Source organism: Oreochromis aureus, linkage group 22 (assembly GCF_013358895.1).
Source record: "Oreochromis aureus strain Israel breed Guangdong linkage group 22, ZZ_aureus, whole genome shotgun sequence".
Taxonomy (NCBI): domain Eukaryota; kingdom Metazoa; phylum Chordata; class Actinopteri; order Cichliformes; family Cichlidae; genus Oreochromis; species Oreochromis aureus.
The window spans coordinates 35,149,448-35,221,536 of NC_052962.1; the positions used below are offsets into that span (position 1 = coordinate 35,149,448).

The 72,089-nt window shown below is 41.3% G+C and overlaps 1 protein-coding gene and 2 gene segments (V, D, J or C); 2 read left to right on the forward strand and 1 right to left on the reverse strand.

The window, feature by feature from the left end:
* Positions 1-20,550: 20,550 nt before the first annotated feature.
* Positions 20,551-26,322, forward strand: LOC120435555 (immunoglobulin kappa light chain-like). The gene is made up of 3 exons (XM_039605339.1): positions 20,551-20,647; positions 24,422-24,610; positions 26,024-26,322. Exons 1-3 carry the CDS (start codon positions 20,551-20,553, stop codon positions 26,320-26,322), a joined length of 585 nt encoding a protein of 194 aa, XP_039461273.1.
* Positions 26,323-38,310: 11,988 nt separating this feature from the next.
* LOC120435842 overlaps positions 38,311-72,089 on the forward strand; it is a 114,194-nt gene continuing 80,415 nt past the window's right edge. Inside the window, 2 exon segments of the C gene segment in view lie at positions 38,311-38,488; positions 40,150-40,257. Coding sequence covers positions 38,449-38,488; positions 40,150-40,257 — 148 coding nt within the window.
* Positions 50,145-50,917, reverse strand: LOC116329957. The segment is given in 2 exon segments: positions 50,145-50,531; positions 50,723-50,917. Coding segments are annotated over 2 exon segments (360 nt in total).

A 72,089-nucleotide genomic window follows, 5' to 3' on the forward strand; every position in this document is an offset into this window, starting at 1 on the left:
GTGCTTTTAATTCAAGAAATGCATGAGTGATGGTATGAGAGGTTGAGTTTTTTTTCTCTCAGTTCAAAAACACATAAGTATATACACTTGGTACACCCACTCAAGAAATTATTGTGTGACTGATGCTACAAAACTGACCTAAGGAATGGTGATGTGTGTGAAGAAGTGTTAATTGTCCTGATGTTTGAAAGAGCTCTATTTAAATGTGTGTGAGTGAAATGAAGGTGTATTGTTTTTAGATCAAGATTTAGTAGAATTACTGATTGTTTGTAGACTCTGAAATTCAAAGAGAGACAGAGTCTGCAGAAACAGGAAATGTGTGCCTGTGGTGTGTCGGTGACAGGAAATAGTGAACAGGAAATGTATGCCCATAAAAGGTAACTGAGTGTGTAGAGAAAGAACACAGAGAGACAGACGAGTTAAACTCGAGGGAGATGAAGCAAATGGAGGTTTTAAGAAAAAGAAATGGAAAGGATATTAATTCTATGCTTTAGTGTGCCAATACAGGTGGACTTCTCTCAACATGGGACTTTGAGTAACCGGCAAAAAAGGATAGATTAACATTGGGAAAATAAGCCAATCTTTGGCTGAAATTTTACAGCTTCACCTGTCATTTTGTCCCGAAACTGAGAAGAAGTTCAAAGGACAGTCAATCTCCTGATGAAGACCGACAGAACATCGTGGACTCGAATACAGCAGGCAAACGACAGTGCCCCTGATCCATTAACACTGATGACGACTGACGACCAGCAGAAGCACGTAAGAAAAGCAAAGCTGTAACATGTGCTGTGAATCATAGGCTGGGCAGTTGAACAGTGGGATAAAGAACTGTGGAAGAGCACTGGACATTGAGTGTCATATTTGCCATGCTTGGAGTAATCTTGGAAGAGAAGACTGAAGAGAAGAATGGAGAAGAAAAAGAGAAGGAACAAACTGTGTTTGCTGGAGCTTTGAAGCCCGAACAGGACACTGTGAATGAAAAAGGACCAGGGAGAGGTGAACCTGCACGAGTCTGACTGAGAGAATATAGGGTAGGATTGGATTGAAAATTGAAGCCGGAACTCATGATTGTTTAGTGATGTCCACCATATCACGTTTAAAAGAGGTAAACATGAATAGAAAACACACATACACAAATTGTTACATGTGAAATTATTTTTGAAATGAATCAGAAGTGAGATAGTTTGAATCTAAAGCTCAGTGAAAAGATGCATAAATTAAATATGAATACATAAAAATGCAATGAAGAGCACAATATAGGATGCAATGAAGATGCAGCTTACACTTAATTAAGATGATCACATGGCAGAGGTGGGACCAAGTCATTGTTTTGCAAGTCTCAAGTAAGTCCCAAGTCTTTATCCTCAAGTCACAAGTCAAGTCTCAAGTAAAGTCAAGCAAGTCAGAGTCAAGTCGCAAGTCAAGACAGACAACTTTCAAGTCAAGTCCCAAGTCCGAAACTTTGAATTTCAAGTCCTTTCAAGTCTTTTTTTTTAACCCTCTGGGGTCCCGGTATAATTGGCCGTTCTTGACTACTTTTGATTTTACTTCTATATTTCACTTTTAAAATATGTTTTTCTTGCCTTGTTTGGTATCATTATTTACAGCACAACCTCAAATATCTGAAATTTGAGTTATTTTTTCATTTTGGTATACTATATTAGCACAGTTGATCTAAATTCAGACAAAAATTCAGAATCCGAGTAGAAAAAGTTATATTTTTTACATGTTTAACGAATCATTTTCATAACTTGAAATGCAAATAGAAATTGTACATTTCTAAAAATTATGCACAAGTTTTGCAAACAACAAAGTTATATGGTACTATTTACTAAAAATGCAGCCAAGGCCTCAGGCGTTTTTTTATATAACCATTTAAATCTATTTACAGAACAATCAGGTGTGCTGCATCAAATAAGAAGGCACACAAATTATTTGTGCCAGTCCAAAAATGTAGTTTGTGTTCAGTATAAGACAGAGGAGAACACCACAGGCCTAAACCCTGCAGGTCTGACAACTGGAGGTGCAACAGTCCAGTTTTCTATGTGGAGACAGCGTTTACACTGGAATCTGCCTTTGACAGCTTTTTTAGATCAAATATGAAATTCAGCAGTCTAACTGACACACAATACAAAACAATAACTACACAACAAACTAACTATAGCCTCCAAACACGCTAAACGTCACTAATGTCTCACATATGAAACTCTCTCTCTCTCTTTCTTTCGCTCGCCCGCTTTCCGTCATGGTGTCACTCCTAAAACTTCCCTTCTCCTAAACAACCAAATGTCACATGTTGCCTTATCATTTTTTTGATTGGCTGACATGGTAAACTCTAACACCAATAGGGAAGGGGTGTTTTTCTTTTTTTTTTTCACTCGCAAGTGGAGAGCGTATGCTAGGCTGTCTGTAGAAAGCGCCGTTTTTGTCTAGCATCCCTGTTGAGAATAACCTTTGCAAATAAACAACAGCTAATAATATAAGATCAAAGTATTTTATTTGATGTATTGACATAAATGACAGAAGAAAAACGCCATGTATAGCAGGACTACTCAATTACACACTAAGGTGGGCCACATTTTCTTTTTTTTTTTTTTTTTTTTTTTTTTTTTTTTTTTTTAAAAAAAGAAGGAAATTACTCCTCTGCATTTAACCCATTCACCCAGTGAAGCAGTGGGCAGCCACCAGTGCAGCGCCGGGGAGCAGTGTGTGGGGACGGTACCTTGCTCAGGGGTACCTCAGGGTAGCCGTTCAGTGGGGTCGAACCCCCGACCTTCCGATCATGGGGCAGACACTCTACCTACTGAGCTATCCCTGCCTGTGGGTGGGCCACATTTTCTAACCAAAAAAATATTTTTTCCCTGGCTCAGACATGCAAAAGTTAAACACGACCATACACTAATTGCAAATTAAACACAGTGATTTTGAATTGTGATGTGATGGTAAAATAAATATTTGTCAGTCTAAACTGGGTTAAATCTACGGGGTTAATGATGGGGAGGAGACGGAGAGAGACTGAGTACAGCTACAGAACCCACTTTCTGAAACGGACCCTGCTCACCATTCACCGACAATTCTGAGCTAACAAGTTGCATGTTATTCTTGGATGCGCTTGCAGGACCGGATTTAAAATAGCATGACAAACATATCATACCTCTTAAAGCCAAACAGTATCATCAACGTAGTTCGAAGAACATTTGCTAATAAGATGAAGTTAGCTAAGTCAGCTGTCTCATCGTAGCAAAAAAAAAAAAAAAAAAAAAGCACCACCTACCGTTCTTTATGCAACTTCAAATGTCGGACAAAGTTGGAAGTTGTTCCATCTCCGTCTGTGATTCTCTTCTTGCATGTTTTGCATATTGCATTTCGTTTTTTGTTGACTACTTGTAGTTTATGTACCGAAAGAAATTACTCTTGGAAGCATTTTTGGCTCGGCGTTTTTGTTCTTGTTTTTTCAAATCTGGTTAATTTGATTGGCTGTGCTACAGCCCACGCTCACATACATACGGAGTGTGGTAAGAATGAATGAATGAATAAAGTGAATTAATGGTCCGCACTTTTTATATAATATGTATGTTAAATTTTAGATTTGGGTAAAATATCAAGTCTTTTCAAGTAAACAGGTTCAAGTCCAATTCAAGTCCCAAGTCACTGGTGTAAAAGTCCAAGTCAAGTCACAAGTCTTACAACCTTTTTTCAAGTCAAGTCTAAAGTCATAAAATTAATGACTCGAGTCCGACTCGAGTCCAAGTCATGTGACTCGAGTCCACACCTCTGTCACATGGCATGCAACGAAGAAAGCAGCTTACACTCAAGTAACATGAAATGCAATGAGGAACACGCTTACATTCATATTCATGACATAAACATCACATAACTGGCATTTGTGACAGGAAAGAGAGAGAAGTGGGTCGTTTAAGCACTCGTGATAATAATGAAAATGTCTTAGTTTGTTATTTTCAGGAGCAAAGCAGACCTGGACCAATTCTCCAGATGCAGCAGTCGGAAGGAAATTATAGGTTAACATCAATGGATAAGTTAAGGCAAGTTTCTGGTTGAATTGTTCACAGCATGATGTGTCCATGAACCTGAAAAGCAAGCCCTAACACCTGGGTGAAGACCAGGAGGGTTGTCATTTAAAGGGGGAAATCAAAGTTTGGGTTAGTAATTCGGGGAAGGAGAAAACTGACTGCTTAATTGGAGAATTGGGAAGGAGTCTGAAAGACTGCGAAGCCATAGATGCAAAAATAACACACACAAACAGAGAATGCACTAACCTTACAAAGACAAGCTCATGAAGATTAATGCATAGACATTGATTAAACCCGGCTAAGAACACAAGCATACGCAATGAAGATCAGCTTGCTACTTGTATGAGTGAGAGAATGGTGTGAATGTTTAATAAAATAGACTTAAAGCTTGAGGTTGAAGTTGACTCAAAGGGGTTATATGACAAGGGAGTGAGCTATGGGAAAAAACAAAAGAAAAGTGATTAAAGTAGTTTTTATAAGAGGGACTTAGGAGTGCTCTTGCACTGAGTGATCAAAGTGATCAAAGTAAGCGATTAGTATAGAAAGAAAATGAAAATAATTAAATAATGTGTTAAGGTTTAAACATGTATTTCTCTTGTCAAGTTGGCTTGTTGAGCTATGACTCAGTATGCAAATTAGCTGGAGTGAGTGGTGACGAAGACACTTCCTGTGTGTCTGTGTGTCGGAGGCTTTCAGTTCAGGAAACAGAGCGGTGACTGGGGAGGATCATTTGGCAAAATATAATGGTAAAGTAACAGGATAATTGATTACGGTGGTCAGGTCTGTTCAGAGGTGCAGATTTGGACAGGAAATTTATAATTTAGTGATGGTACGTGGTTGTAATGGGTTTACATCTTATGCTGAATGAAAGCATGGCAAAGTGAGGAAGGGAGACATTGTTCAAACAGTCTTTGATCTTTTGATGAGGTCCATGTTGCAGTGAACGGGTGAACTTTGAGATCGTTTCAGATTTTTGAGGCTGTTGTTTCTATTTCGAGAGGGGGAGTTTGATTAAACATGGATATGTCTGAGAGGGGCCCAAAATTTTGTAGTAGTGCACTCAGAAAAAAAAACCTGTCAGGTGATTTTGTTTGGTACTTTGATGAGCTAATAATCAGCTCCCTTTTTTCTCATTTTTGTTCTAAGCAGGCCTGGAAGAGAGTGAACTGACGGCGCTGACAAAATTCAATCCAGTCAAAAGTATAGAGAACTATTTTCCTAAAAAGGAAAACGAAATAAAACAAATGATTGAGCTCATTTTGCTGATGTGGAGCATCTGATGACGTGCGCAGAAGGCTGCAGTATCAGCAAAAATATCATGTGTGAATGCATGTGAGTGAATGCGAGTGATTGGACCAAGGGGGGAAATAAATAAAAGGTTGACAAACAGGAGGAGTGGAAGACTTATATCTGGGGATGTTGATGTTTTTACTGATTTGGGTTAGACCATGTTATTACATTATAAAATGCTAAATGCTAAAAGGGAAACATTGTTTGATGTAACTCAAGTTACCATTAACTGAGGTAACACATGATTAATAACTGTTCTGTTTAAGCTTATTTTTGTCATGACACAGATTGGATCATAAAGGGGGAGTTGAGTATGTAATGTAAAGTACAGGTTTTTTCCAGGAAATTCCAAGGATCCAGACTTTGAAGGGAGCAGGAGTTTGAGAAGATTTGATGTGATGATTAAATTGATTTTATTCCTTAAACACAGGTTTTCAGGGCCGGAGCAAAATACCAGAGAGGAGGATGGCTGAAGTGTTTGGGGAAATGATATGACTAACCTTTTTTCCCTTTTAATTTCCTAAGCTCGGGTGAAGCATTTTGAGTTTTTGCCACATGAGATGTGTCAAAAAGAGAGGGATTTAAGGTTTAATTTGTTTAATTTGAAATGGGTTTTAGTATGATTTTATAACGATTGGGGTTGTTTGATAATTTAGATATGGTAAAACTGGGGCAGAGATTGTTAATTCTAAAGAAAGGATTAAAATGAACTGAATTTGGTTTAGAAGATAAAATGCTGTGTTAATAAGAAGTTGTACACCAAACTTAGAGGGAAACTGTGGGAATAATAATAATGGGGAAGATTAGTGAAGATTTTAGGAGTAGAAAATGTTTGGTTTCTTTTTGATTTTTAGGATAAGTTGTTATAATGTAGGCTTTAGAAACAGATAGTAAATAGATTTATTTCTGGAGTAGATGAGAGAGCTTCTTAAGAGAGTGTTAAAAGTGTCGCTGACTCAAATGAATAATATTGGAGATTATATACGTAGAAATGATTTTTTCTTACACATTGCGATTGTGCTCATTAACAGAGTTGATGTTCGGTCCATTTAAGGTCATAAGCTTCGATGAGCGCAATGTCTCAGTCGATATATTGTGGGGGACTTGGAGCAATAGAAGGATAAACAGCATTCACGCTTACAAACACACATGATTTAAACATAGGCGAGGCCAAAGGCCTGAAATCCATTTAGCATTTAACTGAATAGGAGTTTCGCTTGTAACTAAATTGGGTGACATGTAAAAGATTGAGATAACACATGCAGCTCCACATGAGTCTTATTATATAAAATGCAGTTACAGAATAACAAATGCTTGTTGAAGGGACCAAGTTTTTTGTTTAAAACAGAAGCAAAGGGAGAAAGCTTATATATTTTGGTTAAGTCTGATAAAGTATAAATTAGAGTGAATCATTACATTAAGAGCAGCAAAATGAAATAAAATGTTATACCAAGAATCGAAATAACACAGGAAAGGTGAGTTCTAAAATACAGTTAGAGTTCAGCTCTTAGCTATGATGAAATTTATTTAGGAGCTATTGATTATATGTTTACACTCAGTTGATTAAAGTGGTTGTTTTTTCTTTGATCCTTTAGTAGAATAAGCAGTTATAGTGATTTTCTTGATACATTTTCTTGTGATAGGTGACTTTAGATGAGAGTTAAGGCACTTGCAGCAGCGACAGTTTTGTGCACAGGATGTTGATGATCAGATAAGGAAGCAACAGGAAGCACATGCAGAGACGTGCAAGCAGCGCTTTAAGAGTTTTACAAATGCTGAGTAATGTTGAATAATATATAGAAATAAAAGTCAAAAACCGAATACGAAATTAGGTTCATGTTTTGAGTAATATTAGGTTGAATCAAGTTTGAATAAAGAGAACAATTGAGGAACAGAGTAAGTTAGCAAGCCGTAGGAGGAAAAGGTGTTTTGTTTCCTTTGCAGGGCACCTGATGGACCACGAGAGAGGGACCGAGGAAGAACCTAACTTTACCCATGGAGTGTTCTTGGGGGGAGCTGGCATTTCTAGAGAGGGTCAGAGCAATGATATAAGTGGTGTGGTGACCCTCTTTGAGGGCCACCACAAGAGAGGGAATTGTCAAGAGGAGAAATATTTTACTGCTATTATTTGCTGCTATTTTTACAATCATCATTACCATTTCATTTTTAATAGTGATGTTGCATGCAGATGCATTCAGATGTTCAAATATATTGGTATTATATTAGTCTTTATTACAGGTCCAAGAAGAACCACTTTAAACTGTTGAGTTGAATCTATAATTTTAAAAGCTTTTGAATGTTTTTATATTCTTACACTGGAGTCTTCAGTGGGGGAGAAACTGAGTTGCAGGCTGACAGGAAACGGCATGCTTTGCAAAAGTGCAACTGAAAGCAGAGTCTGAGTGCAAGTTAAGAGCAGGTTATTTAGTAGAGGCTCTTGATTAAAACATTTACTCAACATATTACATATATAGTTCAAGGATGAGCCTCTGTTCGGGTGAAAGGTTATGAAGTGAAGGGTGAAACAAAGGGCAGCAGAAGCTGACACATACACACACATATTAGATAGACTCATTTATATAGGTAAGAGTTTAATCATGTTTTGCTATAACTGCAAAGTTGGGGTGCGTACGTGTTGGACTGTTCCAGGAAGTACACCAGATGTCCCAGAGATAAGCGACAGCGAAGACGAGCTGAGGGGAAGCACCTGGGTTTGAGCCGAAGACGATGTTCTCTGGACTGTGTCAAGGGTTGACAGAACATTTGTGGTTTTGGATTGACGTATGCTGTATTGTGTCTGAGAGGGGGGGGGGAGCAGTATCACCCCCAACCCTATAAAGCCTTTGTTCTGACTATTGTAAGACAGTTCAAACCCTGAATCTGCAAAGTGTTTGGACTCCACATGTGTATCCATTAAAATGTCGTCTAATTGCACCAGGCCGGGTCAGTGGTTATTTTGGATTCCTCCTCAATATTTGAACCTTAACAATAACCAAGTGTTTTCACTTATCTGTGACAAACTGAACTAAAACCAAGCTCGCTGAACCAGTTTGTACTGACCCTCGGCTGTTCCCAAAGAATATCATGACCTGCAAGAGGCATTTAGTAAGCATAATGTCATGGCTGGTGAAGCAAAAACACAGAGTGGACCAAAAGGCAGATTCAAACAAGGGCGTAGAGTGACGTTAACAAGTAAACATAAAAAGGCAAACTAGTGAACATGGACTGGGAACTATATGCAAAGGCGTGAGCTAAATATTAGACCTATGAGCTATATACATGTGCATGAGTTAATACTGTAACTGTGAACATGGCCAACAGGCTATATACAACGATGAGAGGAAAACACTATAACTACCAACTTGGGCTACTCAGGGTAATAGGCACATGACGTAACAAGATTCCCGAGCTAGAGCATGAATTATCAGTTATTATAAGTTGATGAGGACACAGGGGTGCTAGAGCCGGTAGTCTGAGACACTGCAACAAAAGGAGAGAAGGGTCAGTGTTGCACCAGGGCAAGGAAAACTGAGGGCATGGAAATTCAGGCAACTGATCTAGAGGTAATGTTACAGCTTATTTGGTTGCAGGTGAAGGGACGTGAGAGGGCGAGGCGAGGTTGCGGAGGTCCAGGTGAGTGTTGGTATGAATTGATCCAAGATCACAGGTAGTGAAGCGGGGGTGGGCAGGCGAGAAACAGAATGGAGTCTGCAACGTAGCTGTGGCTGAGCTGTATGCAGGTAAGTCCAGCGAGCAGGTGCATGAGATAATTGTAATGGCAGATGTTTCCATGGGTAATCTGCAGACACAGGAGAACAACATAAGTAACAAGCATATAATCAGCAATCGAAATGAGTTGGCCTAGAACTAATGCTGGTTAGCAGACAATCTGGCAAAGACTAGTTGTGTGTGCTGGTCTTAAATACAGCCAAGACGATTAGCTCCAGATGCGGCTCCAGAGGGAAAAGTAAGGCGGCTCTGCCCAGACAATAAAACATGAATCTCAGCAGAAAAACAGCCAGTCACTCAGACCATGACACATAAAGCACTATGACTTCCACCCCATAGGTCGTATGTCTGTGCTATTGATCTCCTCCTTGGTGCCCCTTTGCCCTCTAGTCGGCTGCTCAACATTTCAAAGCCTGAAAGAGAGGCTAAATAAAAATATATCACCGAGAGTCACTGGCCACTAGAATCGTATGGCCGTCCTCCTCCCTTGTGGGTGCTGGATTCTTTTTTTCTTTTTTCTTTAATGGCACCACGGTCTTCACGAAGCTCAACAGAGCAGTCCGTTTATGCCTCATGGAGAACTGGCTTTATGTAAATGCCAAAAAATGTGAGTTCCACTCTGCTTCTGTAACTTTTCTGGGATATGTATTTGAAGGATGGCAGGTGAAGACTGAACCAGCTAAGGTTCTAGCCATCAAGGAATGGCCAACCCCCTCGTCGTACAAACAGGTCCAATGCTTCCTCGGCTTCGCCAGTTTTTATCGCTGTACTATATAAAACTACAGCCAGGTAGCTGCTTCACTCACCACACTCACCTCCACCAAGAGACATGTTCACTGGACAACTGAAGCTTTCAATATGCTCAAGCACCTGTTCACCTCAGCCCCCATTGTCGGAATTAATAATTTAAGATTGTCATTTATGCTTAGAAATATATAATCTTTTGTATGCTGATAAAATATCTTATCCTTATTTGGTCTGATAAGATTCTATGTGCACTTGTCTACCATAAGATGAGAGGAAGCAGTCTCGACGTTATAATTTCCATTATAGCTTTAGAAACCAGACTGTTCTGTTCTATTAAAGTGCAAGAATTCACACCTTTAAATGTTCATTTGAGACATGACCTATTGCAAGAGATTATATCTGCTCTTACTGATATATGGTATAGCAAACACACGTATATCTGTTTTAGTCTAAGTGCCTTTTGTTTAGCTGGACCGCTAGAACTCCTGGCACCAGCTTTGGGGAGTCTTTATGGGGTCACACTCTGACCCCCCCCCCACACACACACACACACTTACACAACGCACAGGCAAGGTACTCTTTGTGTGTATGTATACGTCATATGTTAATGAACCTATGCATATTCATGTAACCTCACTAAAAGAGCAGTGTTACGGGGGAGCGGATGAGAGCGACTGGGGTCAAGCGAAGGAACGGCGTTTGTCCAGTTCTCTCCCGTGCACAAGAAACATAAAGAACTTTGCCTACTCGTGTCTTGCTTTGCTGTGTAATTACATTGTCTTCAACGTTCCAGCGAATAGGGTTAAGCTACAAACCTATCATTAATTGGTCCTTCGACGCCGGATCCCTGGAGTCGACATTCACCGAGGGGAGAAGAGACATGCTGAAAGACTGATGTCAGCCAGGAAGTTCCTGTGGATTAGCTGTCTGTCTTTTCTCCTCGCTGAATGACGATCGGCGGGATTCGAGGCTATACTACACGCTAAGCAACACCGAGTAAGTTTAGAGTCCAACTCTATAACTGTACATCTTCGGCGCTCAGTGGGGCGTTGTCCATGGCCACTTAGTGGGGCTAAAATTCGCCGTCTTAGTGGGCTCAGTGGGTTTTTTTGTACAGAAGCATTAAGTCGCAGAGTTGCGCAGCCTTGAAGAGTGTGTGGAGAAGACCAGCCCACATCAGCAGCAGTTAAGATATGCTCTGGTGAATGGCTTCCCCCCACCCCGTGCTGACACAAAATGTTTAGATGATTCTTTAGATTGCCCTGATCAACAACAGCCTATGCTCCAGACCATTAATTTAACCAGTTGTTAACAGTAATCTGCATTAAGCTTAGGGTTGCTCAAATTCAGTACGATCACATATGAGATTAAGTAAAATAGGCAAATATTTGAACTAATGACGTGCATAGAGGCACTTGACCTGTTTGAAAGACTGTCATCCTAATATGAGCCATTGTTGAGATATAGAGCACACCTATGAAAACAACTAATATGCTTAACCCTATATGAAATAGCTGAAAACTACTTGACGAAGAAGCTGAATTGAATATGAAAATGCAAGTCTTTGCCACTGTGGGGCAAAGCACGCAACCACTGTGTGAGGTTGCGTTGCTGTCTCTTCTGAGCTGATGAGCAAGCTACACATTGTCAGATCGGGAGCTGGCTGAGAACTCATCAAAGAAAGGGGAAGAGAACTATGATAACTATGATAACTGGAGTGTGCAGCGTTTCTGTGAGCAGTTTTCCTGCATCTTGACTTATGTGTGTAGAGTGTTCATAGCATCAGCATCATGTTTTTGTTTATTTCTTTTGTTGGGTTGAAATAACTAAATAAACTTGTGATCATACTTATGGATCACCATGGCACATATCATCAGCCATATGATTTATTTATGCAGATGAAAAAAGTGAGTGTGAATGTGTCTGACGTCGCAGTGTGTGTGTGCGCGCTGTGTAAAAGTAATTGCCTCCAATTGTGAGAGCGGTGATTCTGCAGGTCACCAGCTATTGTAAAGGAAAAAACAAAAAACAAAAAAAGAGACAAAATTTACATTCTAGATGAAAAATAATCATAGGAAAAAGGTTTTGTGTTTATCAGCCAAGAACAACTACAATCCCATTTTCTGCTTTTAAGAAAGGAGAGTTCAAAAAACAGAGAGTTCTGTGTGTTGGTTAAGCAGTGATGATAATAATGAAAAGTCTTAGTTTTGTCACTTTCAGATGAAAAGCAGACCTGAATCAATTTTCCACATGCAGCGGTCGGAAGAAAGTTGTAGTTTAACATTATTGGAAACGTTCAGGCCAAGTTTTGGCTAACTTATTTACAGCACCATGTGTTCTTCATCCTCACAAGCGAGCTCTCACTTCTCCCTGAAGACAAGGAATGCAGTTCCAAAGAGCAATAACATGGCAGATAAAGAGACAGCAGCAAAGTCCTGAGCAAAGAGACCCAGCAAGCAGCAGCAGTGTGGACAAACAGCATCGGAGAAGAAAAACAAACCCATCATCCTGACTGATTGGATGAATGGCACTGTGTTTCCAACAAGCTGCAACTTCACGGTACCTGTGAAAAGAACGTTTGAGGAGAACTGAGGAGACTGTTGGAGGTTGACATTTGCCACTTTTGGAGTAAAATGGCAAGAAGAGACAGTGGAACACAGGACAAAGCTGAAAGAGAACTGCCGGCTATTGGACTGTTGAAGTGGGAGAGGACAAAAGAGTGAGTAGGTGAGAACACAGAGGAATGCTGTTGTTTAATGTGGGAAATCAAAATTTGGGTTAGCAAACCTGGGAAAAAGTAGACTGACTGCTTGGGTGGGAGGATTGTGAAGGAGTCTGAAACACTGAAGGAGGAAGCATATACAAAATCACACACACAAACAAAACATGCATTAACCTTACTAACACAAACACAAGAGAGCTCATGAAGATTAGACAACATCTTGAGCATGTGAGTCTGTTTATGAGCTTGTCCCAGTCACTTCGTGTGATGAAAAGTGATGCAAAGACCAGTGGACTCATAGCACAATAGTTACAAAATGATCAAATAATAGCAGAGAAGTGTGTAGGAAAGGCAGCTTTAAGAACATGCCCTGCTGGAGATGCAGCTCCAGACACATTGATTAAACCTGCCTAATAACAAACACACATGCAATGAAAATCAGCTTGTTATCTCTCATCAGTGTTAAAATAGTGTCAATTTAACAGACACTTGTTATCAAATGCTGAATTTATCCAATGCTGACAATTAACTCTCTAGGCTGTAGGACAACAGTTTAACTTTTGTGGGAAAAAAGATTCTGGTTTGACCAACCAGTGATCAGACAATAAATTTAGTTGTTAATATAGTAAATTGGGAGATGCTTTCTGCCTGATTGATGCAGAACAAGTAATTTACTGTATGAGGGAAATTCTATTTTTGTGATAATATTTTGAACATGCATTTCTGTTGTCCTGTCAACTTGGTGGGTTAATAGCTGATATGCAAATTAGTTGATCGTTCTTAGATTAATGAAAGGTGACTGAATTCTAACACAAGTGAGTGTTGGAGTTTGTTAGAGTGGAGACTCTAAAACACTGAGTTTCCTGTTTTGATGTGCAAGTGAATCCTGCACCCAGATACACAACTCTGAATACATAAGAACAAACGTCTTTTGTGAAGTACATGATAACATGTCACATGTTTTGTGATGAAGGGGAAAAAGGAAAACTGAATAAAATGGGTCTGTGGCCTAAATGAGTGAAAAGCACAAACATGGGGTTTAAACTCATATCTAATAAGACATTAGGGTTATGTTGTGTGTTGTGTGGCTGATGGATGGTTTGGAGTTTATCTAGCTGATGATTTTTCTTTTGTTGCGAAGTATGATTTACCCTCCTGAGATGAGGAGCATGTGTCATGACTTAACGAGGCCTTTTTATTTTGATACTTTCACAGTGCACTGAAAGTTTTGTTTGATGATCTCTGTTTGAAGCAGATCTGCATGATTAGAACAGAAGCGCTATACGACACGTCATCGAGAAAATTGTTACAAGTGAGTTTCTCCACATTAAAATGGGCTCAGGAGAAAGTCACTTATCTGGGACAATTAGAAAGTAAGTTCCTGTCCAAAAGGATTCAGTGAGGTAATCCAATCTAAAGTTCTTCTTTTTCTTTTTGAATGACGTCATTTTGCTGAGGGTGGAAACTAAATGCTACGATAGTTTCCACTATCAGCAAAGAATGAATGAATACATGAATGAATGCGTGAAAGAGAAAAAAAACTGACCGACTGGTAAAAGCTGACAAAAGCTGACAAGACTTGACCACTCCTCCACCTAGACAGGACAAAAGGGTGGATGAATTTATATGTGTTTCTTTTTACAGGAGCAGAAAGATGACAGCAACATCCTAGGTTGCGTGATAATTTAACCTTTTAAATGCCACTTTCTGTGTTTGTGAATCTACTAGGGGTGTGTTATTCATGGGCTTGTGTTGCTCACAGAAGTTACTGTGACAAAGTGTGTATACACCTGCGCAGCGCTAACATTTGCATTTTCTTTTCTACAGCATTACAGTTCTTCATGTGATTTGATCATGTGATTTATACCAGGATAGCAGGTTGATGTTTTTCTACGACAGGATTTCTGGGTTTATGTGTGAAGAAAACTGTGTTTACAGGTTATGAGTGGTGATGCTGTTACACCGTGTTTTTGGGAAAATGTGAAGGTTATTTTGACAATGTGAATAACGTGAGAAATTTCCTGTGTTGAAACTAGTGTCATTTCTTTTCACAGCTATGGATGGTTAACTTTATGGTCTTTTTACAGCACCTCTGGAACCTGTCAACTTGTGTCTGACCACCAGGATTGTCCATGTGTGTTGCTAATGTTGGTTTTTTAAGAGTGCATGTAGAGGATTCAGCAGAGGCAGACACAAGTGACATAAGAAAACAAATGAGAGATACCGTGTTTATGGAATAGTTTAATATGGGGCTCATTAGCTGGCCACTATTGAGCTCCTAGTGTTAAGTGAGTGGAGTGACTTTGCTTAAGGGAAGTCACCGATTACATTAATGTTGACTGAGTACATTGGATGATCCATGTCTGAGGCAAATTATGGCAATAATTGTAGTTTACTGATTTGAGAAAACCTGCCCAGGACACTTGTCTTGCTGATGCTGAATGCTTTATTACTCTTATGATACAATTGTTTACAAGTGTGAAGTTTGATTTCACTTCCAGATCTCGTTTTCCAGGCCATGATGGTGTGTATGCAGGCTCCAGGCAGAGCCAGGTTTTAAACAAACTTAATATGCAAAGCACACTGACATCTTTTATTGCAGGGTTATAGGTCCGGGGTGGTGCTGCTCCGGAGGAGGAGACGCCCTGATGTTGCCTGGGACGTGATCTAGCTAACCTTTTTCTTTATGACAGGAATCTGGTTTTGATGAGTTGACTCATGGGACTGTCCATGCGTCAAGAGGAGGGGTCCAGAATTACATGAATTACATGAAATTATGTTTTCTATGTTTTCTAAACTATGTTTTTATGATTGCTGCAGTGATTTGTGTGATTAACAGTTCATTAACGGGTATTAAACCTATACAAGTGGTGCATCCATGTTTAGATGAGGCTTTGATGGCCTATAAGTGAAGTTCACCGAACTAATGAATGTAGGTTGATGATGATTGACATGCTTTCCAGATATAAGTTTTTCCTCCTAGCAAGGAAATACAGGTGCAGCAGTCAGAGTATTGCTGAAAGGAATCTCCTGAGAAATCTTCAGAGGCCCAGTGAGAAGCGAGAACCATTCCAGGCATAGCTGACAGCCCAGGCAGTGGTTGAGGTCAGAGGTCGAGCTGTTTGGGGCCCACCATGAGATTAGATTCCGGAGCCACAGTAAGGACCATGAAGCTGCGTTGGAATGAGAGCTGTGCCAAGGGGGCTTTCCAGAGGCCAACAGAGGAGATTGTGGACAACAGACGGGCACCTGAAGGATGAGGGGAGCATGCCAAGCTCCATCGACAGCGCAGGGGGAATTTGAGGATGACATCATGATTCTGTGAAAAGCACAGGAACCAGAAGCTGTGGTGGTGATGACAGCAGTTTCCTATGAACATCACCTAATGATGTCACCTAATGATGTCAGCCCACACAAATATATCAACAGCATATATCAACAGCAGTGATCACAAAACGGTGTATAACTGAACACAGTAGTGAGATCTTTAACCAGGTCTTCCCATTAACACCTGACCTGTCCAGAGGTTCAGTCAATGAGCTCGTCAATAGCTTCAATGCTAAAATGTTAAATGTAATGGACACTATTGCTCCCATTAAGGTGAAGGTTATCTCTGGAAGGAAAAAGTCTCCATGGAGAAACTCCACACTGGTGAAAAATGAAAAAAGAGAGTGTAGGAAAGCTGAGCGCAGATGGAGAAAAACAAACCTCCAGGTTCATTATGACATCTATAAAGAGAAACTTCACAATTATAACTTACAACTGAGGAGTGCAAGGAAGTCCTACTTCTCTGACATCATCACCAAAAACAGTCATAACGCTCGGGTCTTATTTTCTACAGTTGACAGGCTAACAAACCCTCCTGTGTCAGTGGCAGCTGAACTTCATTCGACCATAGCCTGCAATGACTTTGCCAAATTCTTCACAGAAAAAATCCAAAAGATTAGACAAGCAATTAATACATCAACATCTGATCCAGGAAATGTACTGTGTCCACCGAAAAACCGTTTAAACACCATCAAACAGTTTCACCCTATTAACAGCAAAGACCTGGAGGACATCTTAGGTCAACTGAACTCCTCCTCTTGCTGTTTAGATGTCCTGCCAAGAAGTTTTTTCAAAAAAGGTCTCAAAGACTTTGGAGTCAGACCTGTTACAGATCGTCAACTTTTCTTTAATATCAGGTGTGTTTCCAGAATCACTAAAAACTGCTGTAATTAAACCTATACTAAAAAAGGACAATCTTGACAAGACACAAATGAATAACTACAGGCCGATCTCAAATCTCCCATTTTTAAGTAAGATTATTGAAAAAGCAGTTTCTCAACAGCTCAATTACTTCCTAAAACAGAATAACTGCTATGATGCCTTCCAGTCAGGTTTTAGACAGAACCACAGCACTGAAACCGCTCTGACCAAAGTGTTTAATGACATATGTCTGAACACAGACAGTGGAAGAATGTCAGTCTTAGTTTTACTGGATCTCAGTGCAGCATTTGATACAGTTGACCACAACATATTACTCAAACGACTGGAGAACTGGGCAGGTCTTTCAGGAACTGTACTAAACTGGTTCAAAACATACTTAGAAAACAGGAAATACTTTGTATCAATAGGTAACTTCACATCTGAGCAGACAAGTATCACATGTGGAGTTCCCCAAGGTTCCATCTTGGGACCCCTTCTGTTTAACATTTACATGCTCCCACTGGCACAGATTATAAAGAACAACAAAATAAACTATCATAGCTACGCAGATGACACACAAATATATATCACAATGTCACCAGGAGACCGAGGCCCTGTACAGGCTCTTGGTAAATGCATTGAGGAAATTAATGACTGGTTGTGCCACAATTTTCTCCAGCTAAACAAAAATAAAACTGAGGTAATGGTCTTTGGTGCAAAAGAAAAATGATTACAGGTCACCAGAGAACTTCAATCTATACACCTAAAAACCACAAACCAGGCGAGAAATTTGGGTGTAGTGATGGATGCAGACCTAAACTTAGAAAAACACATTAAGACAATAACAAAATCAGCTTACTATCACCTCAAGAATATATCAAGGATAAAAGATCTGATGTCTCAACAGGACCTGGAAAAACTAGTCCATGCATTCATCTTTAGTAGGCTTGATTACTGTAACAGCATCTTTACAGGTCTACCTAAAAATCAGTCAGACAACTACAGCTCATTCAGAACTCTGCTGCTCGAGTCCTCACTAAGACCAAAAAAGTGGACCACATCAGTCCAGCTCTGAGGTCTTTACACTGGCTGCCTGTCCGTCAGAGGATAGACTTTAAAGTTCTGATGCTGGTCTATAAAGCTCTAAATGGTTTAGGACCGAAATACATCAGTGACCTCCTGACCCAGTATGAACCTTCCAGATCCCTCAGGTCATCTGGATCCGGTCTGTTATCAGTCCTCAGAGTCAGAACCAGACACGGAGAAGCTGCATTCAGCTTTTATGCTCCTTATATCTGGAACAAACTCCCAGAAAGCCTCAGATCAGCTGAAACACTCAGTTTATTTAAATCCAGGTTGAAGACTCACCTATTCTCAGCTGCATTTGAATAAAGCACCAAATCCACACTTAAGTTTAAATTTCAAAACCTACTTTTTAACTACTGATTTTATCTACTGTTCTGATTTTATCTACTGTTTTGATATTTGATTTTATATACCGTTTTGTTTGTTTGTTTGTTTGTTTGCTTGTCTTAATCAAATTTAAATCATGCTTTTTATTTGTTTTTGTTTTTAATGTCTCTGTAAAGCACTTTGAATCACCTTGTTGTTGAATTGTGCTATATAAATAAACTTGCCTTGCCTTGCCTTGCCTTGCCTTGCCTAATGCTGTGTCACTGTACTGTGTATACGATGACACACTGAAGACTGCTGGGATCATAACAGCAGTAAGATAACTGGATCCATCACCCTTTCCAAAGAGGGTTTTCCTGCAGAGGATGGACAATGGAGGAGTCATAAATATCCCCCACAGGACGGAGGCCTGAAGTGAGGTGATGGGGGTTGGTAGAGGCCATAAAACTAGAGTGCTGACGAGGCCTGCAGCTTTCACAATAGCTGGGACCCATGTTGACAAACAACAAACTCAACTGGTATGTTTGAATGTCTATTCTACATACATTTGGACTCTGGTCCTATGGACAGTGATGTGAACACCTGGAAGAGACATCTATGATGCCCTGCAGAACTTAAACCACTCTGCAGAGAGACATGTGATTTACATGTCTAGAGGAGGAGCACCACCAAGCTGGGATGTTTTTGAAAATGTTAATTTCTCTTTTGACTATTAACAATTCATTTGTTTGCTTGTAGGATGCAGTTTGCCATTGAATGAGATCAATGAGAAATAGGATAACTGCTAATACATTTGTCAAACTGTGTACGTTTACAGTAATTTAGGGTGATTTGACAGATGCTGAGTATGAAAATGTTTGCATTGACACTGTCAGACATGAGGTGATCATAACTGGGGACTTTTCTAGCATAACTATCAAAAGGGGGGAAATGTTAGATTTGTATTGTTGATTGTCATTTATGCTTAGAAATATCTACTCATATTGTCATGATCCTGAGTCCATGACTCAGCGGTTTTGGGTTTGGTGTATTTATTGTTATTATTTGTGGGCTGTTTGGGATGGTTTGTGTTTTGGGATTTTGATACTGGGTTTCTGGGGTTGTGCTCCCTCTGTTGGTCCCTGGTGTGAGTGTTTCCCCTGTCTCGTCAGGTTAACCAGGTCCAGCTGTGTCTCCCACCTGTGTGTGATTTCCCAGTGTCCCTCTGTGTATTTATTGTGTGTGTTTGCCTTTGTTCCTCGTTGCGTCGTCTGTGTTCATCACTCAGTGTCACCCTGCCTACTCTGCATTGCTCTGTGTTCCTCCTCTGTGTCACCCTGCGTGCTCTCCCTGCTGTCCTCCCTCCATGCTCAGGTTTGCCGCTCTTTGGTTTAGATTCTCCCAGTTTAGTTCATCTTTAGTTCTGTTTTACCATCTTCACTTTATGTTTGGTATTCATAATAAATCTCCCTCACATCTGAATAAGTACTGCATTTGAGTCCTCCCTTCCACACCTCACACGGCCGCTGCCCCGAGCCGTGACACATATATGCTTAGAGTTTTATAATCAATGTCATGTTGGTAGAGGTTTGATCCTTAATAGTCTGCAAAGGCATTGTGTGCATTCCAGAGTGTTCTGGCATTCACACCCACATCCTGGGAGCATTGGAGAGATTATATCTGCTCTTACTGATATATAGTATAGCAAACACACGTATATCTGTTTTAGTCTAAGTGCCTTTTGTTTAGATGGACCGCTAGAACTCCTGGCACCAGCTTTGGGGAGTCTTTATGGGGTCACACTCTGACCCCCCCCCACACACACACACAACGCACAGGAAAGGTACTCTTTATGTGTATGTATACGTCATATGTTAATGAACCTATGCATATTCATGTAACCTCACTAAAAGAGCAGTGTTACGGGGGAGCGGATGAGAGCGACTGGGGTCAAGCGAAGGAACGGCGTTTGTCCAGTTCTCTCCCGTGCACAAGAAACATAAAGAACTTTGCCTACTCGTGTCTTGCTTTGCTGTGTAATTACATTGTCTTCAATGTTCCAGCGAATAGGGTTAAGCTACAAACCTATCAAATACAGACACTGATGCTGCTCACACACATGTCTGCTTAAGACTGTCACATGTATTGGTAATTGCATATTCATGTATGACTGCTTGTTGAGAATAAAAATGGCAGTAACGAGGGAGCCCGTCGGAATTGGCTAAGGACAGGTGAAGGGAGCATTACTTGGCCTTGACTGACTTCCCTCGCAAGCCCACAACACAGAGAGCGCCTTCTTGTCTTGTTTTGTCGTGCAGTTGATTGTCTTGTGTTCCAGCGGGTTTATGCCTAGATAAACCCGCCTAGATAAACCGTTTAGTGGTGTCATCCTGACACCACTAAACGGTTTGTTGTCACTGAACATCCAGTACCATCTCTGGCGCTGTCACAATGGTTAGACCAGGACTCGGGAAGCCTTGCAGAAGGCTGCCAACCGCCAGCATCACTACATGGACCGGCTTCAAAGACCAGAATCCCTGGGCAGGAGGTATGGCTATCCGCTAAAGACATTCCTCTCAAAGTAACTTCCATAAACTGGCAGCCTGGTTCATTGGGCCCTATGAGGTTGACACTGTCATCTAATCCTCTGCTGTCAAACTCAAACTCCCAGCATCTCTAAGGATCCATACGTCTTCCACGTATCCCAGATCAGACCAGTCCCCAGATCAGACCAGTACTCTCCAGTCCTAGATTTCTAGATGGTACAAAGTTAGTATGGATGTAGAATTCAGTGAATGGATCTCAGCGTCACCATCTAAAATTTATATAAATCTCTGGTACACTTACAGGGAGTGCAGAATTATTAGGCAAGTTGTATTTTTGAGGAATAATTTTATTATTGAACAACAACCATGTTCTCAATGAACCCAAAAAACTCATTAATATCAAAGCTGAATGTTTTTGGAAGTAGTTTGTTGTTTGTTTTCAGTTTTAGCTATTTTAGGGGGATATCTGTGTGTGCAGGTGACTATTACTGTGCATAATTATTAGGCAACTTAACAAAAAACAAATATATACCCATTTCAATTATTTATTTTTACCAGTGAAACCAATATAACATCTCCACATTCACAAATATACATTTCTGACATTCAAAAACAAAACAAAAACAAATCAGCGACCAATATAGCCACCTTTCTTTGCAAGGACACTCAAAAGCCTGCCATCCATGGATTCTGTCAGTGTTTTGATCTGTTCACCATCAACATTGCGTGCAGCAGCAACCACAGCCTCCCAGACACTGTTCAGAGAGGTGTACTGTTTTCCCTCCTTGTAAATCTCACATTTGATGATGGACCACAGGTTCTCAATGGGGTTCAGATCAGGTGAACAAGGAGGCCATGTCATTAGTTTTTCTTCTTTTATACCCTTTCTTGCCAGCCACGCTGTGGAGTACTTGGACACATGTGATGGAGCATTGTCCTGCATGAAAATCATGTTTTTCTTGAAGGATGCAGACTTCTTCCTGTACCACTGCTTGGAAGGTGTCTTCCAGAAACTGGCAGTAGGACTGGGAGTTGAGCTTGACTCCATCCTCAACCCGAAAAGGCCCCACAAGCTCATCTTTGATGATACAGCCCAAACCAGTACTCCACCTCCACCTTGCTGGCGTCTGAGTGGGACTGGAGCTCTCTGCCCTTTACCAATCCAGCCACGGGCCCATCCATCTGGCCCATCAAGACTCACTCTCATTTCATCAGTCCATAAAACCTTAGAAAAATCAGTCTTGAGATATTTCTTGGCCCAGTCTTGACGTTTCAGCTTGTGTGTTTTGTTCAGTGGTGGTCGTCTTTCAGCCTTTCTTACCTTGGCCATGTCTCTGAGTATTGCACACCTTGTGCTTTTGGGCACTCCAGTGATGTTGCAGCTCTTGAATGAAACGCTTGATTGTTCGATGATCACGCTTCAGAAGCTTTGCAATTTTAAGACTGCTGCATCTAGTGATGTGACGTTCTGTATCGAGGCTTCGAAGCTTGTGTCGAGTAATGGAGGGGGCGTTTCCGCGAAGCGCGTATCGAGGCTTGCTTCATTTATGGGAGGAGCTGAAAATGATGACGTCCGAAGCCTCGCTGCCCGGCTAAACCACGTGACTGGTTCATGAAGCGGTTCGAACTTTGCCGCGAGCTATGACAGCAATATAAACCCCTCAGACTTCATTCAAAATGTGGGTGTTTGATGGAGAGTTGCGGTTAGTGAGAGTTTGGAGAAAGTTTGGAGAGAGTTTGGAGGTTTAGGAGAGTGAGGAGAGAAAGTCAGGAGAGAATGGAGCCAGCTAAGAAGAGGAGGATGTCCTCCCCTGTGTGGGAACATTTTGATTTTATTCCTCCCAACAAGGTATATAAATTTCTACAGAAGATGTATTTTCATAATACTGGTGGTGCAATACAATTTATGTTAAGCTGTCTTTACTTTTGTACAAGGTGAAGTGTTTGCTATGTGCCAGGGAGCTGGGATATAACAACAACACCTCATCCATGCTCAGGCACTACAGAGCTTTGCATGAGAATAAGGGGAACACCGATTGTGGAGCAAGACCAGGTGAGCCATCAAATGCCATGATAATATAGCATGCCGTAATGTTACTAAATGATAGAGCAATATTATACAACTGTAATAAGTTACGTGTGTGATATTTATATTTGTGCTTTGTTTTTATTGTCTTTCCTCAGGAGAACAATCTCAAATAGATGGAGACCTGGTTAGCATGGTGATTGAGGACTCCCAGCCATTTAGCATTGTGGAGGACAAAGGATTTAAAAGATTTGTTAAATCATTAAATCCTAGCTATGTTCTCCCCACTAAAAAGGTTATAAAAACAGTGACAATGTAGTTTTTACAGAATAAAATGTGAAGAGGCAGGACTGAGGCGCAAAGCCTCAGTGTGTAGCTGTCCATACCTCAACGTTACAAAAGCACAACCACTGTCCATACTCCAACCACACCTCACCTCACAGTAAATGATCATTTCCATTTTAAGCATTTCCAAATGATCATTTTCCATACTGCCAGCATAAATATACACAGTATACTGCCATCCTTTTGTTGTTGACATTTACAGGCTGTGTGCAAAATGCCACACGCTTCAAATTCATGCCAACTAATATGTTCACGTCCACTAGATGTCCTACTAGAGCAAATGAAGCTTCACGAAGCTTTGCGCTGGGGTGAACCAATTGGATGAAAGGCTTCAGTGCTTCATGAAGCTTCATCTGCCCATCACTAGCTGCATCCCTCTGCAAGATATCTCACTATTTTTGACTTTTCTGAGCCTGTCAAGTCCTTCTTTTGACCCATTTTGCCAAAGGAAAGGAAGTTGCCTAATAATTATGCACACCTGATATAGGGTGTTGATGTCATTAGACCACACCCCTTCTCATTACAGAGATGCACATCACCTAATATGCTTAATTGGTAGTAGGCTTTCGAGTCTATATAGCTTGGAGTAAGACAACATGCATGAAGAGGATGATGTGGACAAAATACTCATTTGCCTAATAATTCTGCACTCCCTATAATGTAACCTAACTCTGACCATGAAACCACAGCCAAGGTGCACCAGTCACACACTGTTCTTTAATTTAAATCACATCACATCACATCTACCTCAGTTTGTTTTGCAGCATGTGAAACAAGCATGAAGAACAAAATGTGCATGTGAAACATCCTGCATGCACACCTGTTCCTAGCAGGTGCAGGATTTTGGAGTGATATTTGCACTGGTGAACACTGGAAAACTCATGTATATTAGATCTTTTAACATCAAAATATAGATTGATATTTGATTATTTTTGCTTATATAAGTTCTTCTGTCCTGGAGTTTTGGCACTGCACAGTCTGACCTTTCTTTCAGAACGTTTCTGGGAGGTCTGCTCCTGAAAAGTCTTGAATGTTTTCTACTCAGAAACACAATTTTTTGATATTTTCCTTGTTAGATTATGTGAACACACACCTCATTGCTTCAGATCATCAGACAAACTTCTGTGTTTATTGTGGAGCTCACACTTGCTGGTGATCAGTTCATCAAATGCATTTGAATAAAAGCACCTGACAGCTACTTACTTTCTCAATTCCTTTAGAAGCAGTAATTGTGTACATAGTGTTTAACAAATGGCTGTGTTTTGCTTTAATATGTGTTAAGAAATAAGGACAAAATGTCATTGTTTAATTTAATGACTGGTGGAGGAGAAAAAACACCTGACAGAAACTTCTTAAAGGAGACAAACAACTTGTGGTTCTTATCCTCTAATCTGGTGTTTCCTAGGCGATACTCGCCCCACCCTGACAGTCCTGTCCCCCTCCGTTAAGGAACTGGAGCAGGGAAAGGCCACATTAACATGTCTGGCCAACAAGGGATTCCCCTCAGACTGGAGTCTGTCCTGGAAGGTGGATGGAAGAAGCAGCAGTGACGGGGGGAGAGCAGGAGTCCTGGTGTGCTGCAGAATGACGGCCTGTATAGTTGGAGAGAGGTGAAACGTCTTCGAGCAACTTTAGACTTAGACTACGGTGACCTGGATGACTGAGAACCTTCACAGACAGTAGAAAAGGTTGTATTTTCTACTGTAGGTTATATTTTTTATTGTAACAACCACAAACATGTTTATTGAATCATATTTCATAACTTTCATAACTTTGAATGCAAATATAAATTGTCAATTTTAAAATCATATGCACAAGTTTTGCAAACAACGAAGTTATTTGCAGCCATTTACCTTTTACCCTTTAAAAAAAAACATTTAAAACTATTTATATAATAATCAGCTGTTCTGCATTTAATAAGATGGCACACAAATTATTTGTGCCACTCCAAAAAAAATAATTTCTGTCCACTATAAAGGAGAACATCACAGCCTGATACCTGCAGGTCTGACAGCAGCAGGTGGATCACTCCTGTTCTCTAACTGGAGACAGCAGTCACCTCATTATTCTGACACACAACACAAAACTATCCACAACACTACACAAGACAACACATTAACTACACACTCCAAACACGCTAAACGTCACAAATCTCTCACATCTCAAAACTCGCTCTCTCTCTTTTTCTGCTGTCTTTCTCTCTCTCTCTCTCTCTCTCCGTCACTTCTAAAACTTCCCCCTCTTCCTAAACAACCAAATGTCATGTTGCCATATAATTTTTTGATTGGTCGACATGGTGCATTTTTCCACCAACACGAAAGGGGTGATTTTTGTTTTGTTTTGTTTTTTTTGGTCATAAGCAGAGAGTGCTTGCTCGCGCTGTCCTTAGACAGTAAACGTGATGAAACTATTGAGGAAAAAACACGCGTACATATTGTTTATCATGACTCTGGTTTTACGTGGCCTATCAACACAATTTTAAAACTGGTATATATCACCTTGTTGCTTTGTCTTTCAGTGGTCATGTGACTGGCATATCACAACTACTTTATTCTTCCTCAGTCAAACAGCAGCACTCATGCGATGTTGTTTGGCCCCCTTAGCTCCAGGTGTTGTGCCAAAAAGTGATCGTCTGCCAGACAGTGAATGCTATCCGCCGGACCTCGCGCAGCTGCTTAAAGATGTAGCACCGAGATTACTTACATAGACAGCTACTTCTGTGCAACTGATATAAGATGCAGTAAGCTGAACACAGCTTCAACCATCTGTTTGTTGAAACATAGTAACGCAACCGCATTTTCTTGTTAGTAACGGTAATGGTGTTGCAACGATAGAAATAGCAACTAGTTAGTCGTTACTGAAAAAAGTAACGCCGTTACTTATAACCGTTATTCCCATCAGTGGAGGCCACCCAGGGCTCCGAGACTCTGGTCTCAAAGATACTGAGCAGAGATCAGAGACAAACAACTTGTGGTTCCTGTCCTGTAATCTGATTGGTGTTTCCTAGATGACACCCGCCCCACCCTGACAGTGCTGCCCACCTCCATTAAGGAGCTGGAGCAGGGGAGGGCCACGCTCACATGTCTGGCCAACAAGGGCTTCCCCGCCGACTGGAGTCTGTCCTGGAAGGTGGATGTAAGAAGCAGCAGTGACGGGGAGGAGAGCAGGAGCCCTGATATGCTGCAGAGTGACGGCCTGTATAGTTGGAGCAGCACCCTGAAGCTCTCTACATACCAGTGGATGAAGATGGGCTCTGTAACCTGTGAGGCCACCCGGGCTCCCAGACTCTGGTCTCAAAGATACTGAACAGAGATCAGTGTTCACATTTGTGACCTGACTCACTGAGACTCCGCTGCTGCCCTCAGTCTGTTCTCTCTCTGTCTCTGTTTCACTCTGATTTCAAATGTTATGTTTTACTGCTTGTAGTATTGCTAATGATTGCTAAGCCAGACTTTAGAAAAGATGAAACTAAACAGGAGATATAAACAGTGTGCAGTCCCTCATGAGGTGTGACACCTGGTCAACTTACTTATCTGCTCTTATTCATGTGTATTGGGGACAAAATAGAGTATTCTTTATTTATTTATTTTTACATATTAATTTATTTATCTTAACAACAAAATTATTTATTTATTTTAACAACAAAGTCCAACAAACTCTATTTAATTTAAAAAGAGGCTTTTGCACATCTAGTGTTATATTTTTGGAAAAGTTTTGTGGGGCGGTTCTGTCCATTGACCCATTCAGTCATTGTCTTCTGCTTATAAAAAGTGGTGGGTTGTGGTATCAGCAGACTCCAGATACATCCTGGACTCTATTGATGATCAAAGTCTTTGTTTGATCAACTGCCTGGAGTCCCTGATACAGATAAATGAGGAGTTTGGGATTTTCTAAGTCTCTGTCTTGTTCACAATATAATCAGGGTTAGGAGTGCGGAGAGCATCACAATACATATTTACATTATTTACAATTTGATATTTTGATTAGATTAACCAATGAGCTCAAGGATTAAGATGAAAGAAAAAGATAAAGTGGACTAATTCATCTAATTGTATTTTTCTGTGATTGACCTTTGAACTTTGAATTTGTGTATTTATTTTAAACAATGTTAAACCTGAAGTCAGTGTTTGTGTTTTTATCTTTAGTACTGAAACCTTCTGTTGCCATGGTTCAGCAGTGATGCCTGTCTGTTGCCATAGTTACTGAGCTCAGAGTGGGAAATGAAAGATCAGCAGAGTTGAAACTTCTTCTACTGAAATCCACAGCTGGCAGTCCTTCTCTGAGCAGTGGTTGGAGCTGCAGCAGGTGAAGGTCATGCTCGTGTCTGACCAACAAGGTCTTCTCCTCAGACTGGAGTCTGTCCTGGAAGATCATCGTAGCATCAATGCTAACTTCTAAAGTGTTTCTGTTTGAGTGCAGCTGTTGGTCAGTTCACTCTGACCATCTACTGATGCTAAAAGCAGCTGCTAAAAGGCCAGTACAAAGCAGCAAACACATATTTGAAGCTGCTGGTGCCTCTGGAGTCCTGCGAACATCAAGGTGTAGGATCCTCCAGACACTTGCAGTTGTGCATAAACCTTCTATTCGGGCACCCCTAACCAATGCTCACAAGCAGAAACAGCTGCAGTGGGCCCAGAACTACAAGAAGACTAATTTTCGAACCGTCCTGCTCACTGATGAGTGCATTGCAACCCTGGATGGTCCAGATGGATGCAGAGGTGGATGGTTGGTGGACAGCCACCATGTCTCAACAAGGCTGCAACATCAGCAATGAGGTGGTGGAGTCATTTTTTGAGCTGGAATCACAGGTAGAGAGCTGGTTGGCCCCTTTAGGGTCCCTGAAGGTGTGAAAATGACCTCTGCAAAGTATGTGGAGGTTCTGACTGATCACTCGCTTCCATCCGTGCCTTACACAACAAAACCATCTTCATGCAAGACAATGCATCATCTCATGCTGCAAGGAACACCTCTGTATCATTGGCTGCTATCGGCATAAATGGAGAGAAACTCATGGTGTGGCCCCCATTCTTCACTGACCTCAGTCCTATTGAGAACCTTTGGAGCATCCTCAAACAAAAAAATATGAGGGTGGAAGGCAGTTCACATCCAAACAGCAGCTCTGGGAGGCTATTCAGACATCCTGCAAAGACATTCAAGTAGAAACTTTCCAAAAACTCACAAGTTCCATGGATGCAAGAATTGTAAAACTGAAATCAAATAAGGGGTCCTGTGTTAATATGTAACTTGACCTGTTTTTGGTTGAAATAGCTTTGATATCAGTAAAATTGATCTCCTAATGCAGACCTTCCCAAAGTCTGGGGCCTGCCCCCTGGGGGGGGGGGGCGCAGAGCCATTGCAGGGGGGCGCGGTATGAAAAGGGAAACAAAAACAAAAAACGTTTGGCACTGCTAGCACGGGGCGCCCACACAAACGCAAAGCAGGAGATGAAGCATAGCTGAATATGTTTCCGAACCAACTTCATTCTAAGCCAAAGGCTAGAAAATATGGTGAAGCATATCTTCCCTTTGGCTTCACCTGCACAAGTGCCAAGGTAGGTCTCCCCTGCATAATTGGTTTTCCCATCGTCGGGAGCACGCGTTGGGCTCTTCAAATCACGGACAAACAGTATCCCACATTCTTGATTTTTAGTTGACAAACACTTCTTGTGATGACTAACTACTCCTGACATTTTGGAGATGTTAGCTCTTTATACAGTAAAGTTACAGTGGGATACAAATAACATCAGGCTGATCCTGCCACGATTTGTTCCCCCTGTCTAAATCACGGACAAACAGTATCCCACAGTTGTGTTTTTAAACCCATTTTGCACAGAGACGCATTTTTTTTGAAAAATGTATTGATAGCAATGTTGAATATTATTACACAGGAAAAAAACAACTACACGTAAAATAATCACACCTTGAGGCCTCTGCCTTTCTAAATAGAGGGACAGTATCTGCGTGTGTATATGTAAGCGTGTAAAACCTGAAGACATAAAATACTGTTAATCTGACTATCTGCCATTCTGCAATTCATTTCATGTAAACAATAACTTGGCGCATAACGTGACGTGAAAAAAGGCACATACCTTTGACGTTGCGTGACGTACTCTTTATTCCTCGTCCACACGTAAACGCAAAAAAGGAGTTTTAAAAAATCTCCGTTTTTGGTGATTCGAAACGCCGTTTACGTGTGGACGAAACACCTGCGTTTCCAAAAATACCCGTGTAGGTGCGGACGTAGCGTAAAAGAGTTCGTAGTTTATTTTCTTACTACCTGTAATTTATTGCAGATTACTTGTATTTGCTTAATTGTTTACTAACTGTTTGAGGTGTGAAATAAACCGCAATGAAGCAAAATATGGGTGTGTGTGGTTGGAGGATGTGTTTGTGTGTGCATGTGAGCAAACATTTCTCTTGTAAAACAAAGGGGGGCCTAGCAAAAAAAGTTTGGGAACCACTGTCCTAATTAGGGATGGGTACCGGTATCCGGTGCCATTATGGCACCGGTTCTGACATAAACGGTAGTAACCAGACCGAAAAGCAGCGCACATTTCGGTGCTTTATTTCGGTGCTTTTTTTTCCTGAGATGTCATACACTTTGGATTCTAGCCAATCATTTTACCTTTCTGAGGATAGTAGGCGGGCCCAGGTACGTACGTTCTTTTAGAGCAGAGCTACAGATTAAAAACGCCCAAGGCAAAGCGGTGAAAAGTCTGGCTGTACTTCACAACAAAAGATGCAAACTCAGCAGCCTGCAACAAGTGCTTTAAGGTGATACTGTGATACTGTCAAAGGGGGTAAAACCTCGAATCTGATGAAACACCTGGCGACGCATAGCGTTTTTTTAAAAGCCTAGAAATGCGCCGTGTTTGATAGCTTGCTGCAAGACCGAGCACCGAGCACATCTACTGTGGGTGTGGTGCCTGTTATCGGACCCGGAGTTAGCAACATCCCCCAAAAACCCGAAGAGGAGAGTCCTGGCCCCTAGCCCTGCCAGCGTAGCAGAAATGATGACGGGTGATGATGGCAGCAGCAGCCGTTCTTCTCTGCGTGAGTAGCTTCATGTTGTTCGTGTGTAATTTACGTTGAGTAGGCTAACCACGTTATTAAATTAATGCATGTAAGGTGAACTAGCAAACACCGTCGTAGTTACATGCGGCTGTCTTCTTGTTTGATGGCAGATACTCCCTTCACCCTGGCCAAATAGGCTAAAATGCCCAAAGAAAAAGTGGAAAACAGTTAAACATGAGAGGTTTTTGGACAAAGTTTGTGTTTTTTCCATTGTTTAAGCACTGCTTCCAGCCAAGAGTGATACCCTATATGCCCTATAGCTGCAGAGAAGACTAACATTGTTATCTTTTTACAAAAAAACAGCTAAACATGAGAGGTTTTTGGACAAAGTCTGTGTTTTCCATTCTTTAAGCACCGGTTCGAGCACCGTTTAAGCACCGGCACCGTTTCAAAAGTACTGGTTTGGCACCGGTATCGAATAAAACCTAAACGATACCCATCCCTAGTCCTAATGCTTATGTCAGAGGACATCCTGGGCCAATAGTAACGCTGCCTGACCAGTTCAGTGGTACGCTCAATACCTTGGTGCCCATGGTCCTGGTGCAGCTGCTTCAAGGTCTCAGGCTTCAGACCCTCTGGAAGAACAAGTTGGAGGGCTTCCTCACCTTCATCCCCGGACGCAAAATCCGGCGATAGAGAATGCCATCCTTCTCCACCAGACGATCCCGCTGACGCAGCAGAACCATGACTGGTTTGGGGACCTGTCTCCTCCAATATACCAAGAAACCCTTCAGGATGGGGTGAGCCTCCTGCAAAGCACGAATATCCCCCGGAGAGTGAGACGGAAATGCCCCAATCTCTAACTGAGTAACGGAGGGCAACACTGCTGGACACGGAGCCTGCTGAATGAAGTCGGGACAGGATTCCCGATCTATAATCTATAATCCAGTTTTGAGTTCCCTCCCCAGACGCCTTAACGCCCACTCACATCCTGAGCCATCTGACCTCAGGAAATCACATGATAGGGTGGGGCCAGGTTTCACAATGAGCTCACCCGAAACCCTGGCTGATTAGGTCCCACACCCACTTTCACACCTTGGCGCATGTGATTAGAGGATCACCAGGGGGTCCTTTGTCCCTCCTTGGGGGGATACTCCCACTGGGTTTAAATCTGGGACTCTCGGCCATTTGACCTTAGAACTGAAGAAGCTTCTCGGATGAGAGGTGAAACATCTTCAAGCAACTCAAAGAAGTCCAGACGCTTTTCTTTGCAAACTCCTTTGACAACATAACAAGCATGTTGATCAAATGAGGTGTAGTGATTACATTTCTTATTTAAATAGAGGGCATGTTCATTTCAGGGTTTTGCCAAATTACCGTAAAATTTCACCTAGAGGGGGTCGTTTTTACTTAAACTGCACATGTCACGCTGAAACGACAGAGATCCAGTACGGCTTTACAGTCTCTGCAGAAAAAGATCAATTAAATTTAGACAGCCTTTTGCGCCGTTGCTCCATTATATTTCGTGCCCTAATTTTATACTGTGCAGGGCCACCACAGGATTCAGAAGTGGCAGAAAGGGCATTTTCTGCTTTTTGTGAGCGTGCATTTGTTGATTTTCAAATCCAGTGTCACTGGATTGGGTGAATAATGCATTGTTGATCTCTGTAACGACAAATAGCGTTTCTGTAGGGAGGCCCGCCGTGGTTTCTCAAAAAGCAGTGTTGGATGATATTTTGTCAATATTCTGGGATCGGCCGAGATCCAGAACTTATATTTTCTTTAATCTTGTGAAGTGACGTTGTATGTATCTTTTCTCTTGCCGGGTTAAGAGTACATGTTGGGCGTGGTCTACTTTTTCTTTTTGGTTCTAACATAGGAGTTATTTTAAATAAGAAACGTAGTAATAAATGATGGTGTAGACATCCTCCTGGTTTTAGAAAATAGAATCATTTGAGTGTGTTACCCTGTCTTTAACAGATCCCAAGCAGTAAATGAGCAGGGCTCTCTTGCGCACAATTGATCCGAGAACTTTCACTGGTTTTACCTTCACGATTTTGCTGACACCTGTGATTGATGGGGAGCCAGGAGAGGTGTTAGTGGAGGTGTTTGCTTGTTGTGAAACATCGGAGAGAGAGTTTGATTTTTCTAGAGCAGAGATTTTAACTGAATCAGAGTTTCCCAGCTTCTTGGCTGATTGTGTAGAATTGCATGAAGGCTTAGTTCAAGTTCTGGTACAGCACGGTTATTTAGAGGAGTGAGAATATTTACAGTAAATGTTGGTGTGCCATATTATCTTTGTTTCGGCGGAAACCGGGAGAATTCATGTGATAGTTCACGTTGTTTTTTCTTGGCTGTCTAGAAGAAGATTTGATAATTGGGAGAGGTTTAGTATCCCGGTTGATGACGAAGCATGGTATATTGTTTGTCTGTAGGATTAGAGTTGATTTATAGCCTCCATAGACCCGGAATAATTCATGTGGTAGGCTTAGTTCAAGGTGAAACAGAGGATAATTATTATATGCTTGTAATTCCGGCAGACCTCACTGAGGAGCAGCTCCCGGAGTTTCTTGGTTATTGTTTGAGAAAGTTCAGAGAGCTGGCTGAAGTTGCTGAGAGAGGATCTGTTTCTGAAAAAGAGATTTGAGGGTTCTGGATGTGATTTTTGTCAGCATTAGCTGGGCTGTGCAGTTAAAATCATTTGGGTTTTTTATCAAAGTTGTAACCACCAGAGATTGATTCAGCTAAGAGCCACTGGGTGCGGCCAACCTCTCTATTTTTACCTTCCCTTTTAAGAAGAGAAGAAACAACCGTTGAAGGCCTCTTTGAGATTAAAAGAATAATGTTGCTTGTCTCTTGGTGATTTTAAAATAACACGCCTTGCTGAACAGTGTGATTTTGACTTTAGCAGAAAGAGAAGAGAATTTTCTTTTTGATTTTGTGCATGTCTAAGATAACTGAAATATAGAACTGCGCAGTTGTTGGGTTGGCCTGCACTTCCTCTTTTTACTGAGGCCCTGTCTATAAGCTGCACGAAGTATAAAAGCACAGTGAGTGATTCTTTAGAGCAAGAATTGCAGCTGGTGTGGTGCGTTTATTTTGCAGTGTTGATAATTGTGGCTGGTTTGAGAATTTATGAAGTAAATGCTGTTCTGACCCCGTGTTGGTCAGTGTGTGTTATATCAAGCAGGTACGAAAAGAGGACGTAACTGCTAGAGCTGCCACAGCACTTCTGACGGAAGGAGGAAGTGACTGGTCGGTGGCTGCAGGGCTTCTGATAAAGAAATAAGGAAGTCACGCCAAGGAACTTGCGAGGAGGAGTCTACAGCAGCCATTTTGTGAAAAGCTCTAACAACAGTAGCTTGGCTTTTCACTCCCATGGGTGGAGAACAGCTTCAGCCATCCCCACATTGGTGACTGGGATATAGGCAATGCCCTTATTCACCTGGACCAAACATGGAGAAGCCAACAGGCCAAATGGCAACTCAGATTCAGGAGGCTCAAAAAGCACAGCCTGACCAGACAGCTGCTGAGAACAGGTGGTGGCCACCGGCTGCATGACCCCACCAGGTATCTGCACGGCCTGCAGGCCCTGTACCTTGACGGTACCGACATGGTCCTCTGGGGCTTGGGCTGCAGACTGGTGACACTGATGTAGGGCCTCCAGAACTGGGCCTCAGTGCATGTGAAACAGAAGGCGAGTTAAACAAGGAGCCGCCAAAAGCACCAAACAGCTAATCCCAGAAGATTAGTTGTTTAACTGTAAAGAAGGTCAAAAGCTCCTTAGACAGAGGTTCTAGTCTGAGCACAAAGGTAGAAGCAGGAAACAACCAGAATGGGGATCGGAAAGTAATGGGAGGATTAGCTTTAGTAATAGCCGGTGTGATTTTTATGCTATGTCAATTGCCTGGATCTGGACAGGCAATTGGAATTGACCACAGCCGCCCACATCTGTTCACTGAATCTGTTCTTGTCTATCCGAATCACACATGTGGATTTGGTTGTATGCTTAAAATAACCAGAAGTGCTGTCTCTACAGGAAACTGGTTAACTCTCTTGAGCCTGTTTCCACTAATCGATAATAAAACACCTTTCATCCCGAGAAACGCTGTTTTAATTTTACAGTGAGCAACGAAGGAATCAAGTATGATACAGGAGAGATCCTGGCGAACTGGTGTATGGTGGTGCATCCAGCTCACGAGAATACCTCCAGGGAAAAGGGGACATATATTGGCCCCTGGGCCAGAGCGGGTCTGTACTATTATTGTGGGGAATACAGACTACATATTGGGATTCCCAGAGGAACATCAGGCTTCTGGGCCATGTGCGCTTAGGAGCACCATTGGTAATTGTGGGTGAAAAGGGGGCAAAGCCTGACAACAATAAAAATGGCTGGCTGATAGCGCGGCATAGACGTCATGTGCTGTCCAAAAGGTTGACCCACTCATTAAACCTGTCTGTGGGCTCCCATAACTATATAGGTGCCGTAGGGGTTCCCAGAGTCCCTAATGAGTATAAATTAGCCGGCCAGATAGCAGCAGGTTTTGAAAACATACTAATTCTTTCTGTCTTTTTCCCAGTCATGCCAAATAAAATGTAGATAGTATTAAATATGCTCATTACAATGTGTTGAGGCTGGCCAATTTAACTAGGGATGAAATAGAGGAATTGGCAGAGCAGATGGCCTCTACTTCATTGATGGCTGTGCAAAATAGGATGACTTTACATATGTTGTTAGCTGAAAAAGGGTGATTGTGGAGTTATTATTTAGATTGGTAGTGTTAGCCTGCTGAATTATACAGGTTAATAGTACTGTCTTGCTGCATTTTAGTATGAGAGTACAGGACAGGTTTCTGTGTAGCGGTAGGAGAAAAATAGACAGAAAATAGCATTTATAGGAAATGGTGCAGAACAAGCAGCATTAACGGCTGTCTAATACATCTGGATAAGTATACAGGGTGGGCCATTTATATGGATACACCATAATAAAATGGGAATGGTTGGTGATATTAAAGTCCTGTTTGTGGCACATTAGTATATGTGAGAGGGCAAACTCCTCAAGATGGGTGGTGACCATGGTGGCCATTTAGAAGTCGGCCATCTTGGATACAACTTTTGTTTTTTAAATAGGAAGAGGGCCATGTGACACATCAAACTCATTGGTAATGTCACAAGAAAAACAATGGTGTTCTTGGTTTCAACGTAACCTTATTCTTTCATGATCTGTTGCTATGACAGCAAGTCCCGGATGACCCCAGGGGTCCGTTCTTCGTACCTCGCTAAGTAAGTTAGCTGGATTTGATTGTTGACGATTTCGCGTGATCTTGGATCATTCGGTTCTCCGAAGCTCATCCGGGACTTGCTGTCATAGCAACAGATCTGTAAGCGTAAACCTGCTTGGGAGCAGGCTTACTTTATGTAAACAGGATTAGATCGCGGCCACTCAGGTATGTCCGCTTCAGTTATACGAAAGCAACAGCGACATTTCTCCACTGTTTTTCCATAAATAAATATTATCAATGTAACTAAAGATAATGCAGTATGTGATTCTTTTATTGATTTCATACAGATACATACAGGTCATTTCCTTAAAAAAGGGAAATGTACTATTAATCATTCTATTTCATGTATTTGATTATTTCAGATGTAATTCATATTTTAGAGTAATAATAGTAAAACACTTCGTGTAATCAAGATGAGAGACCACGGCTATAAAAGCGAAGGTGGATTTGGGAAGTCTGTCGCAACCATGTCCTGTCCGTTTGTACGCGAGCAACCCATTGCGGAAGGTGCAAGATTGATAAGGAGAGTTTTCAGAATTCAGTGTATATTGCGGGATAGATGGGACAGACAGGATCTTCTATATATATATATATATATATATATATATATGTGTGTATATATATATATATATATATATATGTGTATATGTGTATGTATATATATATATGTGTGTGTGTATATACGAGGGGGTGCAGGACCACCACCTGTCTTTATTTGCTCTGCCCTTTTCTTGGTTGCTGTTATAAACAAACAGATTTTTTCAGGGTCTCTTTTCAAGAGACTAAAAGCAATATAAGTGATAAATATTACCATTATGTAGAATATTCTTATATTTCACTTTTACTTGTTCCCATGTTCTAGTGGGTCCTGTTGTGGCTCTAATGTGAAAGAGGATATGATGTAATATAATATAATGTGGTATAATATAATATCACATGATATAATGTAATATCATGGATTACTTACGAGTTTAATTTGTCAGCAACTTTCTGCCAGCCCTCTCTCCTTGCTTTTGCAGCCTTTGCAGTGTTCCCCTGCATTTTAATTAAACTCTGAAACTCCTGAAATCCCTCAATCAAGAGTTCTTGGTCTGCTGCCGTGAAATACTGAGCGCGCTCCTTCGACATCTTCGCCGACCAATCACAGGGTTGCCGATCAATGTTTCTACTATCGATGCGTAGCCCCTTTTAAGCCACCCAGTGATCTCAGATTACTTCATCCAGCTATACTAATCGTCAACAACAGGTGTGTTCGGAGAACCGGATTAGCGAGCTGAAAGTTAGCGCGATGATTTGATCTTGGATGTAGTAAGCGAGGTACGAAGAACGGACCCCTGAGGTGAAGCAGAGCTCAACACAATACTACATTTGTCTGTTAATGAGAACCTGTTGACCCTTTCACATGAGGGGCAAGTCTCTCCATCAGCATATGAGGCTGCATCTACCTCTTAAGCCCCAAAGCCAACGGTACTGGGGGCAAAGGGGGAGGTGATTCTGTTTCATTAGCTGTAAAATGAGGTTGGCTGTGTAAATACCAACACGTGTGGTATCCACTGAGACCTCTGAATCTCAGCTAAAACCTCATATAAACCATTTCTATGACCACCAAACAGAGTGAAAACAACAAACAACTAAAAGAGCAGTTACGTCATTTCATGATTTGCGTATACACAAACAGGTGAACCCCATGATCACTCCTCCACATCTAACAAGGAAACAGTTTCCAAAAGCAGAGATCAAGTTTCATCAATGGAAAATATAATCTAAAATGTTAAACTTGTGTTCAATCAAATCTAAGGCACACAGTGAATCATGAATTTAAAAATAATTGCTTGCCCATTGATGATCTTATGATCATGGATAAAATGATCCATTTAATGATAGTGACAATATTGCTTTTATCCAATTTGTTGAAAAAAGGTTTTTTTCAGTTTTCTCTATCACTTTGTAAAACAATAAAGTGGAAAATGTTTAACATCTTTAAAGAGCTTTAAAAGAGTATTGCAACAATAATGTTGTAGGAAAATTAAAAAGTTTAAATAACAGACATTCAGAAAGGAACAATTTCAAAATGAATACGTCTACTTGGACACTGTTGGTCAATATTGTCATGAAGTGATTGATCCACTGATAGAAATCATCAGATTGATCCAAGTCTCTGTGTGAGTCAGATCATTGATCTGCAGGTCCTCAGTCATCCAGATCATGGTAGTGTAAGGAGCTTGAAAAGAGCGAACGAATGTTTACTGTCTGAAAACAGTAAAAGAAAACATAAATAAGAGAGACAGATCTATATGCTATCATGTTCCTCACATTTTTATCTGACCAAAAATAATGATATCGAGAGTTGTTACAGAATACAAGAAAATAGTTGGACATTAAATTTGTAGCTTTGTCAGCTTTGTACACCATTATTACCTCCACCTAATATAATATAAACTAACATACAGATGAAGAGACTGATCAACAATTTGGATTGAACTGAATATTTGTATTTCTCATTTTTTTATTTTTTTTGTTTTTATACAAAGAAAAAAAACATCATTAAATGTGTGAGTCGGTCAGATCATTTCCATAGAGAGGCACTTTGCATCAGCAGCACCATGCTCCAGTGCTCTGGGAGAGTTTATAGTCCTGAGAGTTGAACACTGGATGACTGACAGCTGTCCTTCATCACAACAGAAGCCACAGAAATCCTCCTCATCAAAAACATGACTTTAATCTGCGTCCTCATCTGGACTCTCCTCTGCTGCTGCTTCACAGGTAAAGTCCAGAGAATCAAACTCCTCTCCTCTATCAACATCTGTCCCTCTGAAATGAAGCCCACAAAACCATGAAGCTGCTTTATGTTTTTGTCTCTGTATCCTCAGAGTCTAAACCTCAGGTCGCAGTGACTCAGCCTGGAGCAGTGACCTCTACTGTGGGAGGATCTGTGAACATCAAGTGTAGGACCGGACAGGATGTAATTTTTTGGAACAACAAGAACTACTTATTCTGGTACCAACACAAAGATGGAGGAACTCCTAAACCACTCGTGTACAATATTAACAATCGAGCATCAGGAATTCCAGATCGTTTTACAGGCAGTGGATCAAACAAAGATTTCACTCTGAGCATCAGTCGGATTACGGCTGAAGATGCAGCAGTTTATTACTGTATGGGTGCATTTGATAGCAGGTACTGGGAGCACTTCACACAATGAAAAACAATCGTACAAAAACCTCCCTCAGTGTGCAGCTGGAAGATACTGCAGAGACTGATACAGTTCACTGAGCACACACACACACACACACACACACACACACACACACACACACACGTGCGGGTTTGCTATCCTCGTGGGGACATCCCATTGACATAATGCTTTCCCTGGCCGCTTACCCTAACCATCAAAAATGAATGCCTAACCCTGACCCTTACCCTAAACCTAACCATAACCTAATTGTAACCCTGACACTAAAACCACATTTTGAGTGTGAAAATTGCTTTCAACCCCGTGGGGACCTGGACTTGGGTCCCCACGGTGCAGAAAGTCCCCACCAGTATAGTAAATGTCAGGTTGTGGTCCCCACCAGGATAGTAGAAACCCGTACACACACACACACACACACACACACACACACACAGTAGTAAAACTACTAACAGACATGAAACATGACTTTTGTTAGGTTGAAATTGTTAAATGTTGCTGTTATTGTACGGGGCGATCGTGGCTCAAGAGTTGGCAGTTCGTCTTGTAATCAGAAGGTTGCCGGTTCAAGCCCCGGCTCCGACAGTCTCAGTCGTTGTGTCCTTGGGCAAGACACTTCACCAGCTGCCTACTGGTGGTGGTCAGAGGGCCCGGTGGTGCCAGTGTCCGGCAGCCTCGCCACTGTCAGTGTGCCCCAGGGTGGCTGTGGCTACAATGTAGCTTGTCATCACCAGTGTGTGAATGGGTGGATGACTGAATGTGTAAAGCGCTTTGGGTTCCTTAGTAGTAAAGCGCTATAGAAATACAGGCCATTTACCATTTAAATACTTGGTTCAAACTGTATGATCAAAGATATTCTTCTGTTTCTATCCTCCTTCCCAGCCTGTTGAATGGTGAGGGAGGTAATTAGCTATTGTGTTTAATTACATGCACATCTTATCTGAAGGTTCTGTTTTCTTGTTTAGTAAGCCTCCTGCCCTTTATGGCCTCACCTGTGTTTGTGTATAGCAGACCGTTAGAAGGGTTAAGCCATCTACAGGGTGAGGGAGGATGACCCTTATGTGAGCAGGAAGTCACACAAACACACCGACATCCACACACACACACTCACTCACGTGCACATACATACACGCATGCATACACACACACACACATGATCGCACATGCATATACACACACACTCAGTGCCTTACTTTTATGACGCACTATAGAGGCGTTTTTACAATGAGTGTTTGTGTCAACTGTGTGCCACAGAATAAAAGGCTACAGGGGAAGCTGTTTTTTGGAGTGAAATGAGTTCGCGGGCAGAAGTGCTGCCGTCCAGGCTCACCTTGCTAGCAAGTAACAACCGGTTAAGTCGTTGTCTTGCTTTCATCATGGCTGATAAGTCTCTGAACTAGCGGTCCTGCTGAAGCGCAGACCCAACAACTTTCTTTTAGTGTCTTTCACTTTTAGAAAAAGATTATTTTTTCAGTTTGACTTTTATCTAATGACATTGAAGAAAATAAAGAAGGGTCTCATCATGGGTCACATATAGGTTACAAGAATCTGTCACCATCTTTTGCTGCCTCTGCTACACCCAACAGGAAAAAATAAGTTACAAAATTATGCAAACAGTGAATGATTTTGTTGAGTTTATTTGTTTCAGAGTCAGAGAGCCGTGTCTCTCTACAGTCAGAGGTTTTTGTACAGCGACTCAATGAGTTTGTATCACTGTGGTACACGTTTGGTGGAGGAACCAGACTGGATGTTAACTGTAAGTACATTTGACTCATTTATGAAGCTTAACTTTGTGACATTATGGTTTATTTAATATTCTTCTACATAAATACTTCATGTCTCATAAGTACAAAATCTAATATCAGTATAAATTTTGAATTCAGACTAAAATCATCTTGTACATTTCTCTTCACCGGAAAATAAACTTTTGAAAGTTTTTTTCTTGAAGAAAAGAAGAAAGAGTTCATATATTTTACATTTCCTTGTAACGTTTTTCTTCAACCTGTTGCTGCAAATAATTTGACATCCCTTTAAAATTAATAATTCTTACAGATTTAACATTATTAATTACACATTAACAGTGAGCTGTCTGAGGTTTTATGATTTTATGAATTTTAATGTGTGAGTAAGTACAGTTATCTTTATTGTTCCCAAATAGAGAAAAAATAAGTCTGTGCTTTTTTTCTGTTTTACATACTAAATTGTTTATGACAAAAGTCTGACATTTTACTGCTTACTGCTTCTTTTCAAATTGTGAAACTAATGAATAACTTAAACATAACGCACACGAGAACATCAAAAGTCAAAGAAACCCTTTTTTTATTTATTTTTTTATCTTTGGTACTGAAACTCGTCTGTTGCCATAGTTCAGCAGTGAAGCCTGTCTGTTACCATGGTTACCAAGCTCAGAGAGGGAAGTGAAACAACTGGAGAGCAGTTTCACCCAAACTCCCAGTTTCTCTAACATCTCTCTCTCTCTCTCTCTCTCTGCAGTGGGTCGAGTCCCCCTCCTCCTGACCGTGCTGGCGCCCTCAGTGAGGAGCTGCAGCAGGGGAAGGCTACAGTCATGTGTGTGGCCAACAAGGGCTTCCCCTCAGACTGGAGGCTGTCCTGGAAGGTGGATGGAAGAAGCAGCAGTGGAGAGGAGAGCAGGAGCCCCGGGGCGCTGCAGAATGACGGCCACTACAGCTGGAGCAGCACCCTGAGGCTCCCTGCAGACCAGTGGGAGAAGGTGGGCTCTGTGACCTGTGAGGCCACCCAGGGCTCCCACACTCCACTCTCACAGACTCTGATGACAGGCCAGTGTTCCCAGTCCTGAGCTGACTCACTGGGACTCTGATACTGGCTCTAGTCTGCAGCTTCTCTCAGTCTGCTCCCTCTGTGTCTGTATTGCTTTGATAGTTTTCATGTTTTCATGCTTGTGGCACTGTTGATGGTTTTAATACTTCAAATAAAAAATGAGGTCTTCAAATAGTGGTTTTCATGTGTTTCCATTCAGCTGCTCTTCTGTCTGATAATCATCCTTCAGGTTCAGTAGTGATGCTTCCATACACTGAAAATCTCATTTTTACTGTATCACTTCACACAACAAAAGAAAAAGAAGAAGAAACAGAAGAAAAAGCAATATAAAAAAATCCATAAAATCACATCCACCAGATGCTCCCTACTATAAATATTTTTTCTAGATGGATTATTTTCTATTTGAGTTTTTTTTAATGATTAATATGTCAAGAGTTAACAAACTGAACATAATTTACTGTTTGATCAGTTTGAAAAGAGCTCAAGTTGGTTAAGTAATTTATGAAAAAAAAAAAAAAACAGAAAATATGTTGCTGGGTGAGGATTTTATGACAGATTTTGTGGTTTTACATTTTTTCCACCAAGGTATCGACAGGGTCCAAAATGCATTAACAGAGTATGGATGACAAAGGTAAAAAAACAATAGATTTAAAAAATTCAACGAAAAAGAAGATTTTCTGTAAAAATCCATGTCACAAGCTATAGCAAAACCAAAATGATCGTCAAATTTTTAAAAAGTAGAAATAAATGTAGACAAATGGCCGAGGAGGGCACGAGGGCTAGATCAGTAGTTTTGTCCATTTCTTGTTGTAGAGCTGAAAGTTCAACATTTTAAATGAATGAAAATGTATCAAATATGATCTTTGAATTAAGATCAGTGAACACTTTAAAATGTGAACATCTGTTGATCCTGTTCCAGTCCCTAAATTTATGGCTCAAAGAATGAGAGGATGAGATGAGATGCCACAAGGCTGCAGGATGTAGTTCCTCCCAAAAGGACAGACGGAAGCAAAAGGAGGAAGAAAACCATGAAACGTTCCAACAGAGCAGATTGTTAAACATCAGGTGTAGTAAAAAGGTTGAATGTGTTCTTATGTCCACATCTAATGTGAGTCGAGCTGTTTGGGTCACGTCAGCACTCGATGAACCAGCTGCTCTTCATAATTTCTCATCCTGAAGCAGTTCTTTGTCCTGCATTTGTTTCTGATCATCACATTAGAAATATTATTAATGAAGAGATTCAGTGACATAATTAAAGTACATGGTATCATTTGCATGGAGAACTTTACCAAAAACAGGAGCAGAGAGAAAACAGTTTGTATCTCTTGTTGTCTAACAGTGAATTACTATGACCCCATTTTAATAGCTGACAGTAACACTAACAATAATTTAAAACGAAACATAAAAACTCTTCAAATCAGCTGTGTTAGTGGAAATATTTATAACTGTCAATATGTATGTAAATTAAATTCAAATATATAATACAGAGCGTGTATGCACCTAAAACACTTCAGAGACACGTTGCCTGAAGTTTTGCTTTAAAGATGATTACATGGTAATCATAAATATTTGTGTTCGTGTAGAACTTAAAGCAGGATGAATTAGTCATTAGTCTTTTGAGTTTGACAAAATAGTTTCTAGCTTTCATAATTCAAAGATAAAATATTGAAATGATTTCTTTCAATCGTTGCTCGTATCGATATTCTCTGATTTACAGATAATTCATTGGAGCAATAGAATTTTATTTTGGTCATAAAGAACTGATGATATTAACATTTATAAAATGTTATTAGAACTGTGGGGAATAGAAATATTTTCCTGCTATTATTTGCTGCTATTTTTATAATCATCATTACCGTTTCAGTGGGTGAGAAGCAGACTGCAGGGACAGGAAGTTATATGTCTTTGAAGTTGCAGGCTGGTGCAGAAGTGAAACCGAAGGCAGAGTGGGCGTAGGCCGAAAGAGTAGGGTGTTTATTCAGTAGATTACATATATAGTTCCATTCAGGTTATTATATGTAAGGGGGAGCCTCTGGTCACGTGAAGGTCAGAAGTGTAACGGGTGAGATGTGAGAGCATTTAAGGGCGAGACATATACATACAGACACAAATAGTGAGAGGTCATGACACGTCGCAGTACACAGCATGCATGCGCCCCTGCACGTGCACGCACACAAATTAGAGAGACTCATTTAGTAGGCAAGAGTTGAAATACGTTTTGCTATGGCTGCAAAGTCGAGGCGTGCGTGGTAGTCTGTTACAGGAAGTCCACCTGATCGGGAGATAAGGAGGCGCTCATGGGCGACAGCGAGGATGGAGACAGGAAGCATCAGCCCGTCGACACGAAGATGATGTTCTATGTTAAAAGTCATTGTGGTTTTGGTGTGACGTATTTCTGCCTAGTAACAGAAAAGGGGCTGTACTATCTTAACCCCATAAAACAGTTGTCTGAATATGAGAAAGACAGTTCAACACTGATTGGGTTGTTGAACTCACACATGTGTTTATTAAAATACTGTCTAATTGCACACGGACCGGATCTGTGGTCATTTATGGATTCTTCTCTCAACATTGAACCCTTAACATTTGGGGCTCGTTCCGGTGAGAGAGGGAATTTTGGTGTAGATGGAGAGATCCAGGGTCTGTGGTGATTAGATGGGCAGATAGGAGTCAGTGGTCTGAAGTGAGAGACAAGCCGGCTTAAACAAAGGTAAGGCACATACCTGTTGAATTTTCCAAAATGTGCTAGATTGGACATGTCAAATTAAAGTCTACTCACTGAAAATTACTGGTGAATGTCTGTTTTTAATTTTGGCGAAATTTTGATGAAGTTTACGGTTGAAGTAATGATAAGGAAGTATAAGTGACAGTACTGAGTAATGAGAATAAAGGAATGAAAAGAGAATTAAAGCAGTTGGACTGCTAAGTGAACTCTTAGAATGATAGGGAATTTGGTCATTGTGTGGGTTCAAGTCCCATTGGTTATGCAACCCTTAAGAACTTTCTCGGAGGTGGCGCTCCCTGCTGGATAGAGAAATCTATCCTTCACCTAGCGGCGACTAGGGATAGTTTCGGGCAACATTCGAGGAGGACTCGGGAATCTCCAAAACTGTTGAGGGTTGTCCTCAATCTTAATCCTGTGTTGGGTGTAGATTGTTGTTTCAAATTATTCTAAATTTTTCTAGGGCGACAGCGGCGTCTGTTAAGAAGCGCATTTTCTCGGAGGTAACGCTCCCTCCTGGATAAAGACGTTTATCCTTGACCTAGCGGCGACTAATGGGATAGTACGGTACGACAAACCAGGGAGAACTGGGGAACCTCCAAAATTGCTAGAGGTTGGAGCCTCTATTTTGCGCTTTTTGGCTACCTGTAAATTAAGTTAGGGCTAGAAATGTGGACGGAAGCGGTTGGAGCTGGTCGGTGAATTGAGCACAAAAGTCTGGGACTTATCGGTTGGAGCCGTTACGTAAATTTATCAAAATTATATAGGTGTTAAGAGGCCTGAAACCTGTGCAGTTGTAATTAATAAGACGTCTGTAATATAAAATATGAGATCTATGAGTAAGATCAGTCTCTGTGTCAGTAATGCACAGCCGGATGTGCACTGATGGTGTGTGTAAATGCAAATGAGCAGCGGTGATGCGCAGAGAGGGTGGTTTCAGTTTCGAGAGTATTGAGCTTTTTGCTAAATGCCTGTATATAAGAGGTTGGTTTTGCTTATTATGAGAGTATGAATACAGTTTGAATATATTAGTGTGGATGTATAGAAAATGATTAGAAAATGACTGAATTTTGATAGATGTATATTTCGTGAGCCATAAATGTTGGTGTGTTTTATTTTTCAGTTATGTGTGTGTGGGGAGAAGCTGTGAGACGATGAGAGGTTTCAGTTTTCCTTTTCTTTTTTCTTTTGACTTGCTCTTTCTGATCATGGAAGGCATGTCCAAAATACTCGTATGAAAGCGTATTTCGAGTGATTTTAACCGTGTGAATGCTGTCAGTATTTGATTTGAGTGACTCTGCATGATTTGTCTGAGTGAGTGGAAAATGGAAGTTTGAGAGAGAGAAGGCAGTGTGTGTGAGACGAGTCATGGCGTCTGAAAGAGGTTAGAATATTTAAAAGTGTGTGTGAGAGGAAGGTGTGTGTGTGACTGATGATGTCAGGGGAGCACCCAGAGAAATAGACAGAGTTAAATTCTAAGAAGATGAAGCGAATGCATGTTTTAAGAAAAAGTAATAAAGTAATAAAATTATATTAATTACAGGTTTTAGAAAAGAGACAGACCGAGAGAAATAAATACAGGAACTAACAATTACATTAATGAATTGAAAATGCACATACACAAACTGTTACATGTGAAATTATTGTTGGAAAGTTTAATAAAGAAAGCAGTTTACACTCCTTTAATTTCCAGAACCAGTGTGTCCCCTAGACCTGATAACACTCTTGCCCAGTTGGCCCCTGTAGTAGGCGGGCATGGAAGGCTGGACAGCCCATGACGGGTAAGATCCCACCTCGAAACCCTGGGACAACCTAAGGCAAGGCGCAGTCACGATTGCTTGAACCTAAGTCCCGGAGTGACCTTGGAGTCACTGGAGGAGACGGATTTAACAGGTAAGGCCACTGGGCACAGGCGAAGGGAAATGTCATTAACAATGACCAGTGATGAGCCAAAGAGAAAACACACCCTGTCAAAAGGAGTTTGGAACACTGCAAAAGAAACATTTACAAGATCACAAAGATCAAAAGAAACATTTATAAAAATCACACATACAAACAGAAAATGCACTAACCTTACAGAGATAAGCTCATGAAGATTAATGAACAGATATTGATTTAAAACCTGGCTAAGAACACAAACATACGTAATTAAATCAGCCTGCTAATTTCATGAGTGTTAAAATGGTGTGAATGTTGAAGAAAATACACTTAAAACACACTTGGATAAAATAGAGTTGTGGAATAACTCAAACGAAGCTGTATGACAAGGGAGTGAGTTATGCAAATTAGCTGGAGTGAGTGAGTGACAGAGACACTTCCTGTGTGTGTGTGTGTCGGAGGCTTTCAGTTCAGTTCAAGAGAGAGCGGTGGCTGTTGAAGAGTATTTGGCGAAATATATAATGGTAAAGTATCAGGATATTTGATTACGGTGGTCAGGTCTGTTCAGAGGGGCAGATTTGGACAGGAAATTTATAATTTAAGGATGATACGTTGTTGAAATTGGTTTTATCTTGTGCTGAATGAACACATGGCAAAGTGAGGAAGGAGACATTGTGCAAACGGTCTTTGATCTTTTGACGAGGTTTTCGTGTGTTGAACGGGTGAAATTTAAGATTGTTTCAGATTTTTGAGGCTGTTGTTTTATTTCAGAGAGGGTGTTTGATTAAGACATGGATATGTCTGAGAGGGGCCCCAAAAAATTTTTTTTTGTAGTAGTGCACTCAGGAAAAACCTGTCAGGTGATTTTGTTTTGTACTTTGATGAGCTAATAATCAGCTCCCTTTTTTCATTTTTGTTCTAAGCAGGCCTGGAAGACAGTGAACGGACGGCGCTGACAAAATTACCAAGTACGAAAATCAGGTGGGCTTTACAGAATTATAATTGATTACAATCAGAGACTGAGTGGCGGCGAGTCCCTGTCTAAAAATGATTGCAGCGTGTCAATCCAGTCAAAAGTATAGTGAACTATTTTCCTAAAAAGGAAAGCGAAATAAAACAAATGATTGAGCTCATTTTGCTGATGTGGAGCATCTGATGACGTGCGCAGAAGGCTGCAGTATCAGCAAAAAATATCATGTGTGAATGCATGTGGGTGAATGTGAGTGATGGGACCAAGAGGGGAAATAAATAAAAGGTTGACAAACGGGACAAGTGGGAGACTTAAATCTGGGGATGCTGATTTTGGGATATTGATGTGTGCTGTGAGGTAATTATTTACTGGGGTTAGATCATGAGATTACATTATATTGTTGGGAGAATGCAAAATGCTAAAAGGGAAACATTGTTTGATGAGATTCAAGTTACCATTAACTGAGGTAACTCATGATTAATAACTGTTTGGTTTAAGTCTATTTTGTCATGACACAGACTGGATCATAGAGGGAGAGTATGAAATGTAAAGTACAGGTTTTGTTTCCAGGAAGTTCCAAGGATCCAGACTTTCCATGGAGCAACGATTTGGAGAAGATTTGACATGATGATTAAATTGATTTTGGTTCCTTAAACACAGGTTTTCAGGGCTGGAGCAAAACACCGGAGAGGAGAATGGCTGAGCTGTTCTGAGAAATGAAATGACTAACCTTTTTTCCTTTTAATTTTCTAAGCTTGGGTGAAGCATTTTGAGTTTTTTGCCACATGAGATGTGTCAAAAAGAGAGGTGTTTAAGATTTAATTTGGTTAATTTAAAATGAGTTTTAGTATGATTTTATAACGATTGGGGTTGTTTGATAATTTAGATATGGTAAAACTGGGGCAGAGATTGTTAATTCTTTAAAGAGAGGATTAAAATGAACCGAATTCGGTTTAGAAGATAAATTGCTGGTGTTAATAAGAAGTGGTATATAAAACTTAAAGGGGAAATTGTGGGAATAAAGGATATGCTTTGGGGAAAATAGTGAACATTTTATGAGTAGAAAATGTGGGATTTCTTTTTGATTTTTAGGATAAGTTGTCACAGTGACATAATGTTAGAATGTTGTTATAATGTAGGCTTTAGAAACAGATAGTAAATGGATTTATTTCTAGGGTAGAGGAGAGCTTTTATGAGGAGGTTAAAAGTCTCGCTGACTTAAATGAATAATATTGGAGATTATATGTAGAAATGATTTTTTCATACACATTGCATTTTGGTGCCTTTAACGGAGTTGTGGCTCAGAGAGTCGTCTCTTGAGGGGCACAGACTTTTGGTTAACGTTATGATTAGCCAATCTACTGTGAGAAGGACCTGAGTTTTGAAGGATGGCACGCGCTTACAGACATATGGAGTTCTTAACACACATGACAGTATTGACTTGAGGCAAAAGGCCTGAAAGCCATTTAGCATTTAACTGAATAGGAGTTTCGCTGGTAACTAAATTGGGTGACATGTAAAATATTGAGATAACACATGCAGCTCCAAATGAGTCTTATTATATAAAATGCAGCTACAGAATAACGAACGCTTGTCGAAGTGACCGAAGTGACCAAAATGAAATAAAATGATATATTCAAACAGGTTATCACCCAGGAAATGGGAGCTCAAAATACAGTTAGAGTTCAGCTTTTAGCTATGATGAAGTTTATTTAGGAGCTATTGATAATGTGCTTACACGTAGTGATTAAAGTGGTTGTTTTTATCATCCTTTTAGTAGAATAAGCCGTTATAATGATTTTCTTGATACATTTTCTTGTAATAGGTGACTTTAGATGAGAGGCCCTTGCAGCAGTGACAGTTTGTGTACAGGATGTTGATGATCAGATAAGGAGCAAGAGGAAGCACATGCAGAGACGTGCTTCCTTCGATTCTCTTAAAGGCAGTGCTTTTAAGAGTTTTACAAATGCTGAGTACGGTTGATTAAGATTTGAAAATAAAAGTCAAAAACCAAATATGAAATTAGGTTCATGTTTTGAGTAATATTAGGTTGAATCCGGTTTGAAGAAAGAGAGCACTTGAGGAACAGAGTAACTTAGAGCATAGTAGGGAGAAAGTGTTTTCTATCCTTTGCAGGAGGCCCAGAAGAGAGGGACCCAGAAGAGGAGCAGAGACCACTTAAGCATGAAGTGTTCTCAAGTGGGAGTGGGCCTTTTATTATTAAGACCATCTAGATGACATGGGGTTGTCTGGTTCGCTAAATCACAGAATGCCGAGAGAGGGTCAGAGTGGGAAAAGTGATCCTAATGTCCATGACGTCAGGGGTGGACAGGGAAGCAGCTGAATGGGCCAAGGAGTGACCCAACATAATGTATTGCGACCTCTGGTGGTCCAGAGGTCGAGGGTGGGAGTGTGGGGAATAGAAATATTTTCCTGCTATTATTTGCTGCTATTTTTATAATCATCATTACCGTTTCAGTGGGTGAGAAGCAGACTGCAGGGAGAGGAAGTTATATGTCTTTGAAGTTGCAGGCTGGTGCAGAAGTGAAACCGAAGGCAGAGTGGGCGTAGGCCGAAAGAGTAGGGTGTTTATTCAGTAGATTACATATATAGTTCCATTCAGGTTATTATATGTAAGGGGGAGCCTCTGGTCACGTGAAGGTCAGAAGTGTAACGGGTGAGATGTGAGAGCATTTAAGGGCGAGACATATACATACAGACACAAATAGTGAGAGGTCATGACACGTACGCAGTACACAGCATGCACGCGCCTGCACGCGTGCACGCACACACAAATTAGAGAGACTCATTTAGTAGGCAAGAGTTGAAATACGTTTTGCTATGGCTGCAAAGTCGAGGCGTACGTGGTAGTCTGTTACAGGAAGTCCACCTGATCGGGGAGATAAGGAGGCGCTCATGGAGCGACAGCGAGGATGGAGACAGGAAGCATCAGCCGTCGACACGAAGATGATGTTCTATGTTAAAAGTCATTGTGGTTTTGGTGTGACGTATTTCTGCCTAGTAACAGAAAAGGGGGCTGTACTATCTTAACCCCATAAAACAGTTGTCTGAATATGAGAAAGACAGTTCAACACTGATTGGGTTGTTGAACTCACACATGTGTTTATTAAAATACTGTCTAATTGCACACCGGACCGGATCTGTGGTCATTTATGGATTCTTCTCTCAACATTGAACCCTTAACAGAACAAAATATAAAAATATTTTTAAAATCATAAAAAGATATTTTATAAACTAAAATAATGTGTTTCTGAGCAGCTGACAGTTCAGATTTTCTTTTTTCTTTTTCTCAGTTCCTCTCCAGCTGTGTGAGGTTTTTGTACAGCGTTGTATCACTGTGTGAGCGGGTAGCTGTTGCACTGCTGACAGTAATAAACTCCTGCATCTTCAGCCTGAACTCTGCTGATAGTCAGAGTGAAGTCAGTCCCAGATCCACTTCCACTGAAACGATCAGAAACTCCAGAGTGACGGCTGCTAGCAGAATAAATTAGGGGTTTGGGAGATTCTCCGTCCTTTTGAAGATACCAGTTGAGCCATGTGCTGACACTTGAACTGGCTTTACATCTGACAGAGACAGTCTGTCCTGGAACAACAGACTGAGATCCAGGAGTCTGAGTCAGGATGATTTCTGCTGATGAACCTGAAACATAAAAAGAGTAGAAGAGTTATTAAGATGATCAAGATCCAAACATTAGAGGATCATTTCTTTAACATGGAGAACAGATGGAAGAAGGTCAGTGCTGCTTGTTTCAGAGTTTCTCCATCATAGCAGAACATCATTGTGGTGAACCTGGCTGCATGCTGAAGCAAAGTTTTCACAGAGAGTCTCACCCTGAACAAGGAGCCCCAGGGTGGCCAGCAGTAGAGTCAGTGACATCATCATTGTGCTGCTGGTGTGTGAGTGGCTCTGAAAGGCCTGGACAGCCACTGATCAACACTGGCCTCTTAACAGCTGTGAGCAGAGAGGCAGGACACATATGCAAACACACAGAGTCAGTCAGCTGCAGCTGTCCGGAGCTTACAAAGCTTCCCTCAGTGAGACTGAATTATGAAATCTTTTATGACATCTAGTGGAGAGAAATAGTTTTGATTTCTGCTCCTGAGAAAAGCTGAAATTTGTAACATTTTGTAATATTGACACACTAATAAACATGAGTAAGATATTAGTGTTTAATTCATCATTTATAAAACTTTACTCCTTAGTATTAATTTATAAATATAGATATAAACATAAAGACATGCTGTGGAAAAGAGCCAGAGATTAATAATAACTAATGATTAATGCAGAGAGGTGTATAAACACATAGTGACTGAAGACAAAACACCCATGGAAGCTCATGAAAAAAATGTCTCCCTAATCCAAACTGGAAGCTGGTTCCACAGAAGAGGGGCCTGAAAACTGAAGGCTCTGCCTCCCATTCTACTTTTAAATACTCTAGGAACAACAAGTAAGCCTGCAGTGCGAGAGCGAAGTGCTGTAATAGGGTGATATGGTACTACAAGGTCATTAAGATAAGATGGGGACTGATTATTCATGACCTCATCTAGTTTTGCAAATTCCAACTAGCTCAGACGCACACTTATCATTTCCCCAATACTTAATATGAATACATAATGTGCTTTTAATTGTCATGATCCGAGTGAGTGGTGGGTGTGCTTCCAGGGCTGGCTGTGTTTTTCCCAGGATCCAATCTGAGGCAGACTCTGAGCGATCTCTTTCACCTGTGTGTCATCAGCTGCAATCAAGAGGCTGCATTTAAACCCGGCGTTTTCATCTCTCCTTCGCCAGTCTGTCAGCTACTGTCACGGCATGAGCCGCATGAACAGATTGGTCCCAAAACAGATTCAACTGAGAAACAAGATGTATGTGGCAAGAATTTATTACAGTGAATGAGAAAACGTGGATACACACTAGTGTGGTGTTCAGTGGCTTTGTACAGGTGACTCAGGGCAAGTAGTGAAAATAATGAGAGTGTGGGAAAAACTACACAGGCTCACTAGTGGCTGGGTAAAAATGTACAAAGGTGAGCGCAGAAATACATACTATGAACTAGAATTTCTATGGTGGGCACAGGGCTGAAAAGAAAGCTGAACGATTACTGCTGTGATGTCTACTTAGTGAAAATAATGACTGTGGCAGGAGCTGGGATACTATGAATGCTATGAATATATCCAGTGGAAGCTTGAGAGTGACTGGCCTCTGCAATCACAGGAGAGAAGCGCTACATTTAGCCAGGTGGAGATTGTGGAAATGATTTCCTGGAATGTGTTTATTCAGGTATTACGTGTCAACAGGTGGAGACTAGGTCCAGGTGAGTCCGTGATTGAGTGAATCCAAAGAGGTCCAGGCAGGGAGGCAGGCAGGTGAGACCGAATGGCGACAACTGGTACTTGAGCAGCGGTGGAGTTAATTAGTAAGTAAGTAAGAAATTTTAAAATCTCTAAAATTTTATTTATATAGCACATTTCTAGATAAAAAAAATCACAAAGTGCTTCACAAGGTATAAAACAAAAACAGACGAAAGTTAACAAAATGCAGTTCTAAAAAGATGTGTTTTTAGTTGTTTTTTAAAAGTGATCACTGAGTCCGCAGATCTTAAGTTCTGAGGAAGAGAGTTCCACAGTCTGGCGGCCACAGTGGCAAAAGCTCTATCACCCTTGGTTTTCAGCCTTGTATGCTGAATAACAAGTAGGCCCTGATCACAAGACCTCAGGGACCTACTAGGGACATAGGGCTGTAAAAGTCCAATGATGTAGGCTGGTGCTTGTCCTTGAAGAGCTTTAAATGTCAGAACCAGTATCTTAAAATGGACTCTGAATTCAACGGGGAGCCAATGCAGCTGTATAAGCAACGGTGTTACATGAGAGTACTTAGATGTTTTAGTCAGAATCCTTGCTGCAGCATTTTGGACAATCTGCAGACGCTCCAGGGAGTTTTTGTTTAGACATGTAAACAGTGAATTACAGTAGTCCAATCGTCATGAAATGAAGGCATGAATAACAATCTCCAGTTCAGTATGAGATACTAAAGGGCTCAATTTAGAAATGTTTCTTAAATGATAGAAGCAGGACCGAACCAAAGATTTAATGTGAACATCCAGGGTAAGAGCAGAATCAAAGGTTACCCCGAGGTTCCTGATAGACGATTTCACAAATGTTGAAAGAGGACCAAGAGCATTTATTATGGTAGGTACATGTCTGTCTGGAGCACATACAAGGACTTCAGTCTTTTCTTCATTAAGTTGGAGGAAGTTGTCAGCCATCCAACCTTTGATGGATTCTAAGCACTCATTTAGAATCTGCAGCTTAGAAACATCTTCAGGTTTAAAAGACATATATAGCTGGATGTCGTCTGCGTAGCAGTGGTAGTGAATGTCCTCAAAGGGGCTCAAAATATGCTGGAGAGGAAGTAGATATATTAAAAACAATAAGGGCCCCAGCACAGAACCTTGTGGCACACCATAGGACAGGGATGTGGAAGATGACCTGAACTTAGAGACCGCCACAGAAAAGTATCGTTCATAGAGATACGAGGAGAACCACTCTAAGGCAGACCTAGATACACCAACCCAGTATTTCAGCCTTTCAAGCAAAATGTAATGGTCAACGGTGTCAAAGGCTGACGTGAGGTCCAACATTCGGAGTACAGAACATTTTCCTGCATCGTTTTGCATCAGAATGTCACTGGAAACTCTAAGAAGGGCTGTTTCAGTAGAATGAGCTCTACGAAAGCCAGACTGAAATTTGTCAAATATATTATGTTTGTCTAAAACTGCTGTAAGCTGCTTAGCCACAACCTTCTCTAACATCTTAGCAATAAATGGTATTTTTGAGATTGGTCTGTAATTGCTAGTGAGAGATGGGTCCAGCATAGGCTTTTTTAACAGGGGGTGTATAACAGCAGTTTTAAAATAAGCAGGGACTTTACCAGACCCCAGTGAGGTGTTAACTATGGTGAGCACACAGGGACCAATAGAGTGGAAGACATTTTGAATAATGTTGTGGGTAAAATGTTGAGTGAACAGGAGGATGCTTTCATTGCATTAACTATTTTTACCAGCTCTGATAGTGAGATGGGTAAAAAGCTTTCTAAAATGACAGGCCGAGCTGGCGTAGGAACTGACAATACAGATGCTGATGGGGACAAATCTTTTCCTTACATTACAAATTTTTTCTAGAAAGAAATAAATGTTTCACATTCTTCATTAGAGGAAATAATGGCAGCAGGTGGAGCAGGAGTAATAATATCAGTAATAGTGTCAAATAACACCTTAGTATTACCTCTGCTCTTTGCAACATAATGAGAAAAATAAGCAGCCCTCGCATCTCTAATTGCATTGTTAAAAGAGGCTAAAAGATCCTTTAAGTAAAGGAGATGAACATTTAAATGAGTTTTCTTCCACAAGAGCTCAGCTTTACGACAATCACGTTTTATGGAGAAGATATTGTCATTTAGCCAGGGTAAGGACTTGGAAACAGAAACTGGTCTCATTTTAACCAGACAGATTTCATCTAAGATCGAAAAACAATGGTTATTAAATAGATCTGTTAAGAAATCAACGCCGTTTTGCGGGGATAGAGTTAAATTAAAAGCATCCGAGAAATTCTCCGCTGTGGAGGAATTTATGATGCGTGAGATAATTGTCTGGTGGACAGGAGACAAAGGCTCGTGAAAAGACATGTTAAAAAGAATACAGTGATGATCAGAGATAAAAATGTCCTCAGAACAAATAGAATCAATATTCAAACCCAAAGTAAAAACAAAGTCCAGTGTGTGCCCTTTGTTATGTGTGGGGCCTGACACATGCTGGGTAAAATGAAAAGAATCCATAATGTTGATAAAACCTCTGGCAAAGAGGTCGGAGTCATCATCAACATGCATGTTAAAATCCCCAACTAAAAGCAGTCGGGACAACCTCATAGTAGAGGACAGTCGCTGAACTCCGATAAAAACAAGCTATTTGGGCCAGGTGGACGATACACCACAGCACAATTAAAAGGATCCTTACTTCCAATTTTAATCAGCTGTAGTTCAAATGAAAGAAAGTGTCCAACTTTCACTGAGCGGCAGGAGAAACAGCCATGAAATGCCACAGTGAGACCTCCTCCACGACCAGATCCCCGAGGCTGGCTGATGACGGAATAGCCGTTCGGGCATAGTTCAATGAGGGACGAATAGTGCAAGTCCCGCTGCCAGGTCTCAGTCAGAAATAAGAAGTCCAGTTTTTTAGAAGATATAAAATCGTTAAGAACGAACGATTTATTAGTCAATGATCAGGCATTAAAAAGCGCCATATTCAGCGGGGTGGAAGCATCATTTTTAGCAGAGGCTTGAGTAAAGGACGTAAATACTCAGGGTTTGAGCCTTCACGCTCGTAGATTCCACTCACCGAGGGGATGAAAATCCAGTCAGCAGGAGAGTCTGGATGATCCCTCCTGAGGCAGCACGGTCTCGGAGAGCCGGGTCCTGCGTATCCAAGCAGGGACGTGGAAAGCAAATTCCCCTCCATGGAGCTATTCTGAGCATAGATAACAAAGCACGCTCATCATCGCTTTCTAGTCAGACCCCGCCGCCAGAAAAGCCTAAGCTTCACCTGGATACCTGCTCTTCTTCCTCTCCTTCTCTGTGGTCTGCGGGGACCACTGAGGACGCCGGCCGAGGATTCAGCCACTGGCGGAGGATGGAAAGTGCCAAAGGAGGAGGAGGATGAGACATCTTGAGCCATCATTGAAGATCGGATGGATAACAGCGTCAAACGATCATAAACCAAGGCAGCCAGTACATCGTTGATACAAATAGAAAACAGCAGAGCAGAGAAAAACAGCACGACGAAAGAGCGGGACAAACTGCACCCGGCAGCGGCAAAGCCAAACACAGGAGCCATCATACCAAAAAAAAAATGAAGAACAGCACACAGACATGTCACTCACCCGGACCATGACAGCTACCTATGGTGGTAACAAGCCGCATACCTTAAGTGGCTCCTTAGGGTTAATGTCTTTTTTGCCTTACCTCATCTCTTTGTGTTCACAGTCCTGGTTTCACCGCTCACCCCAACAGTAGTCTGCAGCCTCGAGCCGGAAACATCTTCAACCACCAAACTTCACCGTCTGAATTTTGGATTCCCTTCACCTCAACTGCCTGCCCTCCTGCCCTCCATCAGCTCTGAAAGTTCTTAACCTCAGACTGCACAAACTCACTCTTCGGCCAGCTACTCTGCCGCTCACTCGGTGCACGATTCCCTCCCATAGCCCGAGAAAAGCCTCCAATGTAAGTAGGCTGCCTCTCTCTCTCAATCACAGTTCAGATTCCCTGACTTTGTCTCCACCACTAATCCCATTTTCTTCCCGTGTTCAAGTGACTCACTGCTGCAGCTCCGTCAGTCACCAGTGCTCCTCTCGTGTTCCAGTGTCCCCCACGAAGTCTCCCTGTGTTTAGTCTACCTCACCCCACTGATTTTCTGATTTCCAAATGTTGTTGTCTGACCATGAAGACGAGAAAAAACAGAAAAACTCTGGACTGATAAGAGCTGAATGTAAAAATGTATATTTTTTACTTTAAACTAATTCGATTTCTGACATGAAATCATTTATTCTTCCTTTAGAATTTGAGTTATTTACAGCTGGAGAACCACGCTGACACTGAACTGATTGAGAGCAGTTTTTGTTTTCTTAAAACTAATCATTTTAACAACCTTTTGAAATCGTTGAGCTTCAGGGTGACTGAGTGTTGAGATTTGTTTCTTTTATTTAAAGACAGTGTGTTCTGTGATCCATTATGAAGCTGAGGTCAAAGTTCATGATCAAGCATCCCCTAACTACTCAAAGATTCACAGAAACAACTGTGTCAGTTTGTGATTTCCTGAGTTTTGAGTGGGTAGAAAGCAGTTTCCACCATAATAATCATTTAACAGTGAACTTCACATTGAAAATTGTGTTTGTGCTCATTGAACTGTGTCAGTCTCTGCTGCAGCTGGAAGTTACTGCAGTTTCTGTTCAGTCTGACTGAGGGAGGTTTTTGTACGACTGTTTTTCACTGTGTGAAGAGCTCCCAAGAGCTGACATTAAATTCCCCTTTACAGTAATAAACTGCTGCATCTTCAGCCTGAACCTGACTGATGGTCAGAGTGAAGTCTTTGTTCGATCCACTGCCTGTAAAACGATCTGGAATCCCTGATGCTCGAGTGGTAGCATAGTAAATTAGAAGTTTAGGAACTCCTCCATCTTTCTCTTGGTACCAGGCTAACCGGTGTTTGCTGTTGCTCCCAACATAAACATCCTGACTGGTCCTACACTTGATGTTCACAGATCCTCCCACAGTAGAGCTCACTGCTCCAGGCTGAGTCACTGGGACCTGAGGTTTAGACTCTGAGGATACAGAGACAAAAACATAAAGCAGCTTCATGGTTTTGTGGGCTTCATTTCAGAGGGACAGATGTTGATAGAGGAGAGGAGTTTGATTCTCTGGACTTTACCTGTGAAGCAGCAGCAGAGGAGAGTCCAGATGAGGACGCAGATCAAAGTCATGTTTTTGATGAGGAGGATTTCTGTGGCTTCTGTTGTGATGAAGGACAGCTGTCAGTCATCCAGTGTTCAACTCTCAGGACTATAAACTCTCCCAGAGCACTGGAGCATGGTGCTGCTGATGCAAAGTGCCTCTCTATGGAAATGATCAGACTGACTCACACAGAGACTTGGATCAGTCTGATGATTTCTATCATTGAATCAATCACATCATGATAATATTGACCAACAGTGTCCAATTAGACGTATTTGTTTAGAAATTGTTCCCTTTTGAATGCCTGTTATTTAAACTTTTTTAACTGCAATTTAATCCATGATCATTAGATCATGAAGGGACAAGCAATTATTTTTCAACTGTGTTCCGTAGTTCTGATTGAAAACACGTTTGACATTTTAGCTTGTTTTCCATTTGATGAAATTTGCAGTTTTAGAATCTGTGAAATCGCTGCTTTTGAAGAATGTGTCATTTTCCTGGTTAGATGCAGAGGAGTGAACATGGGGTTCAACTTGTTTGTGTTTATGCAAATTTGCCAAAATTATGTAACTGCTCTTTTAATTGTTTGTTGTTTTAACTGTGTTTGACGGTTATAAAAATTATTTATATGAGCTTTTGGCTGAGATTCAAAGCCTTCAGTGGATACCACACATGCTGGTATTTTCATAACCGACCTCATGTTACAGCTTATGAAATAGAAACCCCCCAGTACCAGTGGTGTTGGGCTCAAGAGGTAGATGCAGCCTCATATGCTGATGGAGAGACTTGCCTCTCATTTTAAACTTCCAGACCAAAAACTTAAACTTTCTTAGTGAAAGAGTTAAGAGGTTCTTGTTAACGGACAAATGTAGGATTGTGTTGAGCTCTGCTTCACCTCATGGCTGTGTTCTGTTACCACTTATTTCATTATTTTGTTGGAGGTGTGGTCTTTGGCTCCACTGCAGGGGAGGGCTGGTGCAGACAGGGGGGCAGTGCCAGGGAGGTTTGCAGGGCAGCTGTATTCCATCTGGTAATCACACTCTCACCTTTTTTCAGTGACGCCGGGACCTAAGGTGAATGGTGGAGACAACAGCAAAGCTGTCTGGCCAGAGTCAGAACAGAAAGAAAAACTGTGTGTGCTGTAAATAAAACTCTCCTCAAGCACGCTGCGCCTCACAAGCTGTGACAGGGTTTACAATTATGTACACCGACAGCTGCAGGACTTATGAGATCAGATTTATAATCAGGTTTTCTGATGACACCGTCCTCTTTTGTGAAGTGATTTGTGAAATAATCTAATGATAAATATTTGAACCTAAATAGTTTCAGAAGCTGTAAAACTGAGAAGGAAATCAATGTTATTCATGGACTGGACGTCCAGATTGTACCAAGATATTTGTAACTCAGCATCTTTGAACGTCAGCTCAAGTTCAATGTGAAGAGAGTCCATCGTAAAACAGGGTCAACAGAGAATAAATAATTGTTAAGAAGGTTGAACTCTTTTAATGTTAATAAAAAAAAAGTTTAGTTAAACTTTATACAAAGGAACCTGGAGGCCAGCACGTGGATGTGGACCCAAACACAGATTCAATCACAGGAAGTCGGGATAAAGTTCCCTCACAAGCTTTATTATGCAACACAATAATAAACAATGGCACCGGAGAAGATTTCTCAGTGTGGGGATTACAAAAGTGAAGGTTTTGGCAGGTGGAGTGGAGGTCGCTCCAGTGGGAGCGATGTTGGCTGGGTGAGTATCTTGTAAGTGAGTCCAATCTGATTAATCCAGTGATACAGAACAACTGAAGGGAGGGGAGCAGACAGGTGATGAAATGTGAGTCCGTGAAGCAGCATGAGCATGACCAGCGTAAAGGTAGGTATGCAAACTGCTGATAATGTGACTGATGGATCTAAGAAGCTACTGAGAGCACAAGGAAAGTTAAACAGCACGAGACGTAAAGGTGGCCTGTTGCTAACATGTGGTTAGCAGATTAATCAACAAAGAAGAGATGTCAACGCTGGTCTTAAATGACTGTTAGAGAATGTATTTGTACACCAGATGTTGAACTTTTATCCGTGTCACTGCGCCCTTTTTATCTCCCTCGTGAGTTTCCACAACTTTTTATTACCTTAGTTTACATCCACCCATCCTACCAGACGGGATACATGTGTCGACAAATGCATCCTACTTTTCCCCAAATTTTAAGGATGGGTCCGATGTATCCTCTGTGTCCTACCATGTCCCAGGATTCATTGCGGGCCACACAGGAGATTTTTTTCTGATAACGATAGTGGTCGAACCGGGAGAGGAAAACACTTTCAAATGTAGGTATATGAAAATTGTGTTGTTAAGCTATGGGCATCTGCATAGACATGTTTTTTTTTAATTCAAATAACCCGAAACTAGCTTGCATGATGGGTCCCGCGGTTTACCATGTATTGCCGCTTACATACAGCTAATTTTGTTTTTTTTCTAATTAATCTTAATGGTGATATGTTGTGGGGAACAAAGAACAAATGGCTCAATTTATTAAAATGAGCAGAAAACGATCACCTCTTCACTGGGGTGAAAAATTGGGCCACTGTGGCGTTTAGGTACAAGAATAAATCAATTTACACATCATATTCATATAAGAGCGGTTTTATTAACCCTCATGCTGTACAGCAGCGCCATGGACCGGTTTAATGTCAGACACGGACCGGCCTTTAAGGTGAAAAATACCACAAAATACAATTATACGACCAAGACAAACACTGTGGTATTTAGAAATTATATTAATAAACTCGAATTAACAGTGTAAGTGTGTAACTTTATTACACGCGTCATTCTGAAAATGCGCGAACAGAGTAATATCCTCCTCTCTGCTCCTTAATGCGCCCTGGTCGTTATAAGTGTTGCACTAGTTTAAAAGTTTAATGTTATTAATAATTGATTACAACAAACAGTAATTGTCACTGAGCTCATTTTATTTACAGGCATTTTTAACATGTATGAACATAACGCTAACTTGGAACAATACTACATGGATATTTATTTGGTAGCAATAAAGTAAATAAGAATAACAAATAAACAAGAATATTTAAAATATCTTGATGCATTCTCAATCATCCAGGAAAGTAAATCTCCAAAAGTTGAATCTGTTCATCTGGACGTAACGCTACGTCCAGATGAACAGATTCAACTTTTGGAGAATATTTAAAATACACAGTATGTAAAGATGAAAAAAACAATATTTACAGTTGTTCACACAGGGTTAACCAGAGTGACCTGTTCCTGGACCGTTTCTTGTACAACTGTAATAGATTACAGATAGAAGTCGCTGGTACTGTTGCTGAATCTGCCTGAGCAAGATCAGACATGGATGGGGTGCTGCAACTGAGACCTGCAGTTTGTCTTTTCTGGTGAGCGAGTGAAGAATCACACACACTGTCCACGGCATCGTCCATCCACAGGGCTTGCAGGGCTGGCTCACTCAACGGCTGCAAGCAGATGGTGAGATGGTGGATGCTATATTATTAGTATAATACTTGTAACTCTATAGCAGAGAACAGTTTGATAAAATGCTATGTAAAAAAACCCAATCCCAAAACATTCGATTCTATAAGTTTCAAAAATATTTAGTTTATATTAGGGATGCACCGATACCGATACTGGTATCAGGTATCGGGGCCGATACTGTAAAATGTGTGCGTACTCGTACTCGTAAAAGTTAACCGATACCATGAACCGATACTAATGTAGCCCGGATGGGAATTTGGGAGTGGATACTCATAATTCCCATGGACTTAAACGCCACGGTAACATAAGGTGTTCACAGTTGATGTTATGTGATGTAACTCTACCCTGAATGTAATTTGCCCTGTAATATGTCGCAAGGTAAATACAGGTAATTAGAGCAATCAAACTGTTATGTTAATCATAAAAGTATTATTTTATGGTATGTAACTCTGAAGGGAGTTAAAATATTTTTCAGAGTTCTCATTTTCTGGAGGCCCGTGAAGGTAGCATAAAACGGGACCTGTGCAGTGTTGCCAACTTAGCGACTTTGTCGCTATATTTAGCGAGTTTTCAGACCCCCTAGCGACTTTTTTTTCTTTAAAAGTCGCTAAAAACGTGAAAGCGCCGACGCTTTTACTCTCAACAAGCAGCGGGTGCTGTAACACAGTCAGTTCTTCTTTTACTCTTATGCTGTTTTGTGGATCACAAGGTTTAAAACTACTTATAAACACACACACACGAAGTAACTCCACCAGAGTGCCTATTTCGGATCACTTTTGCCAGTCCAAGCCCGGGTAAAGGAGCAGGGTTGGAATTGTGACATTAAAAAAAACAATAATTGCTAAAAGAAATTTAATTTGTAGTTCTAAATAAACTAAATGCATTTAGGATGTTTTTTACTCACTTTATGTCTCTTCCACGGTGTTATTTCTCTCTCCAACAACATAAGTTACAATTATATTATCATGACCAATTATGCAAATTAGGTGATGACGTCATTTAGCGACTTCTAGCGACTTTTAGGACAACCAATAGCGATTTTCCTTACTGAGGAGTTGGCAACACTGGACCTGTGTATCTGTTGCAATGGAGGAGGAGAAGAGAACGGCATGGAGAGATGAACGAGGTTAGCTGAACCAAAGTGAGAGACCCGGCTAGTTTTACTGAGGTTAACCATCACAAAAGAGTGTGTGACTAGAAAGCTGACCGTGTGAGAGCTTCACAACAGAGTGTGGGTGAAGTGACTTTTTGTTTCAATGGTCGCACCACCGTGCTGTGTTTCCAGCTACGACCGCCGAGGCTAAAGGCTAGCCCGGACTGCTTGGCTTCGCCAAGGAGGCTGCCGCTATGAACTGTCGGAGAGCTGGACAGTGACTCGCTAACGTGCTGTAGCAGAGACAGCATCGGGTCCGCAAGGAGTGGATTTATTGTGGGACTGGTGAACGGCGATCTACCGAGCAACGGAACTGTAAGTCAGACTTTTGTGCTCTTACTGGGGAGAAGAGGATTTTCTCCATCGTCCGGCGTGAGCAGCAAACAGGCCTGCAACAAGTGTGAATGTGAGTGTGTGGAGCCCATGTGTGAATATTGTGTGTTTAGTGGATTTATATAACGTGTTTTGGAGTGTATATTAGTGAGTCACTTACCAAAAGGTGATAACATAAGTTGGGTTGTTTAATATAATTTGAAAGGGAATTATGTCATTTATACAGTGTATTTCATTTGGTTAAGGAATTGGAATATCATTTGAGTTTAAAAAAGGGATGTGTTGTACAGTATTTGTCTCTGCCCTTACGTTCAGTAAACGTTTCGTTTGGGTTAAAGAGTTGTCTGGGGTCGTTTCTTTACTACTGGTTAAGTTTTAACTTGTGTGTGGTAGAAGTATCGGTTTTTGTACTCGGTATCGGCAAGTACTCAGATCCAAGTATCGGTATCGGATCGGTTTGAAAAAATTGGTATCGTTGCATCCCTAGCCGTTACAACTTGTGTCTAAAAATGTATAGTTTCATGCATCGGTTAAAACACTGGACTCCAGCTACATGACAAGCAGCTGGAAACACTTCCTGCAAGTCGAGCTGCCCGAGATTCACAGAATTTACAGAAAATGTTACATTTTTGTGATTTATATCGTTATCGGACGATATAATTCTTATATCGGGATATGAGATTTTGGTCATATCGCACAGCCCTACCGACCGGTGTTGTGCCAAAAAATGATCGTCTGCCAAAAACTGATTTCCAGTTTTTGCCCTAAACTGATTGCTCCTATTTAAACTGCTATAAATAACTTGTTGGTGTATAATACATGAAACATATGTCAAATGTTTCCCTCATTAATGATATCAAGTCACGTTGAGATACCAGCAACATTCCTGAAACAAGGTAGAAGCTGCAGTCAGTTTTTGGTAGTGACTTTATCCAGTTCAAAAACAATCTTGTTGACATTAGAAATTTATTTTTTGAGAGTAATCTGGTGAAGAGGACAGCAGACAGTGCAACAAATATATCAATTGTACCTACATTATAACCAGAGTTATGAAGATACTTGAAAAACAAGGACACATTGGAAATCAGTTTTGGCAGGCGAACACTTTTTTGGCACAACACCGGCAATAATTCAATTATCCGTGTAAGTAGCTAAGTAATTCCTAAATGCGTGTAAATTAAAGGAAATTATTTTACATGGATATGATTGTCTCTGATGAGCCTAAGGTACAAAACATGCGGGCGACAACGATAAGGTTTTTCTAGCTCCTTAAGAATTAAAATTGTCCACACAACGGAGCAACATTTCTGGGTCCATTTTAAAGTTTTCGCGCTGTGGCACTTGCGACCGAAAAAACACGCAAGCAAGGGCAGAGTTGAAGGCTAGAAGGCTGTCCACAGTCTGTTATGTTGGATCAATGACTTTAGAAAACATGGACGACACGACAGCACCTCCTCCCATTGTGCAAAAATGAAGCCAAAAGCGGTGTCCCAAAACGTCGGCTGCATCCTTTGGAGGCCGCATTTGAAGGCCGATTACATCACAGCCAGGCGACAAAGGCTGTCTCAATTCGTCGACTCCTTCAAATGCAACCGACAAATGCGTCCCTCATTTCCCCACATTTGAAGGATGGGTCGGGTGTGTCCTTTGTCGCCCACCATATCCCAGAATTCATAGCGCGGCCCAGCCAATTTCCAAGTTTCCAACAATGGCGGCCGCTACTAAGTTTTAAAATTGCTCTTATTAATCTTTCTGGGTCACAAAATAAACATTTCATATATTTTCAGGCGAGAAAGTAGCTGTGTAAACTTCAAATATCTGCTTGGTTTATCAAGACATTGCATATTTGCAAAAGTGAGCCGACGTTTTCGGAGACGTCTGATACCCACCAGCTCGATAGCAAGCCAGGGGTTCAATGGTCACTCAAGCCGGTGAGAGCAGCGGACTCACAGCTTCATCGTTTTCAGACCCCCGCTGTCTTTCGCTACTCATGTTAAACATAATATATAAGTCACTCGGATAACTTAAAAATTTAATTGCTTGGCTTTTTTTGATGTTTTATTTGTTCCGGAGCAAATCAGTTTGGCTGAGATCAAAGTTGTTAGATTATTAGATTAAATAAAAATTTATTAATCCATCGGGTGGGTTCCTCTGGGATTTTCGCACAGCTGAATAAACGTCAAACCGAAAACTGATTAAACAGAAGTGTGAGAAGTGTTATATTTTAGATAGCAATGAGCAGACGGACGACTTTATTAAACCCCACCGACACAGTGGTGACACAAATCTGACCGTCCCATTTCACAGCCTCACAGAACATCATTTAAGAAATTGATAAATGCATGAATAATTGGAATTTATAATCCGTTGGAGGAGTGGATGACGTCTGTTCTTGGGCAATGGGCAATGAAAGGGGTGTATTATGTCCATTAGGGTTTCCTTATTCGTTTTTACAGCTAGTTGGGTCATTTGTGGTGGTGCGCCTTTTATCCGAGGATGTTTGGTAAGGTTGGTTAACAGGGCTGTTGGGAATCTGAAGACAACATGATGATGCTTGATGACTTTTAGTCGTGTCAATCTGCTCTGATCAGATTGAAGGAGGGAATGTTGGGAATAAATAATTTTTCAGTGCCACTTATTAGTAAGTGTTATTAAGTTATATAGTGTAGTATTAAGTGGACACAGCCATGAAAAATAAAGGCATGACACCATGTGTCCTTGGGGGTAGAGAGCTGCAGACTCTCCCTCATGCTTGCCTGGGAAAATATAGATAAGAGGTGTGGTGTATTCGACAAAAGAACGGAGACAGAGCTTAGTTTATCACGGAACGTGTATTAGCAGTCGTTAGCCATCCAGTACATATCACAACACTCTCTTCTTCTCGCTCTATCAGTCACAGAGCCCCCTACTGGTAACTGAGTATATGTTCATATTCAGTCCCCCTATAAAGCAACCCTTCACATCTTAACAGTGTATGTAAACATAACATCTCTCCTCATTCTCACAGAATTCTACTACCTCAGTATTAACTTACTTAGTATGGTAACATTACTATTTGCACATAACATTATCAGTAGTAGATTTTGCAACCCGACAGCATTTTTAATACTGCTTGCTGAACCTATTTCACTTATACTTCTGGGTGTTTGAACTATACCTGTGAACTTAAAATACCCATCTTGTCATAGTGCCTAAATCGTTCTTTATAGTGAATACTTGTACAGTTAAGGTTACTGTAGTAACTTAACAACTTTAAGTCATGAAAAGTTCACAAATTAAATCATAGTAAATCAATCATCTATTATACTTGGCCTTAAAACTAACTGTATAGAACTTAACATTACATTCAACAGCTCAAGCGTGTTATTTTCCCTTTTTTTTTTTTTTGTAAACTTATTTCATTACATAATCCTTGGTCCAAGCTGGTAACTGTCTCAGTCTGTTAGGAACAGAAGGTCTTTTAGGAGACTCTCTTGTGTTGTTTTCAGCCTCTTTATTAGCCTGCAACGGCTCAGCATTCTCTGCTCGGCAGAGTGAGAGACGGGCTGCATTCCATCTCTTTCCATCACTCAAGATGAAGGTGCTCAGTCCAGTCTGTTGCTGCACTGACAGTGGATCAGTGAACTGTCTCTCTCCCTTCCCCACTCGGAAAGGTTTACGTATCCGCACCCTGTCACCGACCACAAGCTGGGGAGGTTTTGCCCCCCTCTTACCATCAGTGTAGTGTTTACTCCTGCGCTGCTGGTGAAGGACTCTGGCCCTGATTTGGTCATACTGTCCTGTGTCTTTGGGAAATGGCAGGACATTTAGCTTTGTTCTCATTGGTCTCCCTCTGAGAAGCTGAAACGGAGCAGCTCCAGTTGTCGCATGAGCTGTAGCATGGTAATTCTGTAGCATCTCCGTTACGGCAGGCTTCCACGGCTTCTGGGACACCTGTGCAGCTTGGACACAGTCCTTCAGTACTCTGTTAAATCTTTCAACACACCCGTTCGCTTGAGGGTGGTACACACTTGTTCTAATGTGCTTGATGCCCTTTCCTTCAGGAAATCAGCAAAGGCAGATGAAGTGAATTGTGGTCCGTTATCTGTCGAAGCTCACAAGGTTTCCCTCCCGTGCAAAGACTGAAGACAAGAACCTAATAACAGTGTCTGTAGTAGCTGATGAAGCAAGGGCTACTTCTGGCCATTTGCTGAAGTAATCAACCAGTGTGATAGCAAACCTGCAGTCCTGCGACCCACGGTCAAAAGGTCCAACAATGTCAACGGCCACATGCTGAAAGGGACCATCTGGAAACTGAACCGGCTGTAGGGGAGCAGGAACAGTTTTAGCCGTTTTGTCACACGCTTGACAGACTGAGCATGATGACAGAATCGCATGGACTTGAGTATCCATGGATGGCCACCAGTAAAGCTCTCTGAGCCGCTGCTTTGTGCGAACTATGCCCTGGTGACCTTCGTGTGCGAGGCGTATCACCTTTTCTCGCAGGGACCTTGGGACCACCAGACGTGTCCCCCGGAAAACCAGCGGTGATTCCACAGCCAGTTCATGTCGCACCAGGAAATACGGCTGCATCTCAGGTGGGAGAGACTTTTTCACCTTAGGCCAGCCTGAGCGGATAACCTGTCGTAACTGAGAAAGGTCAGGGCAGTCCTCACATTCAGCTTTAAAATCCGACAATGGTGTTGCTGTCAAAAGAGGAGAAACTTCAGTCTTGTTCAGCATCAATGTCAGTGCTGGAGTACGTCAGGGGAACCCGTGAGAGGCAGTCTGCCATGACATTCTGAACACCAGGACGGTACTGCACATCGTACTGAAAACACATCAGCCTTGCAGACCATCGTGCGATTCTCATGCCCGCTCTGTTCATACCTTTGGTGCTGAGAAGGGTAGTAAGAGCTTGGTGGTCAGTACGAAGCGTGAATCTACGGCCCCATACATATGTACGCCATCTTTCCACCGCCCAGACACAGGCTAATGCCTCCTTTTCTGTGGTGGAGTACTTCCTTTCTGCAGGAGACAGAGTTCGGGAGGCGAACGCCACAATCCGCTCCACTTGATCTGGATGCAGCTGGGTCAACACAGCTCCTAGCCCGTAGTCTGATGCGTCTGTGGTGATAAAAGCAGGTAAGTCAGGGTCGTAGACGGCAAGTGCAGGACTTTTCAGAAGGAGTTTTTTCAGGTTACTGAAGCTCTCATGTGCTGCCTCATTCCACTGGAGTTCAGCCTTCATGTCTGTTTTCAGCAACTGTCGCAGTGGCTCCACCAGAGTAGCATAATCTGGAATAAATTTACTGAACCAGGATGTCAAACCCAGGAATGAGCGCAATGCAGCCATATCCTTTGGAGCAGGAGCCTCAGCAATAGCAGTAAGGTGATGTTGGCTTGGACGTAGGCCTTCCTTTGAGATTACATGGCCCAGGAATGTAATGCGTGACTGGCAGAAGGAGCTTTTCCCAGTGTTAATCTGCAGGCCGACGTCTCTGAGACGTTGGAGAACAGCTTGCAGGCGTGTATCATGCACCTCCTTTGATGTTCCATAGACAATGATGTCATCCAAGTAGTTGCGAACACCAGGCAGATCTTTCAGGACTGTTTGCATCATTTTCTGGAAAGCCGACGGTGCTGATGCTAGGCCAAATGGAACACGGGTGAACTGGAACAGTCCCTCATGAGTGATGAAAGCAGTCAACTTGCGGCTCTCCGGATGCAAAGGTAATTGGTGGTATGCTGAGCTCAGGTCAATCTGGCTGTAGTGAGTGGCACCCGCCAACTCAGAAAACAGATCCTCCATATGAGGAAGAGGATGGCAGTCCGCAATGATACTTTTATTGGGTTCACGGAGGTCAACACACAGTCTCAACTCCCTTTTGTGCTTCCGTGCCACGACCAGAGGACTCACCCACTCAGCTGCATCGATCCTTTCAATTATGCCAGCTTTGAGCAAGCGAGGGAGTTCCGCTGATACCTCTGTACGTACACTTAATGGCAGGCGTCTCAGCTTTTGACGTACAGGCTGCACATTGTTATTTACCTGTACTTTATGGATGAACCCTTTAACACATCCAAGTTGAGCTGGTGGAATAGGCTCAACATTGCATACAGCAGACTTCCGGTTAGTAGAATCAGGCTCATCCACAGTTTCATCCTGAATGCGGTCCACTTTGCCTCCGACAATGCAGACGTTCAGTGCTCTAATGAGGTCGAGGCCTAGTAGTGGGGAACCAGCTTTGACAATGTAGAAGGAAGCAGGAACTTTTTCATTCTGTGCATGTAGTGCAACTGAGGCAGGCAGACAACCCATCACAGCTAACTCATCTTTAGCATAAGTAACTAGTTTGACTTTAGGTCGCACCAGTGAACAGTCTGCAAAATACTGTCTGTAGATAGTTTCTGGCAGAATAGACACAGAAGCTCCAGTGTCCACTATCAGCTCTACTGTTTGAGAACCACTTTGTACAGTTTCAATGTCAACAGTGCAGGTAAGCTTATCATGAATAGCTGCCACCATTTTAGCATCTTGCACGCACAGTACTGCCAATTCTGGAACTACTACTTCTCTCACTTCACTGACTGATGACTTACATACCTTGGCAAAATGTCCCTTTTTCCCGCAGTTGTTGCATTTTGAAGAAGCAGCCGGACAGTTTTTATCATTAGCTAAGTGCTTGTGAGAACCACACCTGAAGCACTTCCGCTGCTGCTGCTTTGAACCTCCCCGTTTGCGCTGGTCTGGAGTGCAGCCTTTAGCAGGGCGAGGTCCTCTCTTCTGGTGAGAGTGAGAATTTGCCGCATCGACTGTCTGAACAGGCGCGGTCGGAAACGAGCCGGGTGTGGAGAGTAGAGTAGCGTTTTTGACTGCAGCTTCCACCTGGCCTGCAATAGTTAGAGCCTTATCCAGTGTGAGATCGTCCTCCAGTAACAGTTTGTCCTTCACAGCGCTGAGATGAGCGTTGGAGATTAACTGATCTCTTATCATTTCACTTTCCATTTGTCCAAAGTTACAAGATGAGGCTAACGATCTCAGAGCCACCACATACTGAGAAACGGTCTCATCCGCTCGTTGAATACGCTGTCTGAATGTATGACGGCACGCCACGACATTCACTTTCGGCACAAAGTGCTTCTCCAGTGCGCTCATGGCATCATCATATGTATCACCTTGCTCCGGTAACGTGTAGAATAACCGCTGTCCCTCCGGGCCCAAGCAGTGTAGCAAAACAGCGCGTCTCCTAGCATCCGGCCAGGCGTCTCCCGTGGCATTGATTACTAGCATGTAATTGTCGAATATTTTCCGCCATGTAGTAAATGGAATCGGCGGCTCACCCACATGTGGAAGAAAAGATGGTGGACTCGGAACTGATGCATCCCATCCTCGTCGCCAATTTGTGGTGTATTCGACAAAAGAACGGAGACAGAGCTTAGTTTATCACGGAACGTGTATTAGCAGTCGTTAGCCATCCAGTACATATCACAACACTCTCTTCTTCTCTCTCTATCAGTCACAGAGCCCCCTACTGGTAACTGAGTATATGTTCATATTCAGTCCCCCTATAAAGCAACCCTTCACATCTTAACAGTGTATGTAAACATAACAAGAGAAAACCATTTTCTGTGGGGAATTACTGGAATATTGTTGTTTAGACTAGAATGAGAGAGCTTCTGTAATAAAACTGTCAGGGGCACACTAGCATTTAGACATCAGCCGGCACTGTGTCGTGCAGGGCGCATCTCCTTTCTAGAAGTAATAAAGTGGTCTACTGAGCAGTGTTTTGTCTTCTATCGGATGCCTCAGCGGAATCAAAGAACTCGATAAAGTGTTGATATTAATAGTAGCTATGCCTCAAGCAATGAAAGGCAAGAAATGAAACCAAACTTCTTCCTGGTGACTCACTTTTTCTGGCAGGAACACAAAAGTTGATGATTCAAGTCCTGTGTTTTCATGACTTCACTGAGATCAACAAATGCAAATAGCTGCCTATCCCCTGATGATGCTTGTAGATATACTTGAGTTTGGTCCCTGTGTCACGGTCCCGGGTTTTGGATCCACAGTCTTCAATTACAAACCTTAAATTCTTGTCTTTATTTAACATTATGGTTCTCAGTCTCATTGTTCATTATTCTTTGAGTATTTGTTTCAGTGTTTGGCTGCTTTCAGCATGTTCAACTTTTATTTTGTATAGTGTCTTGTTGTTTCCTTATTCTTCTGTGTGTCCGGTCTGTCAGTTTTGTATCTTTGAGTCATTGGTTTCAAATAGGTACTTCCAGTTTTATTTTGATAGTCTTTTGCCACTTGTGCTTTATTTTGTGTTCAACTTCTCTTGTTTCATCATCAATGTTCCCTCTAAGCTGCATGCGTATGCAATTGCGCACTGCTGGCACGGTCTCTGCGCAGAAAAAATCTGCGTTGCGCACAAAAAAAAATCTAACCTGAATTGAAATTAAAATTAAAACTTTAACAAGCTGGAAGTTTTCTGTTAATTCTGCTTAAAACACAATAAATATCAGGTTTACTCACCAATAATTAGATTCAGGTCTGATTCTGTGAAATTAAATATGAACTCAGTTTGATTTTCTTCAGAGAGAAGCACAGAGATGTGTCTCGACTGCAGCTCAGTCATCCACAAACTTTAGGTGAATCTTGTCTGTCTCGTCTCGCTCCGCCTCTTACTGCACCTCTGTTTTCAGGTTTGTTTCCTTCTGCAGGTTCAGACATGATCACAGACACATACATGTGAAACAAGCAGAGTTTAAAATGTTCTCATTTAATTGATTTTTTTTGCAGCATGGAAGAGCCAGTGTTGGTGAAAGCACTTTGGAAGCATGAACCTGTTAAACTGCAAAACTCCTCAAGGAAGAAAATGTAGCGAATGAGAAACATTTCAGATTTTTCTCTATGTCCACTTTTATATTTGTGTTCTATATGATCACTTGGGGAGTAACTTCACAGCAACACTGCAGAAATGACTGAGCAGAGAAAAAAAGCCTGAACTGTCTAACTCTGCATTAGATTCCAGATGTTTTTTTTGATCTTCAGTTTTTCACTGTGAACACTTAGTGACTGTTAATAAAGTGACTGCTCATTATTGGCAGATTTTCTATCATTAAAATGAACTGAAATCACAGACTTGAGTGTTGAAATAAAGGAAATAAGTCACAGTGAAACACTGGAAGTGAGGTGACTGATTAAAATCTTTAGCGCTGATTCATTTATTGTAAAGAGACGTGAAATGCTCAGTGTTCCCTCTCTGCTCCATAACGTTGTGAGACCCCCATGTTGAAATAACTGTCATCTCAGTGTTCAGCACTAACGTGTCATCATCTGAATTACGTTTAAGTAGCAGAAGTAGTAACAGTACAACACATTTAACAACAGGAGGCGTCATCGTGACACCAACCTGAGACAACAGCAATAATGGAAAAGACATAATTTTTTGGAGAAGTCAGATAGTTAATTTTCTTCTAATTTCTCGTGTAATTGTAAGTAAGATTTGACAAAACAAGTGTTTAAGATTACTAAAATTAAAATTTATTGTGGTAATATAAAGAACCAAAATTAGATAAAGTTTGTTTTAATATTTATGGAACTAACTGTAGTTCCAGCTTTATGCAAATATTTCCATCTGCAAATAAATCCACTCACAAAACTTCAGTGATTATGTATTTTTAAAATTTTGTTCTTTAAATTAGTCTTAATGTTGGCCAACAAAATGGACAAACA

Coding starts and splice junctions, on each gene's coding strand:
- LOC120435555 (XM_039605339.1), top strand. CDS start 20,551: ATGGTTAGACCAGGACTCGGGAAGCCTTGCAGAAGGCTGCCAACCGCC. Junction 20,648..24,421: donor CCAGAATCCCTGGGCAGGAG/GTATGGCTATCC, acceptor GGTGTTTCCTAG/GCGATACTCGCCCCACCCTG. Junction 24,611..26,023: donor GTGCTGCAGAATGACGGCCT/GTATAGTTGGAG, acceptor GGTGTTTCCTAG/ATGACACCCGCCCCACCCTG.